This window comes from Simochromis diagramma, unplaced genomic scaffold (genome assembly GCF_900408965.1).
Source record: "Simochromis diagramma unplaced genomic scaffold, fSimDia1.1 OVJJ01000186.1, whole genome shotgun sequence".
Classification (NCBI taxonomy): Eukaryota; Metazoa; Chordata; class Actinopteri; order Cichliformes; family Cichlidae; genus Simochromis; species Simochromis diagramma.
In genome coordinates, this window is record NW_024387464.1 from 23085 (window position 1) to 84749 (window position 61665).

At 41.2% G+C, this 61665-nt stretch overlaps 3 protein-coding genes, 1 long non-coding RNA gene and 1 pseudogene across 7 annotated transcripts; all 5 read left to right on the forward strand.

The window, feature by feature from the left end:
• Positions 1–8142: 8142 nt before the first annotated feature.
• On the forward strand, positions 8143–12489 carry LOC120723199 (carbonic anhydrase 4-like). The gene is made up of 9 exons (XM_040014547.1): positions 8143–8468; positions 8828–8897; positions 8995–9021; positions 9111–9281; positions 9476–9624; positions 9765–9860; positions 10092–10170; positions 11540–11703; positions 11814–12489. Exons 2-9 carry the CDS (start codon positions 8828–8830, stop codon positions 11997–11999), a joined length of 942 nt encoding a protein of 313 aa, XP_039870481.1. The 5' UTR covers positions 8143–8468; the 3' UTR covers positions 12000–12489.
• A 1108-nt stretch (positions 12490–13597) lies between these two features.
• Positions 13598–19039, forward strand: LOC120723240 (annotated as a pseudogene).
• Positions 19040–22916: 3877 nt separating this feature from the next.
• LOC120723238 (cilia- and flagella-associated protein 251) lies at positions 22917–29264 on the forward strand. Of its 3 annotated transcripts, XM_040014580.1 has the most exons (7): positions 22918–23682; positions 23719–23971; positions 26353–26471; positions 26650–26721; positions 26837–26891; positions 26984–27020; positions 27116–29264. In XM_040014580.1, the coding sequence occupies exons 1-7, from the start codon at positions 23188–23190 to the stop codon at positions 27135–27137; spliced, it is 1053 nt and encodes a 350-aa protein (XP_039870514.1). In that variant the 5' UTR covers positions 22918–23187; the 3' UTR covers positions 27138–29264. The 3 variants fall into 3 exon arrangements, with proteins under 3 accessions (XP_039870513.1, XP_039870514.1, XP_039870512.1); XM_040014578.1 differs by having other exon boundaries at positions 22918–23971; positions 27116–29263; XM_040014579.1 differs by lacking the exon at positions 27116–29264 and having other exon boundaries at positions 22917–23971; positions 26984–27024.
• A 719-nt stretch (positions 29265–29983) lies between these two features.
• Positions 29984–37771, forward strand: LOC120723239 (putative carbonic anhydrase 5). Its single transcript, XM_040014581.1, is given in 10 exon segments — positions 29984–30198; positions 30290–30529; positions 33770–33875; positions 33963–33992; positions 34080–34585; positions 34674–34763; positions 35607–35681; positions 35960–36124; positions 37160–37229; positions 37232–37771. Coding segments are annotated over 6 exon segments (681 nt in total). The 5' UTR covers positions 29984–30198; positions 30290–30529; positions 33770–33875; positions 33963–33992; positions 34080–34387; the 3' UTR covers positions 37315–37771.
• A 5437-nt stretch (positions 37772–43208) lies between these two features.
• On the forward strand, positions 43209–46504 carry LOC120723241. Of its 2 annotated transcripts, XR_005693692.1 has the most exons (5): positions 43209–43515; positions 43993–44071; positions 44924–44960; positions 45587–45682; positions 46454–46504. It is a non-coding gene; the product is annotated as an uncharacterized LOC120723241 (long non-coding RNA). The 2 variants fall into 2 exon arrangements; XR_005693691.1 differs by lacking the exon at positions 46454–46504 and having other exon boundaries at positions 45587–46214.
• The last annotated feature ends 15161 nt before the right edge of the window (positions 46505–61665 follow it).

Sequence of the window (61665 nt, forward strand, 5' to 3'; positions counted from 1 at the left end):
ACCTGCCGACCTTTCGTGACGTCAGACGCTGACCTCCTACTCCACCCTGGGCTCCCTGCACCGCAACCTTCAACAATCATTGACCCCCTACCCACATAGTAAAAATGGTATGGCCCACACAGTGTGATTACACATGGCCCACATTCTGCAAAGAATGACGGCCCTTTGGCGGCCCACACATGAGTCAGCACAAGGCCAGTTGCAGACACACTGGTGGTCCTGTGCTGGCCCATGTGTGGATTACCTCTGGCAAACCAGATCTGGGCCACCAAAGGGCCGTAATTCTTTGTGTAAGCCACGGGCCAGTTGCAGACACACCGGTGGCCCTGTGCTGGCCCAGAACAGTTTCAGCTCTGGTCGCGGATGTCAGCCTTAGTCAATAACAAAATGTGCCAGAACATAATAGTGCAAAAGTAACATGACGAAACTCTGTTCAGACAGTGAATGGACTGATTCTTATATAGCGCTTTTCTACTCTTCCGGATTACTCAAAGTTCTCCATACAACATGTCACATTCACCCAATTACACACTTTCTCTAAACCGAGTGCTTCCTAACTACATTCATACACATTAAAACTCTTGACATTCAGACTGGAGGAGCCAGGGATTTAACCACTAACCTTTCAATCAGTAGGTAACTTTCTGTACCTCCTGATCTACAGACACACGGTGGTAAACATGAGTAAACCCTCACTAAGTTTTGGATAAAGTGTATACTCACAAAGCTGTCAAACTTGGATTTGAAACATTGGCTACCATAGCAGTATAGTATTGCAAAATGGCATTTGAGTCTTCTAACTAAAACAGGAAAATAGGAACATAAATAGTGCCATCACTGCCAAACGTGGCCAACATCTGGTTTACATACACCCTGCCATGACACCAGTCAGTCAGAAGTGCCAGCTTGATGCTGGATATGGGCCAGACCTGTTTTCTATGAGCCTGGGCCACATAAACCAAACCACAATCCGGCCAGATGTGGCATGACATCACATAAACAGTGCCAGCTGTGCCAGGTCTGGCCCATACCTGGATGACATACATCTTACCATGCTAGAAGTCAGCCAGCAGTGCCGTCTTGACACCAGATCTTGGCCAGACCTGTCTGCTATATGGGTATGAGCAAGAACTTTGGCTAGAGTGGGAAGAAAAAATTTCCTTTTCACAGGAAGAAACTTTGAACAGAACCAGACTCAGGGAGGGGCAGTCATCTGACGTGACCAGTCAGGCTGAGTGGATGAAGACAGGATAATGACCAATAACCATAATGTTTTGTTTCTCATTACTGTTGTTAACGCACTGAAAGTGCCCATTCCATCTGAAAACATTTCTGTTGTTTGTTTTATATTTGGAGATGTGATATACTTGTGTAATCAATGAATGATCAAAAGATAGGAGTGGAAAATGTTCAGATTTGGCTCTTGTCTGTTCCAAGCTTACCTGGCTAAACGGAAGGTTTCATAGTAAAGGGTGGGCCATTTATATGGATACACCATAATAACATGGGAATGGTTGGTGATATTAAAGTCCTGTTTGTGGCACAAACAGGACAAACATGTGAGGGGGCAAACTCTTCAAGATAGGTGGTGACCATGGTGGCCATTTAGAAGTCGGCCATCTTGGATACAACTTTTGTTTTTTCAATAGGAAGAGGTCCATGTGACACATCAAACTTATTGGTAATGTCACAAGAAAAACAATGGTGTGCTTGGTTTTAATGTAACTTTATTTTTTCATGAGTTACTTACAAGTTTCTCTTTGTTCACAGCCATTGACATGTCGAAGAGGTTAACATTATTTATTTTTTATTTTATTTGTATTCTTCCACTTATTGTTGCATGTGTGTTGTTGCTGCCTGTGTTTGAGTAATTTCTGTAACTGTGAGACATCTGCTGCCTATCTTGGCCAGGTCTCCCTTGAAAAAGAGGTTTTTAATCTCAATGGGATCTTCCTGGTTAAATAAAGGTTAATAAATAAAAAAATTAATAAAATAAAAATGTGAGGAGCGGATCGAAATCATGTTGATATCTAGTGAACGCATTAACCGGGTCATTGCAGCAGATTTCAATGCAAGACAACCTACGATACCACCCATCTCCCATGCTACAGTTAGCAAACTGTTTGCTAAGTTTCATGAAAACTGTCACTAATGAAGAAACATCAGTGACTGTCCTAGCTTCATTCAGCAAGAGCCCACAGCGGAGCATTTGCCGCATGTCACTGGAGAGTGGCATTAGTCGAACATCTCTCCTCTTAGCTACTCACAAATGGCAACCCTTACAAACTCTAGCTCCTGCAGCATCTCATTGAGGATGACCCAGATTGGCGCACATAATTTGCAGAATGGGCAAAACAAAAATTGGAACAGGACTCTCAGTTCACGAAGAAGATTTTGTTCAGTGATGAGGCAAACTTTTATGTGAATGGTGACGTTAACAAACAAAACCACCGCTATTGGTCTGACACTAACCCACATTGGATGGATCCCTCCAAGACTGTTGGCACAACAAAAGTGATGGTTTGGTGTGGTATATGGGGTACAACGATAGTGGGTCCATTCTTCATCAATCACTGGATATTTGAAATTACTACATGATGATGTGTTTCCCTCTTCATGCACTGAAGCTGGCACGTTCCCTGAGTTTTTCCAGCAAGATGGCGCACCACCACATTATGGGTGCCAGGTCCGAGCATTCCTAGATGAACAGTTTCCTGGAAAGTGGATTGGCTGTCGTGGTCCAGTTGAATGGCCCCCAAGGTCTCCCGATCTGAGCCCCTTAGACTTTTATCCTTGGGGTCATCTGAAGGCAATTGTCTATGGTGTGAAGACACGAGATGTAAAGCACCTGAAACTATGGATACTGGATGCCTGTGCCGGCATTTCTCCTGCGGTGTTGCTATCAGTGTGTGAAGAGTGGGAGAAGAGGGTTGCATTGACAATCCAACACAATGGGCAGCACATTGAACACATTTTATAAGTGGTCAAACATTGTATATAACTCATGAAAGAATAAAGTTATGTTGAAACCAAGCACACCACGTTTTTTCTTGTGACATTACCAATAAGTTTGATGTGTCACATGGCCCTCTTCCTATTGAAAAAACAAAAGTTGTATCCAAGATGGCCGACTTCTAAATGGCCACTATGGTCACCACCCATATTGAGGAGTTTGCCCCCTCACATATACTAATGTGCCACAAACAGGACTTTAATATCACCAACCATTCCCATTTTATTATGGTGTATCCATATAAATGGCCCACCCTGTATTTATATAAATTCTATTGACTAGACTAAACTTTATTTTATTATGGAAATAAATCTGGTAAAACTTATTTACTTATTTACTTTTTTCTTCATACTGTACTACTTGTCCCAGTAGTAATTTTCCACCCTGTTAGAATGTGCTTTATTGCTATAAAAAAAAAACTAAAATTCCATAAAAGCCATTTACAGGAAGTGATATCATTTGTTTTTGGGGGGAATTCAACTGTGGAAAACGAATTAAGCTTCAACTGTCACTCTCACTTTACTTTTTAAAATCTTAAACATGTTACATCTGCATGGGTCACTCTAAAGTTTCCACCCAGTTAAAGTCAATTATGGACAGTGTTATTTTATGCCATGTTATACCCCTAACTAAAGATTGTGAATTATTATGTAGTTTTAGTTTGCATTATTCTCCTGAATTAGAAGAAGCTGATAACTATTGCATTCGTTAAACTGATTTACATTACATTAGACTGCTGATTTATTGTGGATGAATGATATTGTTTTATGATGTTATAAGAAATACTGTTTTCAGAAAGTCATCGCCTTATTTGTCTGATTAGAAGAGAACAGAATATACTGGAGTTTTCTGCCCCAACTCAGCAGGAGCAGATAAACGGGGAGCCAAGGTCGTAGCTTAGGCGCCGTGTGAGAGAAAAGCATGTGAATGTTTAGGCTTTTATGATAAGGTGGGAGAACCAGAGGCTATAAGAGTTTGAGCAATGCTCCACCATTTTGAGATCTGAGGCTGTCTGCATACGGTGTCCATCTCCCACGCGTGTGTTCATTAAAATCATCGTTTGACTTAACCCGGCCGGACCAGTGTTGTTATTGTGGTTTTTTCTCTTGTCTCCATCCCCAATATTTTGAACCATAACATTAGTTACTTTAAATTAGTAACTTACTTACATTAATAGTTACTTCTATCAAAAGTAACTCAGTTACTTCAAGTTACTCATTACTTCCAAAGTAACTAGTTACTAGGGAAAGTAACTTTGGTTTTTCTCAGAATTCTCTTGTTAATGTGTTGCTTCCGTAGCTGGATACCCAGCAAGACTGCCAGTCTTCTAGCTTGCTTACTTGCCACAAGTGCACTGTGCCACCTACCAATAGAAAGAAAAAAATAATGTGCATATTTCCACGAGAGAAATCCCACGCCTGGACCGTTGTTGACCGCCACCATGATTCTAGCCTACGTCACAGCGTCAGGTGCGCTTTTTAGATCCAACACAAAAACTGCAGTCGTGGTGCTTTCGATTGTACTCAGAACTCGGAAATTCTGCCTTAGGAATAGGAAGGGAATAGGAAGATGTAGGCAACACCAGACTGCAGATGAGCTGCATACAGGGCTGGTTTGGGACAAAGAAAATCGGCCCGGGGATTTTGACTAGAGACCTGGCCGCCATTACAGGAAAAATCATAAAGCCTTTGAATGAAAACAAACACTGTTGTGACAGTGATGTACACTGTTTTGATGGTATATATGTATCAATCTATCAATCGTTTGTTGTAAGATTCAGATAATTATTTTTTAAAAGCTAGATATTTTAAATGAGAATAAGAAAGAAAAGTATTTCCTTGTGCCCCCCTCTCCCTGTTAATGCCCTACCTGGCCCCATGGCAAAACTTTGCTAGATCCGCCCCTGCACAGTTACCAGCTGTCAGCTACGTAAAAAAGGATCCTGGGGTTATTTGTCTCTCAGAAACAGTTCATAACTTCCCTTTAACTCATTCATGCGATCTAAAAGGTAAACCTGTTTTTCTATCACCTGTTCAGCTCTGATGATTCAGTAAGGACATCTCCTGGTTTTGTCTTCATGTTTCCCTCTCACCAGATAACCAAACCGACATGACCAGCAGCTTTTACAGCTGTGGCTCCAGCCAACATCAGCTGATACAAGAAATTAATATTAAATAAATTCTAACAACAGCTGATCAAGCTTAAACGTGCTGCTGTGGTTTAGCGCGACATCCGCTGGTTTCCTCTTTCTGGCGCAAAGTGGGCGATAAACAAACAAGAGAGAAAAGCCGATCAGCTGATCATTGATCAGTTTCATGATTGAAGTAGAAACAGGAGAGGGAGGGGGAGAGAATGAGAGAAGAAGAGGCAGCTGTGCAGCAAAGACAGAATAACTCCAGCTTTGTGTCTTTTTCCATTCTAGCTGAAGTACGGGACAAACTGCGTTCCCTTTCACCTTGATACGAAACGCGTAATATTTTCTCTGAATACGAGGCGATTCTGTTTTTTACGGGATGGTTGGCAACTCTGCTAACTAACCTTATGAACAAAATAAAGTTCAACATCAGTAACATAGCACCCACCCAGCTGTATAGAAACTCCGTCATGCTAGCTAGTACGCAGTACGGAAAAAGTCAGCATAATGAAAATAAACTCCACCTAAACTTGGTTTATATCTGACCCAGATAGACTGCAGGTCATAACTTCTTACCTGAAGTTCAGTTCACCTGACACTCGGACCAGCGGCCACCTCGGGTCTCTCCTCCTCCTGCCTCCCCTTTCCCTCATCCACCTGCTGGTCTCCACCACTTGCTAATGTTACTGAATCTGTGGAAGCTCCGCGATAGCCACCACACGAAGTAATGACCCTATCTAAATCCCAGTAACGACTAACGCGGTCCTGATTTTGGCCCAACTAGTTACCGTGCTCGTTACCACAATAATAATGTAGTTACTGTAACGCATTACTTAATAACGTGTTAGTCCCAACACTGATTATGGAAAATGTTAAGTAGAATATTTTTAAAAACATATTGGATTTACTTATTAAAGGTGTGTTAATCTGATGAAGGTTAGCTTGCTAAATGTTGATCAGCTAAAGTGGGGTTTGGTGTTGATATTGGAGTGCAAAATTACTGATGGAAGATGGACAAGAAAAGATCGAAGCCATCAGGCCTTCAGTTTAGAAAATAAGAGAAAGGTGTTTGTTTGGGGGAGGGACAGTTCACTCAGGGCACCAGACAGGCTAGGACCACCCCTGCACACAATCATACAAAAACACAAATAGACTGATTCTCCCCCGCACACGCGCGCGCGCGCACACACACACACACACACACACACACACACACACACACACACACACACACACACACACGGTGTAACAGTCAAACGGTTGTCATTCTTCAATCAAAATTTATTTATATAGCACATTTTTAAAGACCGAAGTACACCAAAGTGCTTTCCAGTAAAATCATGATACAGATAAAAATCACAATATAAAATATAAATTACAGATATAAATAAAATAATTACATAATCTAAATGCAAAGCCAGATGTAAATTACCCTAATTCGCCTTGAATGCCAGGTTAAACAAATACGTTTTTAGACTGAATGGAATCTGATGCGCGAATATGAAGAGGAAGAGTATTCCATAACATTGGTGCGGCAACGGCAAAGGCACGGTCTCCTCTGGTCTTCAGCCGAGACCTAGGTTGCACTAAGAGCAGTTGGCCCGATGATCTTAGTGCTCTCTGAGGGCTATACAGACAGAGGAGATTCTTGTTCATTGCACAGTTCTTCCTTGAGTATAACAATAAATGAAAGCACCACATTAAGAAAAAAATATCATTGTGATCATGTTGAGATTGAATTCAAGAAAGTATTTTGAGGAAAAAAGTTTGCTATATGTAACGGAGCGAAGGTGATTTTATTTCCACAGTGTTTTTTAAAGGAGGGAAACCTTCCTCCAAAGGGACAGAGCAGTGGAGCCGCCAAGGGAAAGCACACGAAATAAAAACTGTATAGTTAAAATATTATTTATTATATTTAAATTGTTAAAAATATAAAATGAATGAAAACAACCCTGGCCAGGGGACAACACAATAAAAATCAATAAAAAAAACAAACATTAAAAGTCCAGTGGCGTCCGCCACGGTATAAAAGTCACAAAGAATTAAAAATCCAGTGGAGCGGTGCAGAAGGGAAACCCGGCGGCGTCCTCGCCTTCCTCTCCGCGTTCTGCGCCCCAGTGCGCTAAAGAAAGAAAGGCAGCGGCAGTCATTACTGTTTTAGGCAGCTATCATTCATTAAAGGGGACAAGTCAAAAGACTTACCCCGGGTGGGCAGAGCTCTCAACTCTGCTTGCCGTTTCTTTGTAACCGCCAATCAGCACCGACCCATACGCCGCCTCCTATTTCCCGCAGACGTGTAATCTGGCCTCCTGTTGCTGCAGCAGTCGAACCGCTCGCTCCGCGTCCCTGCTTGCTGGCGCTGGCTCTGTATCATCCTCATCCTCCTCCTCCTCATCCTCATCATCACCATCATCATCATCCTCCTCCTCCTCCTCCTCCTCCTCCTCCTCCTCCTCATCCTCATCCTCATCATCATCATCCTCCTCCTCCTCCTCCTCCTCCTCCTCTGAACGCCAAGCTCCACACAGTCTTATGTGTCACTGAGCACTCTCTGTAAATTACCACTCCCTTTCCTCTCAGGTGTGTCAAATTAGTAAAACGGGAGAAAGGGCGGAGTCTCTCCAGGACAAATTGACAGATGCAACCAAAACATGCAGGATAAACAAAACACTCCACAAGATATAACCAAAACATGCAATATAAAAAATAAATAAGCACACTTCACATTAAAACACAGCAAAGTAAAACAACATCCGTCCTTCCCTGGATGACATATACCATTTACAAAATACCTTGTTGAGACTGATCAGCCGTCTTGTTATAAAACATGCATCCTCTTTATTGCATGAGGCTGTAACCATCATAACCATAAGTTGTGTGGGTTTTTTTTTTGTCTGACCAAGATGCAGCTTTCTTCATCTTTTCAACGTCCTTATAATGACAACCACAATTTGTTAATGTGCTAAAAGAAAAAAAAAGATTTCTTTCCTTGTTACGAAAACCTATTCTGAAATACGATTTCACTAACTCGCCAGTTTGTCTTGAAATAACGACATACATCTCCACTTTTTTTTCTCAAAACAGAATTACGACTTTAATCTCGAAATGTAGACTTTATTCTTAAAAAGGTCGATTTTTTTTTTTAAATTAAAGTCGCCATAATACGCCGTCGTACTTCCGCGAAATTATTGCGGAAAGATAAAGACCTACTCACGTGTCCCCTGGAGGTGGAGCCGGGCCAGCTGCAGGATGCACTGAGGAAATAAAAAGAGGTGAGCTGCATCTGAAAACAGGCTGAACGGACGCACAGGTGCATCAAAGGTAAGACACTGTGCTGCTCAGGTGAAGTGGACAAAAGAAAAAATTAGGCTACAGTCAGAAACCTGCATTTGTTGCATTCTTTTCTCTATTAACAGCAAACAGCAGCACTACAAATAAAATTGGTTAACTTTTAGAATTTAATCGTCAAAGTTTATATAAAGGTAAATTTGTCACTCCATATAGTAACCTGTTAATTAATGAATTCATTCATTCATGCAGAATCGGAATACTATATTAATTAACCAATTATTCTTTTCTGTGCTGTACATTTTTTTTCGATTATTTTGATTTAATTTAATTTATTATTTTTTTTTTAAATATATGCGATTCCAAACAATGTGGCTTTTTGGTCGTTTCAGATGAAGTGGTTTGAAGTTGTTACCCTTGCTGTGTGCGTCCTCGTACCCGCCGCTCACTCCCAATCAAAAGGTGTGTACTTCATTTAGGAATTTACTGTTACACTGAATTTCTAATTATGTGAATCTAAATGTTCTGTTTTTTCACCCCCTTCTTTTTTTTCATCCAGCCTGGTGTTATCACCTCCCATCCTGCAGTAAGTACCCAATATCTCCATTATCTATTATAATGTTGCCCACCGAGTGACCCCTCCTCGGTGACTTTACTTGTCCTTTCTGTTTATAGATGACACAACCTGGCCAACAATTTTCCCGGAGTATTGCAACGGCACCCGACAGTCACCCATTGACATCGTCTCAGCATCTGCCACACCGAACGACAAACTGACTGAATTCACTTTTGTGAAGTATGAGGACACCTCCGCAATGACGTCAATGACAAATACTGGCGACACAGGTGAGCACCGGGAGTTTGTGGCTACAAAAGTGTGTTGTCATGGGGTTTCTGTAAACTTTGTATCTTACTTGGATTTTAGCGCCCTCATCTTTTCTGCAATTAAACGCACTGGCCTTGCGCCTGAATGTTTCCTCTGACTCCTCGCAGGTTAGGTGTAACTTTATCGTGTTTTTGATTTTTTCACCTTCTTTCAGTCCAAGTGACCCTTAAGAGTGGAGTTAAGATTTCAGGAGGGGACCTGTCCGAGCAATACGACAGCCTCCAGTTTCACTTGCACTGGGGCAACGGCTCCTCTGTCCCCGGCTCAGAGCACACAGTGGATGGAAAACGCTATCCTATGGAGGTACACATTTTTTTTTCTTGTTATTTTGGTGTATTTTTTAATATATTAATTTTAAATCTGTAAAAAACAAAAAAAAAAACAAAAAAGAAAAACCCAACAGAAATAAACAAGCAAACGTCTGTATAACTTCATTTTCGCAGCTGCATATTGTGAACAGCAAGTCATCCTACAATGGAAATACAAATCTAGCCGTCAAAGACTCCACCGGACTTTCAGCGCTTGGTTTCTTTATCGAGGTGAGAGAAGCAGCGCACGAGATGACATAATGTTTACTGTGTTGTTCAGTATTGAGGCCTCACTCGATTATTTATTTATTTATTTATTTATTTATTTATTTATTCATTCATTCATTCATTTATTTATTTATTTATTTATTTATTTATTTATTTATTTATTTTTTTTGGGGGGGGGTCTCTTTCCTCGTCTGTTATGGGGAATGCGTCAATACCCCTTTCTTTTTCTTCCAGGTAATGTCAGGCAACTCAACTGGCCAGCCGGATAGCTGGCGCAATTTGGCTTCTTACTTGCCCAACATCACAGAAAAAGGTGACTTTTTTTTTGTGGAAAACCTCCTCTCCTCTTTCTGACTCTAAATTGTGTCACCCGTAGTTCCTTCATGTAGGGGAGACCGGGGATAGTTGTAACATTTTTGACATTTCTGTCTGTAAATTGGAGCTCGTTTAAGGTAGTGGATTCAAAATGTAATGCAAAGTATTTACACGTGTCGGCTATTAAATAGTGCAGCTATTTTCTCTGCAGCACAATTACCCATTGCATGGTATGGTCTCAAACACAAAGAGTGAAATGTTACAATTAACCCCATAGTCTGGGTTAGTTGTAACATATCCTGGGGTGAAATGTAACACAATGAAATAAGGGTACTGACAAAATATTAACATGTAATCTTTGTTTATTCAACACATGAATGCACTTAGAGCCATTTATGTAGCTATGTGTGTGTGTGACAGAATGCAGAAATCTAGCTTTTGAACATATTCCAACCCCCCAAAAAAGACAAATTATGGAATTTTCTGCAACTGAATATTTCATTAATTTTGGTTGGTCTTCCTTGAGTTTGGCCTCATTGGCTCAGTGGGCATTATAACCTACAACTCTTGCACCAATTTTAAACATAACAATGAAGCTGAAAAAATGTAGTTGTTCACCAGCATCGCAATTCCATTTTACTTTTTATCATGGCTTACCTTGGTGTGGTTTGCAAAGTGCTTCAGAAAGATGACGAAATCTGTTTCTTGCACCCATCCTGATTTATTTCCACTACCAATACTTCCTACTGGTCCATCTCTGACACAGTGGTCTGCATAATGTATGTGTGGGAACACAAACAGTGGAGGAATTGTGTTACCAATGGCATTAACCGCATATACAAAAGCGACCAGTGAACCTCTCTCTGCTGATGTCGTTGCCCCAACTTGTTTAATATAAGTTAAAGTAATAGTGTGGTAAGTTGTAACATCTGCATTATTGTTACAACTAACCCAGACTGTTGCTGTTACAACTGACCCAGACTCCTATAGCCATGAACTAGCTAACATTACAGCCAACGGCTAAAACACTAGCTCTAAAGACCTACACAGAATATATCCCCATAGACATACAAATAACATAATTTAAGTTTGATGAGTTTAACTGCAAAGCAGATAATGCTATTACAAATTGAAATAAAGTAGAAAAACTTACTTTTTGGCATACAAATTACTTTTTTTCGTGTTAAATTGTCTGTGTTTGACAAAATGTGCTGATTTTTCACATGTGATAGCAGAACTGAATTGGGCATGCACAGGATGAGTCACATCATTTGAAACTTAGCCCTGATTGGAGAAATTGGAAGTGTCACAACTGACCCACGTTACAACTATCCCCGGTCTCCCCTAAGTCTTGTTTCTGTCCTCAGGCCAGAACGTTTCAATTGCAGCCGGGTTTTCCCTGGACGACCTGCTTGTCGGTGTGGATCGCACTAAGTATTACCGCTACCTTGGATCCTTGACGATCCCCGCTTGTAATGAGGCGGTGGTCTGGACCGTTTTTAAGGAACCAATTAAAGTCAGTAAAGATCTAGTAGGTATTTCATTTCTTCCTTGTGTCTCCTAATTGTCATTGCTGTGAGCACAGATGCACCGTTAGTGGTTCATACAGCTAACTGGAAACAAAATATGTCTCATGACCAGATTGACCTCTTCAGCACCACACTGCACTTCAACGACAGTTCGTCACCAATCATGATAAACGTCTACAGAAGCCTGCAGCCTGCACAGAAAGTCTGGACTCAGAGCATCAAGGCCTCTGCCTCCACAACCTGCTTCTCCCTGAGCCTGCTACTTCTCAGTCTTGTACTGGGCTGGAGTTGGAGCTAAAATAGAAAGAGGATGTCATCAAGAACTTTGCCGATGAACCCGTTGCCTGACCTCAGCGCGTCTGTTCTTTTCCCATTTAACTAAAACTGACTGATTTCTAATGTAGCTCTTTGTGTTTGACATAATCACGAAAAGTATGAAGAACAACTTATTAAGTTCAAGGCTACTTCTGTTCCGATCTTATCTCTCAACACTATTTCTTGATTATGGCTACCTGTGACAAAGCTTTTGCCTTTTGTCAGATTTGAGTCTGTATGATGAATGCACCTTGTGTATGCAACGTTTACTTTAAGCAGTGACATCGACATGTTTTCATTTTGCAAAGCCATATGGTCTGAGCAACTGAGATGTGTTCCATGTCTGTGTTGAGCTGCCAGAGCTACATGTGGGTGACACATTGCTTATGCCCTTAATACTGTACTGTATTGCTTGAACATGAAGAAAACTGTGACTTTCTTGGTCTTGTTAAATGACATCTAAAATTATTTGTGACTGTTTCTGCAGTTTTATTGTCTTTTTTAAATTCTTGGAAGTTTCTGGAACTTTTGAAATGATACATAGATGGGTGGAGTCCTCATCTGCATTTGTTACACTTAACTAGGACAAACTGTCTGAGCTTTTGAGAGCTTTCTATTCTAGTTCACAAAAAGTGCCTAAACAATGAACTTTAACACAAAAGTCCCCAGTTTTATTCTCTGGTGGTTTAAAACCTGTGAAGCTGCCAATGTTTTGTTCACACTGTTATTAACCTTACATAACCCATGCCATTTGCTAACAAAGAAGAGTAAACAGACCTGTTTAAACTCAATCCGTCTAAAAGATTTGGCTGTTTTTTTTAATCAAATGTGTAATGGTTAACCATCAATGAAGTTGAAGAAAAGGCGAAGGCCATTGAAATACGTGTACACAATGGCTTCTGTCAGAATTGCAGTTAATTTGATTTTAACTAAGCGAAACATATTTCACTGAAAAAAAAAACTTTTAGAAAAAGTATCTGTACTTGGTCTCCTACATCTTGTCCCTGTCATCTTGCAGGTGTGTGTCCAACATTCCTGTTCCTTTTTCCCATCTTCTGTCACCAGGCTTTTAGAATTTAATAGAGGTTTGATTAGTCTAGCATGGAGAGCACGAGAGTCCAAATGACTTTGACACTGTCCTGCTTAAAACACTTGTGCAAGATATATATAAATAGACCATAATTTTACAGCATAACAGCAGCATAAACTTATTATCCTTATTTAAATTTTTGTCGTGTTTGTGTTTTTTCTAGTAAGTAAGCCGCGTGCATTAGTTAAGGCCAACCCTTATAGTGATAAACTGAAGTTAGCAGTCACAGTGAACAGGGTAGACATTGCCAAGAGTGAACTCTTTGATGGCGACATCCCGTGCAAGGTGAGGAGGCAAACAGATTTCTCATAGTTGTTACACTGGAAGAAACACTAATAAGTAAATTAATAATGTGCAGTTATATCAATTTTGACAGATAGATCAGTTTAAATGTGATTTGCAGAGGAATATTTGGCGTAAAAAATATTTACCTGTCTTAAAACATCATCTTACCTTCCTCCAATTAAACAGTACGGAGATTCTAAGACTCAATGACAGATGGCCTGATCAGTGACGAGCCCCAGTTTGTTCGGTTTTTCACTGAGAATGGTTTGAACATTGTGGACTACCTAACTGCAAGCTGGAAAGTCTGTATTGCTCTTTCAGCTACTACAGCACTGCCTATAGAAAAATATGGCATCTGCACAAGCATCATCAGAACAACAGAGTTCATCCTCAAAAGTAACGGCAGATAACAATCAGAGCAGACCAAGGAGGGAGTTAAGCCATGAAGGTATTCTTTTTTACAGTTGACCTGTGTTAGGGTTGAAAATTTTTGATTTTAGATTTAAATGATTAAATAAAGCTGTTTTAGTTATTTCATTTATACACAAGGCAATTCTGCTCATAGCGAGTTGGCGCTCCGTGTTTTGAGGGTCACGGAGCGCCAACTCGTTGGCGAAGACTGAGTGGGTGACTGGGATGAAATATTGAAGAGTGGACATAAAGCGCTTGAGGGTCCTTTTCTGCTGCATGCTTACATACACATGATAATGGTTTTCTATAAGTCTCTGGGTCAGAGAGTCCGAACAAGATATCCCGAAACAGACCTTAGAATCAGTGGAAGAACAGTAGATAATATGGTAAATGGCCTGTATTTGTATAGCGCTTTACTAGTCCCTAAGGACCCCAAAGTGCTTTACACATCCAGTCATCCACCCATTTACACACACTGGTGATGGCAAGCTACATTGTAGCCACAGCCACCCTGGGGCGCATTGACAGAGGCGAGGCTGCCGGACACTGGTGCCACCGGGCCCTCTGACCACCACCAGTAGGCAACGGGTGAAGTGTCTTGCCCAAGGACACAACGACCGAGACTCTGTTCTTAACCATGGTTTTAACTTTTTATGAGTTTTTTTTGCCGAGATGGAGATCTTCTACACCTTAGTTTTATTGTTGTTGGCGATATTCACCTGGAGTCATTCACCCTCACTGACAATTACTTATACACACGAGGAACTACTTGGATTACGGTGGTCCTGTTTGTCTATGTACGACTCTTGTAATGCTCGGACAGATATAATTCTTGGTGAGGATTTATTTGCCCGGTCAAACACTAATTTTGGAAAGCCCCGCCACTTGAGAAAACGCGGAAAGAAAGGCGGCGTGCGTCAGCGTGTAAGAAAACTTCGGAGGAAGAATCGTGTTCCTCTGCCTTCTATGATTCTGGCCAATGTCCAATCTCTTAGGAACAAAACGGATGAATTACAAGGGAATGTGCGTCATCTACAGGAATACAGGGAGGCTTGTCTGATGGCGCTTACCGAGACATGGCTGACCGATATGGACAGTGACACTTCACTGTATGATGCTGTTGTCACACTCCTGCATCTCTTGTATAAGCATCTTGAGGCACCCCACACCTATGCAAGATTATTCTCCAAAAAGTTGATTCTGTTCATCTGGACGTAGCGTTTTGTGGGAGAAACATTTTGTCACTCATCCAAGTGACTTCTTCAGTCTCAGCTGACTGCAGGTTTCCCCAATCTTATAAACAGTACATTTGCATAATGACTGAAACCAGCCCACTGAAGGAACAATGGGCTGGGAGGTCAGTTCCTTAATCTCAATTTTGCAAATTCTCATGACCATTGATCAACAACCACTGACCAAAACCCACTGATCAAAGACCACTGATCAATGGCCATGAGCACCATTCACAGAGAGTTGGGGAATGGCTGCAATCACAGCATTGTAAGATGGCGAATGATGTACCCTTAGGCCCCCTCCTTGATTCAGAGATGGTCTTTCCCTTTTCACGTAAATGGCCTCTTTGACTCTGCGCTCAAACCAGCGGCGTTCCTTCCTGTCCAAGGGGAGGAACGCCAGAAGTTTGAGAACCTGGCTGGTGGTGAGACAATAACTAAAGCTGTCAGCTATTATTGATGTTATAATTATTTTCTATTTAGTTTCATAACCATTTTCACAAAGAGCCCTTTGAATTTTCCTTTATGATGGCTAACAGGCTCATCACAATTTTCACATCTTTTCTTCATGTTGTTGTCATCATGTCAAATAGCAGATGAGTATTACAAAAGAAAGGTAGCATGATGCTTCCAAAATAACACAGGCCACCTTCATGTTGAGTAAAGCAGCTACTGGTGGTGGATAAGGTCTCAGTTGCTGTGCTCTTCCAGTCTCTGCTGTCCCAGATCTGGTGGGGTGATATGAAGAGGAAAACAGAGATTTGGAAGCTTCTGCTCGCGTTCTTCTGCCCGATCCTCTGCTACACCAACCTCATCTCCTTCAGGTAAGATGCTTGTGTTTTTTCAGAAAGGTTGTACTTTTATGCAGATATTTTTTAAAAAACGTGTTCTACATATTTTAAGTCATAGAAAACAAAGTGATCAGCTGGAGGAGGAGGAGGGAATTCCTATGAAGATGAGCTGGATCAGGACACTAACAGTCTCTATGGAACCACAGTCTTCTCTTTCTCTGACATCAAGCACCTGTAATATTTCTACTTGCACTCTTCAGTGTTAGTCTGTAGAGCATCAGTTTGTCAAGCAGTGATTATTCTGTTTTATAATGTTATCGCTTTACATTAGCTAAAGTCTACTAATTTACTCAAAATGTTTTTGTTACACGAGTGAAGTTGACTCAGAAGGTCACAGGAGTGGTGCCATGAAAGGTGAGTCCTGTTTAGAGAATAATCTTTGAATAAGTGTTGTCACTCACTACAAGAAGAAAGTCTGACTTCAGAAATTATTCTTTTCACCACATGCTGTCATTTTAGTTACCTGCTAATCTGTGTTTAATACAGGTGTGCCGTCCATTCATAGCTTCACGCTGGCGTCAGTTCTGGTTTGCACTGGTCACCTCATTTCTGGGCAATGTTCTGTTTCTCTTGCTTTTCGCTGTTGGTGGATTTCAAGCCTCCACCCCCCCTCAGGTCCAGCTGCTACTGAGTGTGTGTTGTACTTCTGGATATTCACCCTTGTTTGTGAGGAGATCCGACAGGAGAGTGTAGAGAGACATCTTACTTAGAACTTTGTTCACCAAAAAGTTTGGTAAGTGTATAAAATGTCAAGTGAACAACTGAATGCAATAATATGCACCTAATTCAAATATTTTATTGAATTGCACGTAGTTGAAAGACAATATATCTAAAATGCCATTTCAATACAGTGGTTAGCATACTGTCATGTCAAGATGGACATTAAAATAAATAAATATATAGAATGTTTTTCATTTATCACTGATTTCATATGAGTTAACAAACACACAGAAGATTAAATAATATATCATAAATTAAAATCTCATTCTTTGAATTTTTAGCTATTCTTTAAAATTATGACAGCACACAGAAAGTTTTTTTCTGTATTATCATTTGTTTTTCTATGATTATTGTGCACTTTGAAAAACTGAATTAAGGGGCTTCAAGGTGCATGTATAAATATGCGTATAAGCATTATTATCATAATAAAGTATGTTGATAGTTGTTTGTTATTGTAGTTTTTGTTTTCTAATGATCTGTTAAGTTTATTTTGTCTTCTTCAAGACAAATTGTTTTGGGGACAATGTTTTGACCTCAAAGGTTCAGACTCTAATTTCAGGATCTGTGGAATAAATGTGATCTCACTGCCATCAGCCTGTTCATTATCGGACTAATCTGCAGGTATGGATAAGAAATAAAGATGATATATAATCCTGGATTGTCCGTGAAAACCTTTCCACAACATTATAAACCATTTATAGTTTCTCTTTGCAAGATTGTAACATTTATTAAAGCACTATAGTTTGTGTTTTTTGAGGCACTTTTTGCTGTCTTAAGTGTGTCTTAAATAATTTTCCTAATACTTAGCTTTTATTCACTTATAATTGTGGTGGCAGATTTCTTTTCTCATGTATTAATCACATATTTAATCATATCACATTAGTGATAGTGATATCACTTTCTCATATAGTTGTATGCATGTGCGCTACAAATGGGCTTTATGCTCTATCACACACACTAACACAGTGGAGACATTGCAATTGGAGACGTTAAACAGATAGTGAGGCGCCTTCTGCTTATCAGGGATGTAAATCCTTAGGTGACGGTCAAGCAGAAAACAAGGTCATTATTCTCTCTGTGAGGGAGGGGGTCAAGGATGAGCTGAACTGAAGGTATAGAGATATATGATATGCTATGGAATGTTCTTTGTTTTGAGAGTGTTTGGGAAGGTGTAAAATAGTTCAGGGCGGTGTCCTTCCTCAGAAAACTGTTTGGTGTTTGATCTGAACGTTTTCTCCACATTGCAATGTGTTAATTAAATTATTTCAAAACGCTCACTGGGTGTGTTGCAGGTTATTGTTAAAGTTTCCACAACATAATCAAAAACATTTCCTCAATTAGCAACCAAATGTCACAGGTTAATTTACAGGTTTGCCATCAGGTGGTGGTGCTACCTCACTAATTGAGTGATACTATGCTTGCCTTTGGGGCGATCATGGCTCAAGAGAGTTGTCTTGTAATCGGAAGGTTGCCGGTTCAAGCCCCGGCTCCGACAGTTGTGTTCTTGGGCAAGACACTTCACCCGTTGCCTACTGGTGGTGGTCAGAGGGCCCGGTGGCGCCAGTGTCCGGCAGCCTCACCTCTGTCAGTAGCTACAATGTAGCCTGCCATCACCAGCGTGTGAATGGGTGGATGTCCTTTGTTTGGACTACATGGTCGTCACACTTCGCCTCATTCACATTTTTGCAGTTCACAAGCAGCTAGGCCCAAAACTCATTATTGTAGGAAAGATGGGGAGAAAGTTACTATCAGTTGGCATTATATGAGGGGCACATGTTTTATAATACAATGCCAGCAATAACACAACAATTTCCTCTTCTTCCTGGGCGTGTGGGTCATGGTGTACGGAGTTGCAAATCAGGCTCTGATTTACTCCTACGACCAAAACCCGAATCGCATTTTTCTAAAGCTTTTTCTACATGCCATACTTGCACATCTTTGGATACGGCTCTTCCATTGAGGAAGAGATGGATGGTACAAGTGTTTGTGCAATTTGAATGAAAATAAGAACATTACATTGAAATCAGTTTAACAATTTAGTACAGCTTTTTAAAATTCACCACAGCAATTAGAAATTGAGCCGTTGTTATAATTGTAGACACCCCCCCTTTTTTTCTTTTTTCTTTTTACCTTTCTCCTTGTATCTCTACTTTGTGAGAGTGGGCAAAGAACTAATCTGCACAGACAATGTGACTTTGATTGAGAGCGGTGAAGAGCCGTGTAGAAATCAGCATAGTAACTGGCTGGTAGTGATTCTGCTAGTCTTAAATCTCCTGGTCACCAACATCCTGCTCATCATCCTGCTCATTGCTAATAAGGTTATGACTTTATTACTTTAAAGTAATAAGTGTAAGGAGTAATGAGTGAGTAAGCCACAGTTGAATGAAAATGGATAACTCTAGTTGGTATTTACAAATGAGTCATTTTGTTTTTTTAAGTACTGGCTCCCTTGTTATTGCTCAAAATCACTCAAATCATTCAAAATTGAAGCGTCTAAATGAGAAAGGGTTCATTGTTCACTGACGTCAGCTTAGCTTTGATGAAAACATGAAGGCTAAATTGAAAGGTTAGCATTTTGTTTTTGTATCAGTGTTAGACTTAGAAACAAAGGCAGCTAACAGATTATCAACATGGGAAACAATTCCGAAGGAAGACTTCCCGACTGCTCGAAACAAGATCCTGAAAAGCAGCGACTCTGAAAGGCTCAAACGGATATCTACCAAGTGAGCACACCTTCATGCACCGCTGTAGCGGCAAAATTCCATTGTGGATCCATCGTGAAGTAAATGCATTTTTGTAGTTTTTTTGATATCGGGTAGATGGTATGCTTAAACATCTGACTGAAAGCAGAGAGTTTGAAGGCTCAGGTAAAACAGAAGCATTTTTCTGAAGCTCTCACTTTGTCATTCAGTACCCTTTTACTAATTCCTCATACATATGTAGATATATACATATGCTGTGAAAGAGCCCGTCTGCACAGTCAAAGTATTTTATATAGAGGTTACACCACTACATAGCAGGTTAGCTTTGATTAGCATAATAACAGAAAAGTGGAACATGGGAAGAAATAATGTGGGTTATGGTAAGTAATGCTAACTTTATTTAAAAACAGCCAGTGGGTTTGTTGTGTATCAGTTAAAATGTTTTAAGTGAAGTAGAAATAAAAGATCAGATTTAGCAGGGCTGGAAGGTGAATTTTGGTCACTAGATGGAGCCAGGCTAGCTGTTTTATCTGCTTTCAGTCTTTATACTAAGCTAAGCTGTGCTGGCCTCATGCATGCCTTTAATGATGCAGTTTCCTTTTTCAAGATCATTTTCTCCAGTAGGAGACAAAAATACCTTTACTTTATTCTATTCTAGACTTTTATGACATTATGCTCTTTCTTTTCAGATGGAGCATTACTCAACTGTCCTCAACTGGGTTGTGATAGCACAAGGAAGCACATTCAAACCTCCTCGTCGAATTTTTTACATTAAAGTCTGATTTCCTGTCATGGTGTCTGTCAGGGGTTATATTAAGAGCACATTAATACTTTTTGCATTCTGTTACATTGCATAATGTGCCATATTTGTATGTCTGCAATATAGTTCTTTTTAATAAAGTTTTCATGCACTATAATGAATTGAGTTTTACTATGAGTACAGAATAATTTGTTGTTGAGAGCTAGGTGAAAAGTTAGCCAAGCATAGCTCAGCCAAAGATTGGTAATAATAAGTACACTGACTGTGACACACCTCAGGAGTGGAGAAAGTACAGGAATCATATTCAGTACAAAAACCTGGACAAACAGACACATCATGAATTAAATAGTTTCTTATCAAAGCATGTACTGTAGGGCTGTGGCTTGTTGTACAAATGCAACATCTTAGAAAAACTACACTACACAACACAAAAAAAGTAGAGACAGGCATAGGTTCGCCAGTCAGCAAAAAACTGTTTGGGGGCTCTTAGATGGTGTTTTCCTTGTGGCTGCGTACAGCGGAGATGGGGGAGGGTCTGTGCTGGCGGACGTTGGTTACTGGCCTGGTAGCCTGGCTGCCCCTGGGTTGGTCCGGGACGGGCGTGGAGGCTTGGGGGTCTGGGGGTGCTCCGCCGTATATCGTTTAATATTTAGTATCTACTGTTATCTACTGCTAGCTAGTTTATTGTGAAGGTGCTCTTTTTATTATGTTGCTCGTTTTTTGTTTGCTTTCTCTTCTGTTTTTTTTTTATCCATCCAGGTGATCCAGGTGTTTTGGTTTGTTTTTCTTTCTTTCTTCCCCCCTTTCTCACTGTCTCTTCTCCCCTCTGGTTTTCTTTCTCTCCCTCTCTTTCTTTCATTCTTTCTCCCTGTCCTATCCCCCAGTCATGTCTGTCCCGTTTGTAGCAACCGAAAATAAAATAAATTCATAATTATAATAAAGGTCAATCAAATGGACCAATATGGCAAGGCCATGATGATCCACTTGGTAAAATAAATCCGCTTGGCATCTTTCTTGGCCTTAAGACAACAATTCTGATGGCTAAAGATCCAAACGGGACACACACACACAAAAAAAAAACTGTTTACAAATTGAGCGATTTCAGAATAATGTTCCTCAGTGTTACTCTACGTAACATTAAAAGATTTTAGGAAACTGGAGGAATCTCTGTGCACTGGTGACAGAAATTTAAAAACAAAATCCAAGACCTACATCACAGACTCTACATATCTAAGCGAGCATGTCAAATGTCAAAATTTGTGACAGAACAATTAGAAAAACGTATGGCTTGTTTGAAAGTGTTACCAGGTAAGCAAAAAACTCTTCTCTCTCTAAGGAGCATGGCACCATTGCTTAAGTTGCATCTGAACATACCACAAGACTTCTGGAACAGATGAGACCAAAGTGTAGATATTTGGATTGTTTAAATAATTGCAGAGATTTTTAAAGATTACATCATTTTATACATTTAATACATAAACTCTTAGAAGTGAAAGAACTGCGCCCTTTTTCACATGACTGCACTATATAAAAATTTTTCCTTCTCTTATCTAATTCTTGGCACAAAATCAAAATGCTGATTAAGTGAACAAATTCCACTGTGTCAGGCCTGTGTGGTTAATTAACCCTACAAGGAAAAAAACCCAAGGGTGAAATGTAGGTTTCTGTTGAGTTTGTTTTTTTTGCAAATACACAATTATCTATTGTTCAGCTTCTTTGTTAGTACAAATACTTGAAATTCTTCGGTCTGTCTTAGATGTTGTTCAGTCCCATCAAAGTCAACTTCATTCCACTGTGTCAGGCCTGTGTGGTTACTTAATCCTACAAGGAAAAGAACCCAAGGGTGAAATGTAGGTTTCTGTTGAGTTTGTTTTTTATGCAAATGTCTCTTTAGTCTCTTTATTTACTTGAATAAATAAAGGATAATAATAAAAATGTTTTTGAATGTTATAATTTAAGTGAACTTGTTGAAATAAACTTTCCCATTTGCCATCAATAAATACATTTAAATTATGTACACAACGTGGGAGTGTGATAGTTGGACAGAACTATCATGCTGGTACTGCGTTTCAGTCCACCATGGCTCCATTGAAGGTTACATATTGGAACAAGCTATTGAAGGAGCCTTCACTGTAAATAGTTAGCCGTGCCACCTGTCAGTTGCAGGAGGAGCAGTTCACACTTAGAGGCAGTGTCATCGCTTTCAGCCTGGCTGCTCTTTGCTGTATTGTAGCTGACTGTGGCACTGTCAGTGTAGACTTTTATAATGCTCCTAAATGTAAGTGTTCTCTTCCCGCTGGCTCCAAAGTAAAAAAAAAAAAATATATATATGAGTACAAACATTCAGTTGTTCAAATGACTATTTTGGAAAGCACCACATGTTCACAGTGCCATGCTTTCCATTTCCTTGTATTTACATGAGTGCCATAAATCATATTGACATGTTTTCAATTGCTTCAGGACTGGCAAGAAGAAATGAATTTTGCTGTGTAGAGTGTGTTGGAAAGGTTATTGTTTGCATTAAATTATATAGGAGACAGTGAGAAGAGTTCTCCAAAAATCTACCAACCATTAATCTAATGAAACACACACAGTATATCTATGAAGTTCTACTTCTTTCCTGAATAGGTTGGGAACTATGACAACAAAAGCTGTGTATAGAACCAAAACTTCATCTTCAAATTATTTTATTTTTGCAATTAAGCTTTCCATTTTTTTAAGTGACTTATTTTTCCCCACCCTCTTGCAGTTCAGTAGCCCCCTCCCCCACCCACCAAAGGCATACACCCACTTCTCTAATGCTCTGTGTTAAGGGCATCAGGAGCATTCTTCTTCGACATGTGCCTCTGTCACTCACTTACATACAGCGACATAACTACACCGCACACACAGTCGCGTTTTCACTGTGTCCTCTTGTGTTCTCAGCACAAGGCTGGCACACTGCTCTCTGTGAGCACAGTTATTTTCACCCCGTCTCTCGGAAGCCTGCGAAAAAGACCTGAACACTCTTCCTAAATCAGTTGCGGCTTTAGCAGCCATCGGCTGTTTTGGTTTTTGGTGGAAGAATAGAGTGAAAAGAGTAAGACAGTCCTCAAGTTCCAAAGCTGCATTTCTTCCGAGATGGAACCCGTGAAACTTTGGGTGGTAAGGCTCCTGCTTGTGCTGCTGTGCTCAACCCAGGTGCCATTCTCTGCTGTAGTAAGTGCCCAAGACTTGAATGAAATGGAGGAAAGCCTCCACGTTAGAAATGCTGAGGAGGTTCTGGCTGAAGAAGCTGAAACAGCTGAGGGTGGTGATGGCACTGAGGAAGATGATGAACATGTAGAAGAGGAGAAAGATGATGAAGACTCAGATGATGATGAGATAGAGACTGATGAACAAGTGGAAGAAGAAAAAGATGAAAAAGAACAGGAGGATGAGAAGGAGAGAGCAGAGAAGGATGCTGAGGAGGAAGATGACAAGAATGATAAGGAAGAGGAAGATGATGCTGAGGAGAAGGGAGATGTTGAGGAAGGGGAAGAAGAAGGTGAGGCTTCTGATGAGGAAGATGAGGATGATGCAGAAGAGGAAGAATCTGAAGAAGAATATGCAGCAGATGAAGATGAAGAGGAGGAGGTGGATGAAGATACAGATGAGAATGGTGAGGAGGAGGTGGATGAAGATACAGATGAGAATGGTGAGGAGGAGGTGGATGAAGATGCAGATGAGAATGGCGAGGAGGAGGTAGATGAAGATGCAGATCGCGAGGAGGAGGTTCATGAGGAAGTCCCAGCTGATAATGAGGAAGATGACGAGGAGGAACCAAGAGAAGAGGATGACGATAAAGCAACTCAAGGAGATAAGGAAGAGGAGGCTGACAGTGCTGAAGAGGATACACATGAGGATGACTCTGAAGAGGAAGATGGTGAAAACACTTTTTTTTTAAACCCACACACATTTTGAAACATATTAATAGTTTAGATACTGAATGATGCAGTATTTAAATATTAGTTACAAGAAATGATGAGTTTTCTTAGAACTCCATGAGTGAATCTGTACTCTACAGTAGCTCTCTGACATTGTTCAGCTTACTGGGGTTACTTTAGGAACACCGTCATACATATCAGTCCTAAAATAGACTGGATTATCTGTGCGGTAGGAACCCAACAGTATCTAAACCATCTATTCCATTTGTTGTGCCAATGTAGCTTTTGAGACTTCAAACACCAAACATTAAATACATGGAGATTTGTCTAAAAGAGGGTGCTATACAGTTTGGGGCATATTTTAAAAGCACAGTCATTTCTTTTAATGCTAGAAAAAGAATGACAAGAAATCATATTATGGAAAAATGGGACCTGTAGGAATTTTAGCTTTGTTTACACTATAGCTACTTAGACTATTTTGTAAAAACAAACATGTCACATGAGGTTATGACAGAAGTATAATACAAAAAAGAGACTGTCTGTGTCATACATACAAAAAAATATTGCACCAAACAGAATTACACAGTTAGTCATGTAACTTCTAAATAAATGGCAGTAATCAGACCTTGCTAGAAAAGCATTTCTTGGATTGCTTGTTAGTACAGAGACGGACTGACTAACACATAACCTGGGTTGCTAGTGAGCAGACTTGTCACAGGGGGGTTAATGTCAGTACAGACTCAGTAGTTAAAAAAGAAAACAATATGGCCTGAAGTTGCTTGTTATGTATGCGGTTAACTGCAAAAATGGCAAAAAAGCAACTAAAGTAACTTACAGATATGAGTGTTGTTGAATGAGGTTGCAAATTACTGCAAGATGTATTGAAATCAATTCAATTAAATAAGGTTTACTCCAGCACCAGCACAGCAATTAGGAAACCCATGTGAATACTGAGGTTTTGATACAGTGCGCCCGGAAAGTATTCATAGCATTTTACTTGTTCCACATGTCAGTCTGCCTCAGGGCAGCTGTGGCTACAACTGTAGCTTGCCTCCACAAGTGTGTGAATGTGAGAGTGAATGAATAGTGGCATTGTAAAGCGCTTTGGGTGCCTTGAAAAGCGCTATATAAATCCAATCCATTATTATTATTATTATTATTATTATTTTGTCATGTTACAGACTTATTCCAAAACGGATTATATTCATTCACAGTCTTTGACATGACACTGAAAATTGAGCTCTTTCAGGGAAGTGACCAAGAATCCAATAGTAACTCTGACAGAGCTCCACCAGTCTGGCCTTTAAGGTAGAGTGGCCTGACAGAAGCCACTCCTCAGTAAAAGCCAGGACCTTGCTCATCAGCTGGCAAATAGCATCACCACAGCGAAGCGTGATGGTGGCAGCATCATGCTGTGGGGATGTTTTTCGGCAGCAGGAACTATGAGATGCAATTGTTGCCAAAGGTGCTTCAAGAAAATATTGACTAAAGGCTGTGAATACTTCTTTAAATTGTATATTATTGTATTTTATTTTGAGTAAATTTGCAAGAATTTCATGCAATATACTTTCAATTTTTCATTATAGGTTATTGTATGTAGAATTTTGAGGATAAAAATTAATTGAATCCATTTTCGAATAAGGCTGTAAAATGACAAAATGTGTAAGAAGTGAAGCGCTGGAAGCTGTAGAGCTGCAGCCGTTCGTGTGTTTGCAACAGCAACCGTAATAAAGAAAGAGATACTAAAAAGCATTGCCGTGGGTCATTTACAATAATAAATACTTACCTATGCATTTTCTACCCCACATGTATGTCTCAGTGCTATATAGTAACAGAGCAGTCTGACATAAGATACATTCTGATACATTTTTAAGCTGCATTTTACTGCAACATTTGACAAATCCTGACTCTAATATCTAATGTTTGCATCTAAAAGATATTTTGCTATCCAGATCATTAAATTAATTTTGTGATTTCATGTTAAAGAGGAGGTTAAATAATGAAGAAAGACACGCGGAGTTATGATCATCTTTTTTTTTTCTTTTATAGACAATTTAATGTTCTACAAGATACACTTGACTCTCTTCCACAGCGTGTCTTGGCCTGTCTTCCTGCCCTCACCCCCAACCAGTTGTGGCAGTTTGCTGAATGAGCCTAGTTCTGCTTTCTTCCTGTTAAAAGGGAAATTTTCCTTCCCACTGTCACCAAAGCATTTGCTCATAGGGGGTCATTTGATTATTGGGGCTTTCCCTCGTCTTTAGCTTACAATATAAAGCGTCTTGGGGAAAGTGTTGTTGTGATTTGACCATTTATAAATAAAACTGAATTGAACTGAATAAAATACATTTCCGATAAAGATGATTTCCTGAACCATTTACAGATGAGTCTGAAGGTAAAGACACAAAGGACAACCAAAATGACTCAGATGAAGAGGAGGGAGCTGCTGACACTCCACAGTTCCACTCTGGATCGTTGTGTAGTGTTTGCTCCATTTGTGAGGTAAAAAAAAAACATATCATGGAAATAACAGATTTTAATTGCACATCTGCCCAGTAATCACACATTAGAGTTGGGTTTTACATAATTTCAGTAACCTGCTACAAATGATTATAAGTCCTGACTATATACCATATGCATGGTTAATCACTTTACCTTGTGGTTTCTTCCCATCTTGTAGCATTGCTCTAATGACTGTGCCAAGTGCCCGTGTGAGGAAGGAGATGAGTCAGATCACTGCGAGCACTGCCAAGCAAGCATCTTGACTTAAAAAGGATTATAACTGCTGTAATAATACACAGCACTTTGTTTAACCTAGTGCCTCTTTATGTTAATCCTGTTCTCTTTTTGTTTGTTTTGTTTTCCAGGGTTGTTCAACTTGCTACATTTGTCCCATTCTTTGTGACACAGTTTGCACACCGGGTAAGTGCTAGTTGTGATTCTGTGGGGGTACTGATGTGTGTTCACAGATTTAATTAACTTTGGTTTGACATAAATGTTGTATTTCTTTTCAGGTGGTCTTGTTGATGAGCTAACTGGATCCCTCTTTCAGTAAGACTATTCACATTTAAAAACACAGAGATATTTTTAGATGCATTATTGTTGCACTGTTGCCTTTACACATAGTTATGCTTTTGTTTTTGCAGGACTCTTGCCTCTCTGCTCTGAGCTCCCTGGGAATTATGTTAATTTCCTTATGTGGGAAACTACTCCCCTGACTTCATCACGTCAAACATGAGCTTGTCATGAAACAAAAGCAAAGAAATATTTATGTTTTAAATCATACTTAAAGCTCTCTTGTAAGAAGAACAGAAAAAATCAGTGTGCACAGGTTTTACAAATACGATTTCATCTTTCTGCCTTTTTCTCTTCTTTTGTCTTTTTATTATTATAAAAAGATATATAAAGGTTGACACACTTGACATGACATGAATCATGCAGACAAGAAAATATATATAAAATACATATAAATGGTAAAATCAGAAGTGTTTATAGGAATATGTATGACTGCAGTAGAGGCCAAAAGGAACATGAACATTATGAAAATTTGCAATTTCTCAGGTTGTGTCCTTTTTGAGTTCTTTTGTCTTGCATCCTGTTAGAGTATAATTTAATGCTAAAACATTGTATTACCTGTTTTTGCATTATCCAGTAAATATTGTTGTTCTTTTGATAAAAATGTGTTCAGCGTAGCTGATTTGTGCATCATGAGCATCCTTTAGCTTCTGTGATTCAATTGCTACACTCTGATTAGTTCACAATAAAGAATTGGGTTCAGAAAGGGAAGTTGTGGGTTAAAGATTTGGTAAACAAGGGGTAATTCAGGCACTTAGTCTTCCATATACACAGAAACTTGTAAAAACAATTAATTAACTAAAAGGGAAAAATGGTCCAAATCAAAGCTGAAACTTGATACCAACATTTTAAAAATCTTTTCTAATAAGTAAACATTCAAACCTGTCAATCAAACAGGGACCCCGCGATGCATGTCTTTTTTGTTAGCAGTTTGTTGTCTTTAAGCTCAAACCAAAACCACCATGCTTATTTTTATGACAGACTGCCACAGGCCAAGAGGTAAGGCATGGCTGCTTTAAAGCACTACTCATTGTGACAAATGAACCAAAGTAAATAGGAAAAATTTATCTAGTGTACTCAGAAGTAAACATCAGAAAATTACATGTGATAATATTTTTTAAATAAAACAATACATTTTTATCTAAATTGGTAAGATATAGTGTGATCTTTTTGAGATTCCTCGCTAGTTAGAAAACAAATTTTGTTCATTTGTCAGAGAGAAAAACCCCCCAACAACAAACAGCAACAAATTGTCAAAGTCACAAATGTTTTCATGTCAAGATCAAGTCTCTCACTGATCCACACAGTCACTTTCATTTGCCTATATATGTTCAGTCCGTAACACGCCATGGTCTTTAATGTTTTGGGAAAAGGAGGTGTTGTGTGTTTGCTGTATTTCTGTTCTGCATAAACACGAAGAGAACTGGGCCTAATGAAGCATAGTGATGAATGTGTGAGGACATGAAGGACAGAAAACCTGTTGAGTAGGTTCACTTACCAAAGTGATGTGTGTACAAACACAAGACTGAGTGACATTAAACATTACCAGGTAACAGACATGCTGCCCGTGTGATACAAAAAATCTGCAAATCTCTGTACCTTTACCTAACAATATTTTGTAATAAGTTGACATATGAATGATGGACATTGATTATTGGATTTTATAAATTTGTCTCTGTTGTTGACTGACTAGTGTAATTACTAATCATGTAATAATTATTAACTGTGATTTGTGAATGTTTTGTGTATAATTGTTTTATTTTATTTGATAATAGTTTGTGGATGGTCACACGATCACTGTAGTATTGACTGCAAATAGATACTTTTCCGTAGGTATGTGTATCATTATTCAGTGTTTTGCATAAGACCCTGCTTATATGTTCACTTTTATTTTGTATAGATTATTCAGAGGAGTAATAGATACTAAGGGTGATTTTTCTGGACTATAAAAAATAAAAATATGTGATACTCGACAAAAAGTTCTTCTATTTTCTGTGAAACATTTCATAAACTGAGTATCTGAACTGTGTAATATGTTGATGATTTTGCTTATTACAAAGCAATTGTTGGACACCATTTCTTCACTTCTTCCATCCTCTGGGAGCAAATATATGATTTCATATTGTTTTCTTGCTTGTTTTATTTGAGTAGTTTCAGTTGTAATTTGAAGTAAATAGGTTTGAAGTTGCAGCTGGCACACTAAACTTCTTGGAGAAATCAGAAATTAATCAAACATCACATTGAGCCACTTAAGCTGATTTTTCTTTTCAGGAGTGAATAAATAACTTAGATTTGGCATATTTAACAAAAATAATAATTATGTCCTTTACTTTTTTCTCCATTCTTTTGTAAAACAGTATATTTAAAAATGAATAATCATATTTTGTCTTTAAAAATGTCATTTTGATTCAAACGTTTGTGGATACTGGTGGATTAACCATTACAGAAACATTAAATATTCTGTTTATAATTACCAGTATTGTTCATTTAAGGCAGCTGTGCTTTGGACGGTGGTCTAATTAATCTATCTATTAAGCACTATAAGTGTTAAGGTTAAATCAGGCTCAATTATTTCACCTTTGCATTGAGCCTGTGCTCTATAGGTGCCTGAGTGATATATCAAAGAGTAGAATGAATGTAGCTATACATACTGATTTTACCAGTTATCTGGTGTGCTCTTATTGATGCCTCTATTTTGAATACCATGTTTCTGAAAAAAGTCCAGCAACCATGTTGTGTGTCTCCCCTATATATGTTCATTGTTTATACACAGTGGGCATCCTCCCATTGATTAGCATAGTATATATATACATTTTGTAGCGTACTGCAGCAGTTTGTTACCCCTTTCTCACTGATGGACTTATTGGACTTGGAAAAAAGTATTTTCGACCACTGTGTAATAGCAAATATCCTGTTTGTAGTATGTTGTAGAAATTAAGAAAGGCTTCATCTCTGTCATAATTAAATATGTTTATCAAAGTTTTCCATGTTACACCCATTTGTAGTGGAGTGCACATTGAAAGGAAATGAAGTTAATGTGAGTGGAGGTGGACTTAGTGGAACATATACAGGACTTCAGTTTCACTTTCACTGGGGTGATGGAAATCATCCGGGTTCAGAGCACACAGTCGATGAGCACAGATATCCAATGGAGGTACAATGTTTCTTCATCGCTTGACATCTAAACTTCTTTTCCTTGTTTTGCTTTGCCTTATATATGGTTAAATGGTTGGAATCTCTTCCAGATGCACATAGTCACTCAGAAGGATCATCTCACTGCCCCCCGGGAGCATCCAGATGGATATGCTGTACTTGGGTTTTTCATAAATGTCAGTATGTCCCAGACTTCACGCTGCTATTTTTAAATAAGCAACAAAACTGGTTTAAAGTTCTACCAATACATGGGTTCCCTGACAACGCCTGCTTGAAACGAAGCAGTCGTGTGGACAATCTATCATGAGCCAATCCACGCCAACACTGAACTGGTGAGTTCTCTTTAGCATAAGAGGAGCAAAGATTGTTTGGACTTTTAAAGCACTTTTAAGAAAGCTAATGTTCAATTTTAGAGAACGACTGGATGGTTCGAGTAACAGTATAATTTTAGCACTTACAGATCCAACAGTGAGTGGTTCCCGTTACTCATCCAGTCTGAGAAAGCACTGGTTAAAGTGTTTGTGTATTTATTGATTTATTTTAAGTAATTGTGTTTTATGTACATTATGGTTTTATATTTTTACAAATGCTTTAGATACTTATTTATATACATATATATATTTAATGGTTTATACCTTGTGTTGGGGGGGGGGGGGGTGTTGTGTGTGTGTGTGTGTTTTTTTGTCTTGTTTTTATGGACATGAAGTCTGCCAATAAAGATTGAATTGAATTGAATTGAATTGAAATTGAATTGAATTGTGTTTAGTGAATTTAAGGGGATCTGCAAATATGAATGTTCTCTTCCTCCTTTTAACACAACGCAACAAACAAAAAAAATATATATGATATGAGAAAATGCTGAAAAGAAAGCTTCTTATATTAATTAATGTGGATTAGAAATTATTTAATTATTTAATTACTGCTAATCCTACTGAATAGCTCGACCAGTAAATGACTCATGGCAAATGGAATCCTTCTGTTTGTGTTGGATGTACAAACAGTTGCAGAAGCAAACACTGAAATGTGCAGACATGCAGCTCTAGACTTACTGGTGACATACCGATGGAGCATACTGGTACATTCTGGTGTCTGCTTGATTATTGTGTTTGATAATCATGCCAATTATGTCTTTTTCTGTTGACTCTGTCAACAAGTGAAAATGTTGCGCAAACTGCACGTGACTGTGTGGGATAAACAGATAATTCCGAGTCATGCAAATGTAACAGAATGACACGTGAAGTCTTTCTTTTCAACTTATCTACCTGATTATTTACCAGCCAACTGCAGATAGTGAGGCGCACATATGTCTATGTAAGCCCTAGACTTGTCTGGTGGCTCAGCAGATGCATGACTCTTTGAATTTAACTTAAAGGATCAACCAGTATATAAATCTCTTAAAACACTCAGAGGACATGTGTGCGTACAGTTTTTTAATTTGATGGCAACAACGTCAGTCAATCAAACTGGGATGACGGCAACATCCCAATTTGAATCTTTCTTTGGCTCTCGGAGGAGGCGGACGCACTTTTTCTCCTCTCCCTTATCTTCCCTGCTAGTTCTTATGTCCTTGTCTAATCTCGTGTCTTTTTTGTATTACTTTCCCTGGAACACTCTCTTCACAGTCTGTGTCTAAAACCTAAAAGAGAATTATGGATTTGATCAACTGGTCTCTGAATGCTATTGACACCCTTTAACGAGAAGTCTGAGCTCGGGAGAACCCGAGTGCCCTGGAGGGACTTTCCCTGCCGGATACACGATGGACGGGTGGCAGAGGATCGTGTGCCTGGCGGGACTGTCGATCGAGGACGTTGAAGATATCTACCTATTCGGAACCATGATAACAGGGTTCTGGCTGATCGGAGCTGGCTTGGCCCTGGCTTATCGGAGAATTAAGAGAGCAGAACCGGCTGTTCAAACCCCCACAAGGCTGCCCGCTGGGATTGAAACGACAGGTGCGACTTCTCAGAAAGGGCTCACTGAAGGCAGCATGGTTAAGAGCTTGGAGGCGCTTACGACTGCAGTGAATGCTCAGAATAACACCTTTGAGCGTATGTATGTTGGATTACATGAGGAAAGAATCAACTCAGAACAACATCTCTGGGCGGAAGCTACATCTCGGATCAGTTGGCTGCAGTTGTGAAGGTCTCAGAATCTGCTATGTGAGCAAAAAGAGTAACAAGACCACAGAATCGACGGCTAATAACATCACGGAGAAACTCGCAGCTATTAACGGGAGATTGAGAGACCAGTGTCGGAGTGTTAAAAACAGCTTGAAATTCTCATGAGTTGTTTGCAAAAGAAAAATTACCATCATAATGCGGCTACCCCTTCGGCGCCAGCTGTGGGCTCAAGGCTGGAGCCGAACAAAAACTCCCTGATAACGACTGTGTTGAGTCTGTTCCTTCCCATTCCATGCAAGGCCACCTGGGTTGGCTGGAAGACTGTTTACTTAGCCTAGCAGGGCGAAGGACACTGTCTCAGCTGAACTATGGACATGCACTATACTGATCACTCACTAACGCATCACCCTCCCTATCCAACGCCACCTCCAACGCTTACCTCCCCTCTGATGTGGACATCGGGTCAGCTGGAGGCGCAGTCGAAAGATTGCAGCGGTCCCAGATCAGATGTACACACTGGAACACTTTCCCATGTTGCTTGTCTGTGTTTATTGTGTTATGGTGTGTTGATACCTGTGCATTCCTGTATTATCTTTCTGTGTTGCACATTTTGATGTTTTTTTTCCTCGCTACCTAGCCTGACCTGTCTCCCCAATGTGATGTTTGTATTGTATGTAAGGTCGGCAAGGTCTGTCATCTTGGTTGTGGGCAAAAGACCTGCAACTGACAAATAAAGGCTATCTCATCTCATCATCATCAAAAGGCAAAAAGTACATGGTACTACAAGAAAACAGCTGGAAAAGGATTTTGCTGCTAGGTTAAATAGAAACAGGTGATTAGAATATATATAAAAAGAATATCTTTGACAGACAGAGTTGCTCAGAAGCAAATATTGGCAGATGCTCACCAAAAAACAGTTTAATATCACATGTTCTTCTCCATAACACTGGGAGATATTTAAATATCTCGTCATCTACAGTGCATAATGTCATCAAAAGATCTGGATAATCTGGAGAAATCGCACATGTTTAAAAAAGTGACATATTTTCCCATCTGGACAACATCTTTTCCAGTGAAGGCCTTGCATATTTCCATATACTATATAGAACTATATACTGAATCTATTACAGCAGCTTGGAGTCTTAAAAAGAGTCTGGGTGCTGTGGTCTGCCTTGAGTCTAGATTTTGATTTGTTGCTGTCATCAAATTCAAAATGAACTTTTTTTTCCCTTAAAATTGTATATTTTCTATGTAAAACATTTGATACATTTTCTATGTGCTATTGTGATTTTTTTTAAATGGTATGTTTCCTTGTTCTTACAAAATAGTACAGGCTTTCTGAATGAGCAAGGCTTTTTCGGTCACAGTCACTGCTTTAGGGAGTGTATGTCTGTGCTGCCAGGGCGCTAGCTGATGTTAACCTTAACCTAGCCTTTGGTAATCTGTTCTTAGATTAAGAAGTTTCCCATGGAAACACACCTGAATAATATCTACCGACCTACACAACCTCTGCACGAACGTAATGTGTATGCCTCCCCTGGAACTCCTCTACCTCCCTGTAAGTTGGAAAAAACATAAATGATTGATACATTTTTATGACTTTGATTTGGCACATTACATATATGACTGTTTTTCCATTCTTCAGATGAATGGTGTTATCATCCACATCACTGTGGTATGTATCAGCACATTTATCAGGAGAGTTTTATACTGAAAATACTCTGAGATCAGGATTTTGACTGAAAATGTTTTCTGCAAATAGCTGACACTCCACCTTCTTGGCACCTTCTGCCTGGCTCCCACTGTGGCAGTACACACCAGTCACCCATCAACATTGACACAAACAATGCTGTGCCGGACAGCCATCTTGATGCCTTTGTATTTAAACATTTTGATGACAAGCACGCTATCAAGTACATCACCAACACAGGCCATTCAAGTTTGAAGGGTTCTTTTAATCATTCGCAATTGTTTTGGACATGGTTGATATAAAGGTTCTTATTTACATTATTTTATTACAGCATCTTACATTATTATTATGCCAATCTTTTTCATCTAAATCAAACGAGTATGTTTGTAGTATTCTTTTCTTGTGTTGTCAAACAACTGCCAGTGAAGTGTGTACTGGTGGAAAATTTGGTGGAGGAGTCAGGAGGAGGTTTGGGCCATGACTATACCACCCTACAGTTCTACTTCCACTGGGGTGACACATCAGATACGTCTGAAGGCTCAGAGCATACTGTGGACTCAAAAAGATACCCAATGGAGGTAGTGACAAAGATTAAGCATCTGAAGCATTTTCCCCAAACACTTAGCCTGTTTATATCCCATGCCATTAATTTGGTCTTTTGTCCAGATGCACATTGTAAGCAAGAGAAAGGATTTAACCCTGGATGAGGCACTACAGGCACCGGATGGCTTGGCAGTGTTGGGAGTCTTTATTGAGGTAAAACCTGGGGAAGTTAAGCTGTTAACAGTAGTATATATGCTATATTGGTTGTCAAACACTTGGCTTATGATACACATTCCATGTATTTCAAAGAAAGCTAAATCTGCGCTACACTCGAATTTCTGAAGGGATCTACAATGTGAACAGGGCAGAAGAAAATAAGTAAGACAAAATAGTTTCTATTTCTACCTGTCCTACGCACAAAGTTATGTGATCACTGTCTCAGACACTCAGTGTCATCGTCTTAGAGTTATCTGATTAACAGTGCAGTTCATGCTGGCGGCTGATGACAGTTGTAATATCACAGATGGGAATCCATTCCTAATAGTTAAAGGAGAAAAAACTATTTTGCACTCTATATTTGATCATTAGAATTCCACACAAATCTGAGAAAAGCGAAATAACATCTCTCAAATACACAAAATATACAAATCTCTGGCATTAGCAATATTAACATATGGCTCGCTTTAAAGTCATATTTTTAATAAACACTTCAACTGTCTTTTCATGGGGACATACTTGTGAAAATAAAGATGATTAATAATTTTCCTAAATACTTTGCATTATCAATGTCAGACAAAAACTCTGGTCATAATTATGCAGTGATTATCTGAGATGCTTTAAGCTACAGAAGTGATGAGCATCTTTGTGATTTTAAAAAGTCACGTAAAAAATAACATTTTTTTTTAAATCAATCACTTGATTGATTTTTAAACTCAATCAAGGCTTTCAAAAAGAGCCTGAAGCGATTGTTAGGTCTTTAAAGAAAGCTTGCTGTTATTTTCCAATATCATTTTGTGAGTTGTGGGTAAACAGTTTCTCTTAATGTCGATTTTCCAGTCTATCCCTACTACCAAGAGCACCTCTCATGGGAGCACTTTGAGCAGCTCTCATGGGAGTACTGGATCAGGAACAGTAAGTTTCTGTTTTTTTGTTAGTTTTTATTTTAGCTTTGTTAAACTACAGCCCATATATTTGAGTTTCTTTCTAATTATCCAATATAACTGTCTCGATAGACACATCCTACATCAGCACCAACATCTAACACAGACTTCTGGAAAAACCTGACCAGCTATCTCTCACAGATACACAATATCGGTGTGCACACATGTGCTTTGTTGAACAGGAAAGCAAACTTCTGAATCAGGGCCCAAGCAGATCACCACATGTTGTGCATCTTTGCTTCATTGTAGGCACAACATGTGATGGTCACATATGAGATCTCCATTGATGACTTGCTTGGCAATGTGAACCGGCATGAATACTACCGCTACAGTGGCTCCCTAACCACACCTTTATGCAACCAAGCAGTTGTCTGGACAGTCTTTAAAGAGCCAGTCAATGTGGACTTAAACCTGGTAAGTTTTACACATCATCCATTTTAAAAAGGTAATTTGCTAGCCTTGAGACCTTTGTATGGTATGCCATACAGATGAAGCAAAATGGGAATGATAATATACATGGCTGACATACCTATGTACAGTGGTTAAAATGACTGTATTCCCTTGGTATTGAAGGCTCAGAACATGAATTGTGACACAGACATTTTAAACATTTGAGCCAACAGCTTGAAATAATGAATAAACTTGAAATAATGAGTAATAATACTGATCACAGAGAGTCAGCAATGCGCATTTCATTTGATATTCTGGTCAGGCACTTAAGTCTGTTGTCATTAGTAATCCGGGTCCAAACTCTTCCTTGGTACCCAAACTCACTGAAGCAAACATCACTGTAGCATCACTGAGAGAGTGATGATAACTGTAATGCACAGTTATCAAGTAAATGCATATCAAGTCTCCACAAAAGACAAATTCAATGACCAAGATTAAGTATTATTGTGATAGTCTACCTTAACAACACACAGTTAAAAGCAAAGCACCTATCAATACCAGCATGAAAAATGTAAAAATAACACTTTTGTCATTGCACTATTGTGAAAAAAGATGCAATAATTTTTATTAATGCTAGAGTAATGGTAAAACTACATCACAGCACAATAATCTATGACAGAGTACACTCAAATGTAAGCAGTTCACCTGCTCAGTTTCCTCTGGTGTGAATGACACTTTCAGTTATCTGTGAAATCAGCTGCTCTCAGTATATCACTAATCAGTGTTGGGCAGGAAGAGGAAAAACATGTGACTGTCTTCAACAGTTCAACATAATCTTTGGCAATCTGTACATGTATCACGTGATTTCACCTCTTCATCAACTCTTATGAGACATCCATGACAGGCTTCAACAGCTAGCAGATTACAGGCTACACTTCTGCAACAATAAACCAGAGCGTGCATTCCAGTGCAGGAACATATACATCAAATAATGATATGACTTTTTTCAAGTGAATATTAAATGTGTCCTAAAGGATTTCTTTCATTCTTATCCACTAGATCAAGATGTTCCCCAAGCAAACAGGATATTTCAATGTGTATCGGCCCACACAGCCCCTGCCAGTGGCCACGGGACCAGTGAATCTGCATCCAGTGCTTCTCGACCTCTCTTATGTCTTCTGCTGCTGGCATGCCTCTGTGTCTATTTTATATAATTTGGACCTGTGATGAACTGCTGTGAAAAATATATATTGTACTGCACTTATTAATTTCTTTATATGTTAGCTTGGAAAGTGGTTTTTCATTGATGACATTTGAATACGTACTTTATATGTACTATATGTATATCATTATAATGGTTGACCAGAAATGCTGCTTATTAAACTTTGAGGGGATTAATGTCAAGCTGGCATGATATTAAACCTTGAAACTAGGTTGCCAAACAAAAATAATTCTGCGCTTGCTATAAAATAGCTGTTTGCTTTGCTTCAGCAAAACATATCTTATAAGAAAAATAAAAAAGTCAATCACTAATTAAAAACATGAGTATGTTTTGAGTATAGGTGGTCATCTTGTGTGTTTGCTATACAAAAAGCAAAGAAAAATATATTTTTAATTAAATGATCTTGTGCTTTAGCAGTGGAAAATGTTTTCTTGTAGCCAGTTTAAATTAAAAAAACACTTGTCTGAAATTGTAATGTGTGATTCTTGTATAAAGCTACAGGCCTTAGTTTTTCATGATACCATCATCCTGTAATCTCCTTGCAATATTACACCACCAACATCAGCCTGAACAATTAAAACAAGGCAGGATGGATCCATATTGCTATGTTAATGTGAATCTGATACATTTATCTATTTTTTTAATCATTACAATACACGGTTTTATGTCACTCTGGATAAAAACACATGCACAGTGTATCAAATGTAAGTTAAACAATTAAGCTATGACATTGAGGTACAGGTAACTTACTCCAATTAAGCTGCTTTGTTGTTTTCTTGCATTAGGTCATTACAGCAGTACATTGTTCACCAGCTATGGTAGAAGGCACAGTACTTCCTGGAGCATGCTAAGCATACTGTAAATCTGACTGACCTTAAGTTACTTTTTCAAGATAAGTCAACAGAGTAAGAAGTGCTTTGATGGAAGGTGCTCTAATAGAGGTACCTGTTAACAGTGATTATGACTAATGCTCATTCTGTTAATAGGAAGCATCTACTTGCATGACTAAAATGACCTCTGTAGATACTAGATAGTGACAGCAGGATTAGTATGTCAGCCAAAAGAGAGTAATGTGGGAGTGGTATCTTTTGTCAGTTTGATTTTACTGTCAGCAAAAATGACAGTTGATCAGGAACCAGTCTAGGTGGAGCATGTTACATAGACATAGATAATAGATAATCTGTCAAACCTCTATTCAATTGCATTACTTTTAACATAACCTTTTTTGTACAGTGACTGACTTCATAAGGGCGATGTTCATTGTCCCATCTTAGACGGCGCTCAGGGTGCTTGATTTAGTGTGAAACCCTCCATAAGGAGCTTCCTTGTCTTGATTTCAGTGGTTTCTATATTCTCCTTTGGCTAGGTTATTATCCCAGCAGGGGATATATGATCACCGGCAGGGCGTAGGTGATAACTGACCAGATCTTGTTCTTCCCATTCAGCTGACTCCTCTGGACTTGAGGTGTGTGTGTGTGTGTGTGTGTGTGTGTGTGTGTGTGTGTGTGTGTGTGTGTGTGTGTGTGTGTGTGTGTGTGTGTAAACTTCAGTCCTTTCTTTTTGAAAACAACAAAATGTGAGGTTGTATAAATAAATAAGTAAATACTGACAGTCAGGGATTAAATTAAATGGGAAGAACACAAATGAATTACCAACTGAAGCCTCATATACCTACATACTTACAACATAATTTAAATGGTTAACTAGATTTCACCAAACAAATATTTCACTGAACAACTGATATTGAACTAGGAGAAAAACAAAAGTTTCATATACAATGGAATTCATATTGCATCTCGTTTTTAGATTGCTTTACCACCTGATTTTGAAACATTTTTAAAAATTTACATGATGAACAATGCAATCTTAATTCCTCATCACAATCACTCTAGAAGTTTACCCCACTGATTTTTCATTTGAGCAATAATCACATATTTACATATGATATATTTTTCTCCTCTAATTTCAAACAATCTCTGGATATAGTTTGGAAGGAGATCATTTTGTCCTTTGTACAATATCAGTGTAGTGCTGAGTTAAACAAAATCGTAAAACTTTAAGGCATGCAATTTCATGAATATTCAGCTGCTTTGTTCATGATGATCTCATCCATTTATTATAGCTTTCTTTTAAATATAAATTGGATTAGTATTAGTTTTATGTTTCCCCAAGCCCTCTCACAGTAGGTCATACATTTGAGTATTGGGGGAGCAATATAGCAATGATGATTAATGATTTTTGATTTAATATTTAATATTTTTACATTGCTTGTATGGGCCGTTCCAACGTTACCATTTCCAGAAATATAGTTTTACACACTTCTTCTATTTAAACATCATTCATCACAATCTCTGTATGTGCTAAAAATGCATCGATTGCTTCCATATGTAATGACTGGTATGTATTATGAGCTGATATCTTTGTGTTGGTGTTGTGTTTTATGTCATCATAACTGCTGAACCAGGATAAACATTGCAACTGACAAATGACAAAGTCTGAGCATTCAGTTAGCATTACCCAAGAAGACAGCGAATGCTTTTAAATACAATCAATAGCAAACCAGCACGAGCAACTTGAACTTGGGTAACAGCAAACCTAACTCTTTGTTCAGGGGTTTTATGCAAGAAAAATGATTTTTTTTCTTTCCCCCGTGATTGGTCAGTTGAAATGATAATCCTGGACCAGCATTATTATGGTGATGCAGGAACAACAGCAACATATCACATCAGATACATACATACAAGCACAAAACACAACTCTAGAAGAACAAATCCTCTTTTTCCCCAAAATAAACATTTTCTCGACTTCTGTTTTAACTTCATAATTACACAGGATTTGTTTCCAAAAACCAGGATGAGTATTCTTCTCAAAAATCTTCTTAGAAAGTAGTCTGAGTTAGCATCTTCAACTATATTCACAAACCTAGTAAAAGGATGTTCTGGGCATGAGAAAAAATGGGAAGAAATGAGAAAACATTAGCAGGGACTTCCAGGGGAAAATTACAAGAGCAACTCTAAGCAAGCAATGGACTGAAATGGCCTGCATTTGTATAGCGCTTTACTTAGTCCATAAGGACCCCAAAGCGCTTTACACTACATTCAGTCATTCACACACACATTCACACACTGGTGATGGCAAGTTACATTGTAGCCACAGCTGCCCTGGGGCGCACTGACAGAGGGGAAATGTGAAAGTAGTAACCTATGGTACAATACATTCTTCCAAGAGGTTTGACTGGTTGATGAAACAAAACAAAAACAAAAAATAACCAAAAAATAGAAAAGCTGCCTGTGCCAACATGAAAACAAACAGAGTCACACACTGTGCATGTGCACAATGTGTGCATATGTAATTACTTCTTATAAGGCGATAAATCAAAGTACTCGTTCCTTCCCTGGGAAGGGAAAAAAACTCATCTTTAAATGGAAAAATAAACCAGTAGAGCCAGACACAGGGAGGGGCAGCAATATACCATGACTACTTGGGCTGAATGGAAAGAGAGACTAGAAAGTCAAAGACAAGAACACAAACTATGGGAGAGCGAAGACAACATTTAATGTCATGCAGTAGTGGCATGTACTGTTGTAGTAAAAAGTTTACTTACACTCATCCTGGGCAGACAAAGTTGAAAGTATACATACAGGGTGATATATATACATAACAGCCCCACTAATATTAGGTAAAATGAGACTTTTCGTTGGCACCAAAAAGCTTCTGGCATAATTCTGGCTGGATATTTGACCACTGTTCTGGGTAGAGTTAGTGGAGTTCATTTAAATTGGTTAGTTTTCACAGATACACATTTTTTTGTATTTGAAAAAGGAAAGAAAGTGGCTGTGGAAAGTTCCCAGAGCTCTCAGAAGTCTGAGCTGAAATAATAACATATGACACATTCTTTTAAGAGGCGTGATTGGTTGGTCAAATTACAACTTGTTTAAGTGACACATTTTGGGTTCCCACAAGGAGGACATTTCAGTCTGAGACTTCAAATGGAGCCAGAAGAAAAAACTAGATAATAAAAGAGATAAAAGTAAAGAAAAATAATTTTAAAAAGAGAAGATTGTGCTGAAATGAAAAATCCCCTGAAAGTATTAAATGTGTGGAAGGGACAGAAGAAGAAAAACTAGGAAAAATGCTCAAGAGAAAAAGGAAAAAAGGAGAAGGACAAGACAGATTAATCTTCTCAGAGAAATTGTTGTTTGTTTGTATCCTTCCTTAGAGCGTCAGTGTGTCAGAGCAGATCACTTTAGCATACCAGAATTTGCCCTGCATGCGCAAATATTACATTTTGAAATACTGTTCGGGAATTTTGTACTATCCCAAATCTCAATTCTTGGACAGGTGAAGGACGCGACAGAACATCGCCTTAATCTGACAACCAACAAGACTAACTGGAAGAAGTAAAGCACTCTGCTCCACCAAAGCATCAGGTTAGGCATAAGACTCTCACCTTAACTTTGGTAATTCAGTGGTGAGGGAGGAATGATGATTGAGCTCTACTTGCTCTAGCCGTTGGTCAATTCAGGGAAATAAAACAGTAAAATGCTAACTATCTAAGTTTCCCTTTTGCACCATAGAAGAAATAAGTGCTAGGACCTGCTCTGATATGTCTTATCTGTCCAGAGCAAGTGCAAAAGTGGCAAATGCATAACTCCACCAGGACTGAAAAACAAATTAGAGAACAGAATTCTTATCTAGCACTTCCATTATGAACTGTACAGGGTGGGCCATTTATATGGATACACCATAATAAAATGGGAATGGTTGGTGATATTAAAGTCCTGTTTGTGGCACATTATTATATGTGTGGGGGCAAACTCCACAAGATGGGTGGTGACCATGGTGGCCATTTAGAAGTCGGACATCTTGGATACAACTTTTGTTTTTCCAATAGGAAGAGGGCCATGTGACACATCAAACTTGGTAATGTTATTCTTTCATGAGTTATTTACAAGTTTCTCTTTGTTCACTGCCATTGACATGTCAAAGAGGTTAGCACGTGAGGAGCAGATCGAAATTGTGTTGATATCTGGTGAACGCAGTAACCGGGTCATTGCAGCAGATTTCAATGCAAGACACCCTACGAGACCACCCATCTCCCATGCTACAGTTAGCAAACTGCTTGCTAAGTTTCGTGAAACTGGTTCAGTGTTGGATTTGCCAAAATGTGGACGCAAGAAAACTGTCACTAATGAAGAAACATCAGTGGCTGTCCTAGCTTCATTCAGCAAGAGCCCACAGCATAGCACTCACCGCATGTCACTGGAGAGTGGCATTAGTTGAACATCCCTTCGGCGGATATTTGCTACTCACAAATGGCAACCTTACAAACTCCAGCTACTGCAGCATCTCAACGAGGATGACCCAGATCGGCGCACAGAATTTGCAGAATGGGCAAAACAAAAATTGGAACAGGACTCTCAGTTCACGCAAAAGAGTTTTTTCAGTGATGAGGCAAACTTTTATGTGAATGGTGAAGTTAACAAACAAAACCACCGCTATTGGTCTGACACTAACCCACATTGGATGGATCCCTCCAAGACTGTTGGAACAACAAAAGTGATGGTTTGGTGTGGTATATGGGGTACAATGATAGTGGGTCCATTCTTCATCAATGGAAACCTCAAGGCCACTGGATATTTGAAATTGCTACATGATGATGTGTTTCCCTTTTTATGCACTGAAGCTGGCACGTTCCCTGAGTTTTTCCCAGCAAGATGGTGCACCACCACATTATGTGTGCCATGTCCGAGCATTCCTAGATGAACAGTTTCCTGGAAAGTGGATTGGTCGTCGTGGGCCAGTTGAATGGGCCCCCAAGGTCTCCCGATCTGACCCCCTTAGACTTTTATCTTTGGGGTCATCTGAAGGCAATTGCCTATGCACTGTAAACCCCAACAGTCTACCTGACTTATAAAGTTTGTGGATATAACAATTAAAATTCCTCACAAAGTTGAAACAACTTAAAACTTTTCTGTTCGGTTAACGATTCAAACAGTTATAATTGTACATGGCTTAGAAGTTAAGAGTAAATACTGCTTTCTTAATTATGATTTTTGAGTAAATGTTTTTTTCCGAGCTCCGCATGTGGACGTCATGACGTCTTCTCTCTAACCTGAACGACGTTGACAGAAAATTCTGTTCAATATGGCTGCCCTTCTCGAGCGACTGGAGAACACATTTGGAGAAACTTGTAAGTAAAACGGAACCTTCGTTATGTTTATTTTTTCCGTAAAAAAGCAAGTATATTAATATGTTGCAGCCAATAACTTGTTTTCGAATGCGCTGTTGTGTTAAAAAGCACAGACCCAGGTGGTGAATAGTTGTTCGCTGTTGTTCGCTGTTGTTCGCGCTCTTTTTCAAACATAGATTATGTCGTTAGTTTTACAGTTTTAACCGATTAAAACACAGTTTTACTAAGAATCACACATAAAGAAAGGGTCTTAGTGATATTTTAACGACCCCTTGCCAACGCAAGAAAGTTGGCGTTTTTACAACAGCACCCTCATTGTTCGGCAGGGTTTTTTTTTTTTTTTTTTTCTCATTAGCATCATTCAAAAGTGACTTAGCTAGCAGTGGCAACTTCTATCTAAAACAATTGAAATATAGCAAGGTGTTGTATATTTAATGTGCTGATAATGTTTTCAATGTTTTTATTTTTTCTTCCAAGGCTGAAGACCAAAGACAAAAAGACAGAAGAAAAAAAAATTCAGACTGCAATTAATTTCAGGTGGAGACAGTAAACACAGGTGAGTTGAAAGATCTATTGAAGAGACCTTTCTTCATGGCCATTAAAACATTTTTAGGTTAAAAGACCTGTGTCATGAATCGCTGTGCGGCAGGCAGGAGTTGGACCCAAAATGCAGGACTCAGACTCAGGGGATGAACTCAAAATCACAGCTTTAATTGCTGCTCACAGAAAACGAGCATACAAAACTAAACCGGGAAAGTATAAACTCACAGCTTGCAGAGAGGCACACAAGGAAACACACAGCTTGAGGGACAACGCAGCACTGACTCAGAGAAACACAGGGTTTAAATACAATGGGAAGTAACGAGGGGAATGAGACACAGAAGGAGAGCACAGCTGGGAGAAATCAGAACTGACGAGACAAGGGAGCAAAGTAGGATACACTCACATGAGACACAGACCTTCAAAGTAAAACAGGAATTAGCACAGATGCAAACTAGACTAGGGGAGACAGAGCAACTAAGAAACACAGAGGGCAGCTACCAAATACTCAGAACTAAACAGAATACAAGAACACCAAACTAAGACACTACACTAAAGAATAAGCTGGGACAACAAAGAGAACTAAGAACATAATACAAAAAACTCAGAGGCACAAGAAACTCAAAACACTGGGTCACTGACCCAGGACCGTGACAACCTGTTTTTTTTTTTTTAAATCATGCCCTGGCTTTGTCACACTGAATCATGTTGAAAAGATCTATTTTCATGGCTCCCCCCATTACCATTTCCTTGTACTTCTTTCTACCAGTCTATTTTATTTTGTGACATTAACATCTTAAATGTACCCCTAATTATTAATAGCTGTGTTAGTATTTATAATGCATTTTTTTTTTTTTATCATGTGCAGATCTACCAAGGGTCAGTGGCACAGTTCACCTTTTGTGGTAAGTTATAACACTTCATATGTGGTCACATAAGTAAGTTGTTTCATCAGTTGTTCAGTTCTTATAAAATGTTGTATAATTGTACCAAATCATTGAGGATACATCCAATGTGTAAATCACAATCAACAATTTTACTGTGATATTCGCTCGTGTTTAGAGAATCTCCATTATCTTTGTTACAGAGTTTTCATTTTTGTAGGGCCAAATTTGTATTAAAAATTAATATTTTCATATGATGTGAAATGACTCAATCATTTCTAATTTTTAGAAGAAACCATTCATTAAGTCCCTTAAGGTGAAGATTTCATATATTGATAATGATAAAATTAACACAAATTAAAAGTTTCACTGATAAACACACAATTTTTCCTTGCTTTGAACCCCATGTTCTATATAGATTACAGCTCTGATCTGGAGAACACTATTTTAAAATACTGTGTAGGGTTTTTGTCAAATGATTAAGAAACAGACTCTCTGTCACAAGAGACAGAAAGGTTGTATCTTAAAAGAAAAGTCTCCAAAATTTAGTAGAGTCTGATGTCATGCAGTTTCATAAACATGTATTCTCCCCAAAGAATGACACCTGAAAACTTTGCGTTAAATGAACTTTTCTTTTCCCTTTTTAGGAGGCGCCTGATATCAACGTGAAACGCACTGCAGTACTTCGTGCCCTTCCTGTATACCTGTGGGAGGAGGACCCAGAATTCTTTTAGACATGTAATGTAAGTGTATTTTTGCATTACTTAAATTCTGCCAGTAAGATAAAATGCTATGGATTTTTTAAAATACAATTTAATACCCTAGCAGCTACCAAATTGTACAAACAAAATACCCTCTCTTTAGAAAACCCTCACACACAAACACACACAGGTCAGGAGCAGGGCACAGGCGTATCACAGCACTTCGGCTACGCTGCAGGTGGCCCAGAAACCAGGCTGAAGTCAAGATTTCGTTTCTTTTTGAGATAAAGTCATGAAATAAAAAATTACTTTTTTTTTTTAGAAAAATAACAAAAATACAAATTATGTAATGCAAGAAGCTAACACGTTAATGTACATTTTTCAAAAAAAGTAGAGTACCCTAACTCGTTACAAAGTAACCCACTACACTGCTGAATGTTTTGCTAGATTACAGGTCATGCTTGTCACATTCTCTCAAACCAACCTTACTTATTTAATTGGGGCGATCGTGGCTCAAGAGTTGGGAGTTTGCCTTGTAATCAGAAGGTTGCCGGTTCGAGCCCTGGCTCCGACAGTCTCGCTTGTTGTGTCCTTGGGCAAGACACTTCACCTGTTGCCTATTGGTGGTGGTCAGAGGGCCTGCTGGTGCCAGTGTCCGGCAGCCTCGCCTCTGTCAGTGTGCCCCAGGGTGGCTGTGGCTACAATGTAGCTGCCATCACCAGTGTGTGAATGGGTGTGAATGTCTGGATGACTGAATGTGTAAAGCGCTATACAAATACAGGCCATTTACCATTGATACTGTGTCTATTCCAGGCGGACGCATTGGATGAGTCTACCCTCATTGACACTTCAGTTGCCCTTCTCACAGTGGTTAATCGACGGCGCTTCCCAGTCCAGTCCATTTTACTTCCTCAAGCATGGCTGTTGTGGTGAAAGGCGACTAGGTGATGCGTGATATTCCCAGATTTGCAAATGCATTTGCTTTATTGTTTGGCTTGATCTATGCTCTGCATTTAGACTACCCCAGGAAGCTGGTTCACACATTTGCCTTTGTCCAAAATATCTTCATGGGGCTTGATGACGGCAAACCCCTGAAACCCCTGCCTACATGCTCTTAAGGAATATAAGGCAATGTTTGTTAGGACACGCACTCTGTTACTGAGCACTTTGTTTGAAGCACTTTAAGCACTTTAAGTTTACTACAGGCTTTGGGTGGATTTAACTCCATCAGTTTACCTAATTTTCCTATACTTGACTGCCTTATCTGGTTATTTGGAAGCTGATCGTCTTTGTACCCATTTTAAAAAATTGTTTTTCATTTCTATTTAAAAAAAAGTGATTAGTATTTGACTTTTTGTTTTGCATTTTTGTGTGTTTTGAGAAAGATGCAATTAGGACTGATGTCGTCCTTTGTGATTTTATAAAAAGATAAATGTTCTACACAGAATTTATAATGCTCACTTTATGGTGCCGATGTCCATGTTAGTTGTTTTATAGAAACATTTGTGATGTTTTTAAATTTTCATGAAAAAATGTTAAATAAACAAAATGTAAAGTAACTGAATTTCCGTACTTTTTTTTTTTTAGTAGTCTACACTCAAACATTGAAACATAAATATCTTTTAATTAGTAATCAGATAATTTGAGTTTAGGTTGTAATATAATTGCATTGTGTTGCATCAAAATAATAAACTACAAGAAACACAAAAATATTGAAATTAAAGTATACAGTCTTTGAGTAAAGCTCAATTAATAAAATATAAAATATAATTTAAAAATTTTAGGTTAACAATAAATACAAATTTTGAGTACCCCATACTTAGAAGATATGAGTTTTTGTACTTAAATCTTTTGAGGTAATCAGTTTCCACAAAAGTTTTAAGTTCAGTCAACTTGTTCGGGTTTACAGTGTGGTGTGAAGATACGAGATGTGCAGCACCTGAAACTACGGATACTGGATGCCTGTGCTGGCATTTCTCCTGCGGTGTTGCTATCAGTGTGTGAAGAGTGGGAGAAGAGGGTTGCATTGACAATCCAACACAATGGGCAGCACATTGAACACATTTTATAAGTGGTCAGAAACTTGTAAATAACTCATGAAAGAATAAAATTACTTTGAAACCAAGCACACCATTGTTTTTCTTGTGACATTACCAATAAGTTTGATGTGTCACATGGCCCTCTTCCTATTGAAAAAATAAAAGTTGTATCCAAGATGGCCGACTTCTAAATGGCCACCATGGTCACCACCCATCTTGTGGAGTTTGCCCCCTCACATACTAATGTACCACAAACAGGACTTTACTATCACCAACCATTCCCATTTTATTATGGTGTATCCATATAAATGGCCCACCCTGTATATGTCACCAGTCTCATTATGTCCAGTGTTTATTATGTTTTTTTCTGTTGTGTAGTACTCTCTCTTAGACAGATATTGGTATGGTTGGATCAGTGTACACCTAAATCTGAGTGACAGTTCATGTCAATTAAATTTTATTTACATAGTGCCAAATCACAACAACAGTTTGCATCAAGGTGCTTTATATTGTAAGGTAAAGACCCTACAATAATACAGATAAAACAGAGAAACCCCAAAAATCAAATGACCCCTATAAGCAAGTGCTTTTTTTCGACAGTGGGAAGGAAAAAAGTCCCTTTTAATAGGAAGAAACATCCAGCAGAATCAGGCTCAGGGAGGGGCAGCCATCTGACGCAACTGATTGGGATGAGTGGATGAAGATAGGATAATAACCATTATGCAGAGAGGTGTATAAACACATAATGGGTGGAAAAGGTATCTGACTTGTACTTCTCACCTGACTGGATTCCAATTTATTATCTAGAGGATGACGAAGAATCAGACGCTTCAGTTTAAAATGTATGTTGTGTGTCTGTTTTGTTTCTCATAACAGTTGCTATACACTGTCAGTGTCTATTCCATCTTGTTGTTTGTGCAATATTTGTAGATGTGATGTACTTGCGTAATCAATGAATAATCGAAAGGCAAGACTGGAAAATGTTCAGATTTGGCTCTTGTCTGTGCCAAGCTTACTTGGCCGAATGGAAGGTGTCACAGTGTCATCAGAATCAGAATACTTTATTGATCCCTGGGGGAAATTATTTTTTGTTACAGTGCTCCATTATATATATATATATATATATATATATATATATACATAAAGTCACTTATTAATAAATAGCTGAAAAAGAAACATGTGTAGCTATAGCAGTAAACAGTGTGTTAAGTGGATGCGTTGTACAGGGAGATGGCCACAGGCAGGAAAGATTTCCTGTGTCGTTCAGTGGTGCTTTTCGGTACTCTCAGTCTCTCACTGAACGTGCTCCTGTGACTGACCAGCATGTCATGGAGTGGGTGGGAGGTGTTATCCAACATTGTCTTTATCTTGCACAACATCCGCCTCTCCGACACCACCTTGAGGGAGTCCAGCTCCATCCCCACAACATTACTGGCCTTACGGATCAGTTTATCGAGTCTGTTGGCATCTGCTACCCTCAGCCTGCTCCCCCAGCATGCAACAGCATAGAGGATCGTACTGGCCACAACAGACTCGTAGAAAATCCTGAGCATTTTCTGGCAGATGTTGAAGGACCTCAGTCGCCTCAAAAAATAGAGATGACTCTGGCCCTTTCTGTAAAGTGCTGTGGTGTTTTTAGCCCAGTCCAGTTTATTGTCAATGTTTACTCCAAGGTATTTATAGTCCTCCACAATGTCAACACTGACCCCCTGGATTGGAACAGGCCTTGACAATGCGGGGACTCACTCCGGCTGGTCCAGCAGACTTGCCTCAGTGAAGTCTCCTCATTTGCATCTCAACCTGGTATTGAGTGAAGGTGATGGGTGGGGGAGGGGTGTCAGGAATCTCACAGGAGGCAACAGCGCCATGTGAAGAGAGAGGCTGGCAGAGTGGTGTGGCTCTGGATTCCAGGCTGACTACAGGTGAGGTTGTGGGGGTGTGAGCAGACCCTGTGGTGTCGAATCTATTGAAAAACAGATTCAACTCGTTAGCTCTATTCTCACCTCCCTCAGCTCCCCTGCTCCTGAATCCAGTGATGGTCTTCATGCCCCTCCACACCTCTCTCATGCTGTTCTGCTGGAGTTTCCACTCCAGCTTCCTCCTGTAATTGTCCTTAGCCTCTCTGATCTTGTCCTTTAGTAACACCTGGACCTTCCTCACCTCCTCTTTATTGCCCCCTCTGAAAGCCCTCTTCTTGTTGTTGAGGAGGGCTTTGATGTCCTTAGTCACCCACGGCTTGTTATTTGGATAACAATGAACAGTCTGAGCTGGAACAATGGAGTCGGTGCAGAAAGTTATGTAGTCTGTGATACACTCAGTAAGCCCATTGATGTCCTCGGCGTGAGGCTCACAGAGTGTTTCCCAGTTGGTCACCTCGAAACAGCCCTGTAGTTCCGCTAAGGCCTCCTCTGACCACCTCCTGACGCTCCTCGTGGTCACAGGTTCCCTCCTCACAATTGGCACATAGCGGGGGGTGAAGTGAATCAGGTTATGATCTGACCTACCAATTAGGGGGAGGGAGAAGGAACTGTATGCATCCTTGACATTAGCATACAGTAGGTCTAGAATTTTTTCTCCCCTGGTCGGACAGTCCACATATTGTCTGAATGTTGGTAGTGTATTGTCCAGTGATACATGGTTGAAGTCACCCGAGATTACAATAAAGGCACTCGGGTGCTGAGTCTGTAACCAGGCTATGGTAGAGTGGATAGTGTCACATGCAGCTCTGGGGTTAGCAGATGGAGGAACATAAACAGCCACCAAGATGACGTGAGAGAATGTCTCCTTATAATCTTTTAATACAGAATATACTCAACAGTACAAGGAAGGAATGTTCTGACTGTATCTCTTTTGCATTGTTTCTTTATTTGGGGGAATAATAACGATAGTCTTTTTTAATTCTTTTTTTAAAAAGCCCATAGGTTTTGTTTTGTTTTTTGTTGTTGTTTTTTAAACACAGGACTTCCTTTACGGTAAATCTTAGGATCAAATTATAGCAGTATTGAATTTTCATAAGATTTTTGTATCTCATCAAAATGTAAACCTGATCATCTTAGAATTGCAACTTTTACTTGCAAACTTTCTTTCACCAAAGAGTCTAAATTTCTAGCATTCCCCTGTCGCTTGCTTCCTCCTAATTTCTTGTTAGGAAGCTAAATGAAAAAGTTTACCACTTAAAGACACATCAACATCCTGTGGATTTTTTTAGTCCAACAGATCAAAAACAAAACAACATGTAAAAATAACCTCTCTTCAGATCTGAATGGCATATGGACACCACAACACTTCCATATATGAGTGATACACACACAAAAAACACACGGGAAGTGACTGAGGTAGCTGAGTGTTGCAGCTTTAAAAGGATGCATTCAAACATTCACTAGTAAGCGACACACATTTAATCTCAAAACTCTCTGGAAACAAAATACGGAAGTTTACATCAGATATTTTGATGTATCAAAACTACAAACTTACATTGTTTCCTTCAATGAATTGTCACGGTTCTGGGTCACCGACTGTGGTGAGTGAAACGGACACTCTTTCTGTTCCTTCTGACTCAGGTGCTAGGTCTATTTTTTCAGGAGCTATTTTTTGTGTCTCCTCGGAAAATAACAAGGATTTCTCTGTCTCACCCATGGTCATTGCTCCTAAGACTGCCTTTGTTGAGCCGACATGTTGTGTTAATGACTGTGATCACGCTGTTGTTTCCATGCCCGGAGTAGCTGAGCCTTGCACTATGAACATAGGGAATTTAAGTGTTAGGGAAGCTTTTTGTCTCCGTCAGCTCCTTCAGGGAAAGCAATAAACCTTTCTGAAACAGGGTTTTCTGACCATATTGTCCCGTCCTCACTTTCACCCCAGTCAAACATCAAGTCTGTAAAGTTGCCCGCAGTTCAGTCAGCCACTCCACCACCTATCACGCCTCCACTACAACAGTCTCCGCTGCCTATAGCTCAGCTGCCCCGAGCTCAGCAGCCTACCCACTCATTCATTCAGTCACCATCCTCACCGTCTCATTACAAGCAGGGGACACACTTCATCATTACATCTGCTGGTTCATTTAAGCTGGCCATCTCAGAGACAGTTGCTTCCTCTAGGGCCTCCCCAGAGGCTGGGTGTCAGTCACCAGCCAACTCTGGACCTCTAGAGGTCAAGACGCCAACACAAGCAGCTTCACTGGGGAACTTTACTGAGCAGTCTCAGCTGTCATCCCCTGCTGAGAGCTCCAGTGAGTTCGCCCTTCTGCCTCCGTCCTCTGCTGGAAGGTCAGAAGGACCCGTTCAGCCGTCTATTTCAGCTGGAGGGCCGGAGGAGCCCGTCCAGCCTCAAGCCACGTCAGCTGGGGGTTCGGGAGAACCCAGCCAGCCTCAAGTTTTGTCAGCTGGAGGGCCCAAGCCACCCGTCCAGCCTCAGGCCAAGTTAGCTGGAGGGCCCGAGGAGCCCGTCCAGCCTCAAGCCACGTCAGCTGGGGGTTCGGGAGAACCCAGCCCCTGGTCTCGTCAGCTGGGGGTTCAGGTGAACCCAGCCAGCATCATGCCTCGTCTGCTGGAGGGCCCGAGTTGCCTGTCCAGCCTCAAGCCATGTCAGCTGGGGGTTCGGGAGAACCCAGTCAGCCCCAGGTCTCGTCAGCTGGGGGTTCAGGTGAACCCAGCCAGCATCATGCCTCGTCTGCTGGAGGGCCCGAGTCGCCCGTCCAGCCTCAAGTCAAGTCTGCTGGAGGGCCCGAGTCGCCCGTCCAGCTTCAAGCCAAGTTAGCTGGTGGGTCCGAGGAGCCCACCCAGCACCACGCCTCGTCTTGTGGGGGTCCTGGACGACCCAGCCAGCACATCCTCATGTCAGCTGATGGTCCGGGGAAGTCTGTTCAGACGTCACCTGCTGAACCATCCCCTGCGACTTCTACACCGTCACCTGCAGCATTCACATCACTGCCTGCAGCCTCACCGCCTGCTGCATCCACAGCATCACCGCCTGCTGCATCATCGCCTGCAGCATCGTCACTGTCAGGTTCCGCAGCCGCCACGCTGCCGTCAGGTTCCGCAGCCACCACGCTGCCGTCCGGTTCCACAGTGTCTTCATCCACGCCTGCAGCATCAGCCTCATCCACGCCTGCAGCGTCAGCCTCATCCACGCCTGGTCCTGCCTCTGTGTCTTCATCCACGCCTGGTTCAGCCTCCATGTCTTCATCCACGCCTGGTCCAGCCTCCGTGTCTTCATCCATGCCTGATCCAGCCTCCGTGACTTCATCTTCGCCTGGTACCGGTTCAGCCTCGCCTTTGCCTGGTCCAGCTTCAGCCTCGCCTTCACCTGGCCCAGCTTCAGCCTCGCCTTCACCTGGCCCAGCTTCAGCCTCGCCTTTGCCTGGTCCAGCTTCAGCGTCTGCTTCAGCTTTGTCTGGTCCTGCCTCGTCTGCTTCAGCCTCGTCTGGTCCCGCCTCGTCTGGTCCCGCGGTTGCCACACCGTCATTGGACCCGGCTCGTCCTGTTCCGCCTCGGCCGGCCGCTTTCCAGGCCTCTAGTTGGGCGTTATGGCCATCAAGGCCGGCCTCCGGAGAGAGTTTGTCGCCACCGCTGGCTTCGCGGCCGGCCTCCGGACCTGCTCAGTGGCCGCCACTGCCTTCCAAGTGGCCGGCCTCCTGATTGGTTTTGTCTGCACCGCCGCCGTTGCCTGGTGCATGGTCGGCCCCCAGAACTGTTTGCCCGTTGCCACAGTTGCTGTCCGCACGGCCGGTCTCCAGAACTGTCTTGGCCCTTGTGTTGTTGACCCCCGGGTCGACCCCCTGAACTTTTCACGGACTCTTGTTGAGCTCTGATTTGGTTTTTGGTTTTGATTCTGTTTTCCTGTGTTCTTGGACTCATGAATGGTCTTGTTTTGTGTTGGACTGTTTTCTTACGTTTTTGGACTGATTTGGACTCTTGTGCTCCTTGTTTTTTGTTTCACCCGTGTGTTCTCCCTGCTGTCCATCATCATTCTCCTCTGCTCGTTCTCATTCTTGTTCAGGTTTGTGTTCTGTAGTTAGTTTGTTCCCAGTATAGTTTAGTCCTTCCTCCGTTTGCAATTTGTCCATTTTTAGTTTTGTGCTTAATAAACCACCTTCTCACCCTTACACGTGCCTGCAATTGGATCCTCCTTTATTTTATCACACGGCTCATCTCACTCGCTGTGACATGAATAGAACAAACCAGAATTTCCAGCACAGGTTGAAGCATGTTTAATCCAACAAAAGCTAAAAGAAGCCACATCATCATACTGTATGTCATTAAAATGGGCAGTGAGCATTCAAAATGTCATAATCTCACAACTCGCCCAGAAACTGGATACACCCCCACCCCCTGAAAAAAAAACCCAGTAAGCTTCAGGATTTATTAGAATACCTATCATAGTTAATATCAGAGTTGCTAACCCATTTACATTACTTCATATGTGCAGTAACAATTTGGACTCAATATATGCTGACTTCATACCACCATGAAAAGCTGGTTGGATACACAAAAATATGTAAGACCACCAAAAGAACCTACATTGCTGATGGGAGTGCCTGCACTGGAGAACTGAACAATGGAAGAAGGTGGCTTGATCTGATGAATCAGGTTTTCCTTTGTATCATGCCTAAGGCCGGGTAGGTCAATACACTCCTAGGAACATATGTCAGCAAGATGCACAAGAGGAAGAAGACAAACTGCTGAAGGCAATGTGATGTTTTGTTTGATGCTTTGACATCCTTGGCCCACTCGAGGTCAGGGATGAGTTCCTGCCCCAAGTGGAGGGGTTTAAGTATCTCGGGGTCTTGTTCATGAGTGACGGGAGAAGGGAGCGGGAGATTGATAGACGGATTGGTGTGGCAGCCGCAGTGATGCGGACTTTGTACCGGTCTGTTGTGGTGAAGAGAGAGCTGAGTGTAAAAGCAAAGCTCTCAAATTACCGGTCGATCTACGTCCCTACCCTCACCTATGATCAAGAGCTGTGGGTAGTGCCTGAAAGAACGAGATCGCGGACACAAGCAGCGGAAATGGGCTTCCTCCGAAGGGTGGCTTGCCTTTCCCTTAGAGATAGGGTGAGAAGTTCGGCCATTCGGGAGGGGCTCAGAGTAGAGCTGCTGCTCCTCCACGTCGAAAGGAGCCAGTTGAGGCGGCATCTGACAAGGATGCCTCCTGGGCAGTAGCGGTTTTTGATACGGGCGACACGGGCGGTTGCCCGGGGCGGCATCGTGGTGAGGGGCGGCATCACAGGCATCGGCAAAAAAAAAAAAAAAAATTGCTCGTACTCATGCTGCCCCGACATCAACCAGCACATATTGGGAATGGTACAGGCACCGATCAGTTTTCTATCATACATTTGCTGGGGCGCCCTCCATTTGCAAGGTGCACCTGCTGCTTGCGGCACAGGGAGGAGAGCGCGGGGCGGCGGGGGATTCTCTGGCTGGCTGGAGCAGCATCTAATAACCAACTCGCAAAATAAAACAAAATAAAAACAAAACAACAAACACGAAAACACCAGACATTATGATACAGACTTATAATTTGCACGGATGTTTTTTTGAAATTCTATACGCGAAAGTGAGTGCGAGAGCCCTCGGTGCGCCTGCTTGCTGCTGAAGTCAAAGTAAACTTTATTGTCATCTCCGCTACATACAGTCCAGTATATAAAGAGACGAGGCTCCAGTTACAGCAGTGCAAGTAAACAAACAATGAATATAAGAAGAATAAGAAAATAAATATATGCTTTAGGACTCGGGGTAAAGGGATCAATAACAATTTAAAATTTATAATTTACAGTTTCATGATTTAAAGTCTCACACACAACCCGTCGAAAGGGGAGGGGGGGTCGGCTGCTTCCAAATAGAGCACATTTCATTCATAATGTTGTAAATTATGTATTCATGATTTGAATCCTGGGTTGTGTGAAATCCCAGAAATAAACCCTAGACAAAGTGAATCTGTGAACTAAGGTGTAGGTCTATTAGGTTATGTTGTGGTGATCCTCGAGTTGGGGGATGGGTGTTCATACTGGAGTGCAAAATTAAAACCAATGGAAGATGGACAAGAAAAGTTCAAAGTCATCAGGTCCTCAGTTTAGAAAAAAGAGAAAAGAAGAGGAGGAGAAACGAGCAAAAGATACAGGTAAGCAGATGTGTCATTGGATAATGGCAGGTCATGTATCCTGAAACAATCAGAATCAGAATACTTTATTAATCCCTAAGGAAATTATGTGGGTTACAGTTGCTCCAAAAAGAAATGGTAAAAATAGTAACAGTAACAGACTAAACTCCAAACGATACATTATGTTACAGATTGTAATATTAATTAGTCATTGTCAATTGTTGATTTGTCCTGTTCTCATTGTACGACAAATTATGATGGCTGTTTGGTAGCTGTTTGCATACGGTGCATACTCTCTCTCTCTCTTCATGTGTGTGTGTGTGTGTTTCTCTGGTGAATTTCGACAGCAGTTTTATGTTAATGTACAATCGTTAATATGTTTTATGTGTGTGTGTGTGTGTGTGTGTGTTGGGGGGGGGTGGGGGGGGGGGGGGCGCCAGAGGGAGTGTTAGCCCAAGGTGCCAAACAGGCTAGGACCGCCACTGCTCCTGGGTGAGTTGTTCAGGGCATGTCCCACCGTTAAATATACTACGTCAGATGCTTCATAGACCTTTCATTTTTAATTTCACCTAAATTAACAGAGGAGATCCTGTTCTCTTCAGTATCATTAGCTGTGTCCAAATAAAACACAAAAAACCTCTTAAACTCATCCAGTTTAAGAAGAAGAGTATTTTTTACGGAGAAGTTCTGAACAATTATGAAATTATGAACGTAAGGCATAACTGTGAACTGAATGGCTTTAATAATTAGGCTTGACTGTCATGGTCCTGGGTCGTGCGACCCAGTGTTTTGTGTTTAGTCTATTTTGATGTTTATTGTTTGTTTAGGTTCATTAAGTTATTCCAGCTCATTTGTAATTATATTACCCTTGTATTAAGCCTCCCTTGCCCTTCATGTGTTTATGTCTGTGTGTCTTGTGTTGTCAAGTTCATGCTGTCGCTTCTGTCATCTTCCACTGTACTCAGTCTCCCTGGTTCGTGCGTTTACCTGTCATGAGTCATGTCTGCATGGTTATGTTTAGTTCATGTCATGTCTAATCTCCATGTTTCCTGTTTTACTTTGAAAGTCTGTATTCAATGTCAGTGTATTTAGTTTCACCTCTCCTGTCCTGTCGTTAGGTTCATGCGTGTCAGCTGTGCTCCCATGTGTGGCCACTTCCCCTGATCATCCCTCATGTGTATTTAGTCTCTGTGTTTCATACAGTCTGGGTCGCGTCGTCTGTGTTCTCACCTCCATGTTTTCCCGGTCAGTCTTTGCAGCGAACATCATAGTCTCTGAGTTTCCTTAGTTTGTCACAGTATTAGTTTTCCCAGTTTAGTTATAGCCTAGCCACGCTATCCTTGCTTTGTTTGTACACCTTGTCTCCAGCCATAATAAAGGCTCGCTTTCTGTTAAGTTCACTCCCGTCTACTCACTTGTGTACGCACCTGGGTCCATTACACACACCACCGCACGGCCTGTCTCTGCAGACCGTGACAGTACGACGCGACCATGCCGGACCCAGCGACACAAGAGCAGGAGATCATTCGGACAGTGGAGTCGCTATGCCGCAAGTGGCTGCAGTGTTCCGGGGAGGAGGAACGGGATGAGCTAGCCCGCCAAGTAGGGGTATGCGTGTCCGTATTCCCCTGGTTATGGGAGGCGCTGCACCCCCTCATCATAGACTTTCTCGCCTCCACTCTCCAACTCCGCCCGCGACAGCAGCTGTCCTGTATGCGTGAGCCGTCGCCAGAGCCATGCTGTAGCTCTGTTTCCCCGCTGCCTCGTGAGCCAGAAGCGGTCAGAATCGGTACGGTGAGGCTCACCGCCGACACACCCTCGGCTCACGCTCCATCGGCTTCCGCATCCTCGCCACCGCCTGACTGCACTCCACGGCTCAAGGAGATGCCAGCTGCTATTGACTTTGGTGAGGAGGAGCGGCAGCAGGTATTACGGGCGTATCGCGAGGACGAGCTCCGTTGGAAGCCCTGGCTCATCCCCGAGGAGGAGTTCTCGCCAACCGCCCCGCCTCGCACCTGCCGCCCACCCTTGCCGCCTCGATCGGACTACTCGTCTCCTGCTGCCTTTCTAGCACGGATGTGGTTGGAGGACGAGGAGCCGGTCGCCATGGACAGTCAGGTTTTGTCCACAGCCGCTTCAAGGAGAAAGCGTCCTGTCTCGCCCTCCACGGAGCATCACGAGGACGCTGTGGGGGTCCTGGATGTCGATCTCGAGGAGCAGCAGCACGCCGCAGGCGCACAGCTAGAGGAAGAGTTCGGGAGGGAGCCGTGGCTCGCTCCTGATCATGACCAGCGCTCTTTCCGGGGAACTTGACTGGCTCTTGGGGGTCCCCGGAGCTGCCAGGGACTTCCACCGCTCACCCCGCCCGCTTCCACGGATAGAAAGAAGCGGCACTCTTGCCACCGGCGCTCTGAGCCTCAGCCTAAGGAGGTCCCTCAGTTATTGCCATCTGAGGCTTTAACTTCCATCAGCCATCCAGTCGTGAGTACCACTGACTCAGTTTCTGACGTTGTATCTAGCCCCATAGCCAAAGACCTCAAGTCAAAGGAGAGTGTTTCAGGGGCTGCTGTGAATAAAGACTTCTTGTCTGACGGTGACCTGGCTGATTCGGCAGGTTACAGCATCCATGAACCAGTTAACAATCCTAACAGCAATAAAGATGACTGTGTCCTCAGCATCATGACTTCTGAACCTGAATGTCGTACTGATGCAAACAATAACTGTATTGTTCTAGAGTTGTTTAACCCTGGTACAGCAAGCTCTGGGCAGACAATTCCTGAACCTGGTACTACGATCAACAGTTCTAATGTTGCCGTTGGTGAAAATGTGTCTGTATCCGCCGGCACTAACCTAGCACCCAGCTCTACAAGGGTTTTTAGCGCAGTACAGGACAGATCGTCTGTAAAGTGCAACGCTGTAATAACCAACCCACCATTATTTGCAGCCACCAACCATTGTACTTCTGTGTTGTGTCTTCCTACCACGTCAAAGGGGTTTACTGAGTTAACTAGTGATGAGGACGTTAAGTCTCACACAGTGAACCTGCAGTCGGTGGATTTCTCTGAAATAATGTCAGATGCTGGGAGTAAAGGTTCAGACTCAAAGTATTCTGTATCATGTGACTTTCGATTTAATGTGTTGAAATCATCAGCGAGCAGTCCTAGTTGTGTGGGTGATCAAGAAGTAACTCCTGTTACCTCTGACAATTTAACAATTACCAAGCCACCCCATGCCAGGTTTGAAACTTTGCGTGAACAATTGACCAAGTCTGAAGAGAGACTGCCTAGCTTTCCTCAGGGAGCAACTAAAGACTGTTTGTACTGCGCTGAAATCTCTGAAGAGGTGGGGGCAGCAGCTGTCCAGTCAGCACCCGTCCTAGTTCTGTCCCAGACTCCTCTTATAACGGAGGTGAGTGACTGTGCTTTTTCATCTCATGAGCCTGTCATAGTGGAGTGTACTGGGTTGCCCTTTTGTGGGCCCAGCTACGAAGAAACTGGTGCCAAAGACTGCTCTACCATTAATCATGATTTCATAGACATCCATGCTGTGGCCGACCTAACTTTGGTTAAGACTGAGGGCCAGTCAGAGTCGTGTTGTGATAATGAAAGGACTGTGTGTAACAGTTTTGATGAAGCGCACAATGAAACCACAGACCATGTTCTTGACTCTGTAGAATCCAGGACTTTTTCTAATGTTGCTCCCATAGCCGCACCACATGAAGCCAAGGTTCCTGAGACAGCGAAAGGGGTTCACACGTCGGCTGTACAGTCTGCTTCTGAGCCTGCTAGGAATGGTTGTGAAACATCAAAGATGGCCAAGGGCTGCGTGAGCTTTCTCTCCGCCTCAGACTGTTTTCTACCGCAGCCAGCTCGTACAGCCGAGGCAGAGTGTTACCCCCGCGTGCAGATTGTAGTGGAGTCTAGTACTGTATTCCCTGATGGTGGGATTGCAGACAGTGCTCAAGACCAAATGCACAGGAACGTGAGCTCTGATGCTACTGCTTCTCAGTTGCAGACTGTTAGGCCAGCCATGAGCATGCCTGCCTCTTTATGTGACTCTGAATTCAGCTACGGACTTATGTGTAATCCTACCATGAACTATTGTGTTGTCAATACCGACAGGGAGTTGGCATCTACCACTCGAGTTACCGAAAGTGTTCATGACCTGAGAAATTATGGTTTCAAGGATTGTCATGCTAACAGTGTTCTATGTGCTGCCTCACCAGTCGCTTCTGAGCTTAAGACTCTCTCCAGGGCCTCCTCAGATGCCACGTCAGCTGGAGGGCCCGAGGAGCCCGTCCAGCCTCATGCCACGTCAGCTGGACGGGCCCGAGGAGCCCGTCCAGCCTCATGCCACGTCAGCTGGAGGGCCCGAGGAGCCCGTCCAGCCTCATGCCACGTCAGCTGGGGGGCCCGAGGAGCCCGTCCAGCCTCCTTCTTCGTCAGCTGGGAGGCCCGAGGAGCCCGTCCAGCAGCCTTCTTCGTCAGCTGGTGGTTCAGGTGAACCACACCAGCCTCATGCCACGTCAGCTGGAGGGCCAGAGGAGCCTGTCCAGCCACCATCTACTTCTGCCTCTGCTACGCCCTCGCCGTCGCCCGGTCCGGCTTCTGCCGCTGCACCTCGGGATCGCCGGCCACTTTCTGGGCCGTCGGCTGGACATTGCCGTCGGGGGCGGCCTCCTGACCTGCACCGCCACTGCCTCCCGCATGGACGGCCTCCTGATAGGCAATGGCGTGGCCTGTTGAGTTGCTGACCTCCAGGTCGGCCGCCTGAACTGATAAACTGTGACCTGTGGTGCCCTCGACCTCCGGGTCGGCCCCCTGAACTCATGTACTGTGGGCTGTTGTGTTGCCGCCCTCCTGGCCGGCCCCCTGACCTATGTTTGGACTATGGTCAGGTGCTCCAGTGTTTTCTGTCGGCTGTTTTTTGTTTCCTGTTCTGGGCCCTCCGTCCTGGTCCCCCGCCGCCTGCCCGGGCTCGGTGGTCTGTTTTTTGGTTTGGGGCTGTCTGGAGCCAGCCCTTGGAGGGGGGGTGGTGTCATGGTCCTGGGTCGTGCGACCCAGTGTTTTGTGTTTAGTCTATTTTGATGTTTATTGTTTGTTTAGGTTCATTAAGTTATTCCAGCTCATTTGTAATTATATTACCCTTGTATTAAGCCTCCCTTGCCCTTCATGTGTTTATGTCTGTGTGTCTTGTGTTGTCAAGTTCATGCTGTCGCTTCTGTCATCTTCCACTGTACTCAGTCTCCCTGGTTCGTGCGTTTACCTGTCATGAGTCATGTCTGCATGGTTATGTTTAGTTCATGTCATGTCTAATCTCCATGTTTCCTGTTTTACTTTGAAAGTCTGTATTCAATGTCAGTGTATTTAGTTTCACCTCTCCTGTCCTGTCGTTAGGTTCATGCGTGTCAGCTGTGCTCCCATGTGTGGCCACTTCCCCTGATCATCCCTCATGTGTATTTAGTCTCTGTGTTTCATACAGTCTGGGTCGCGTCGTCTGTGTTCTCACCTCCATGTTTTCCCGGTCAGTCTTTGCAGCGAACATCATAGTCTCTGAGTTTCCTTAGTTTGTCACAGTATTAGTTTTCCCAGTTTAGTTATAGCCTAGCCACGCTATCCTTGCTTTGTTTGTACACCTTGTCTCCAGCCATAATAAAGGCTCGCTTTCTGTTAAGTTCACTCCCGTCTACTCACTTGTGTACGCACCTGGGTCCATTACACACACCACCGCACGGCCTGTCTCTGCAGACCGTGACATTGACAGAAGAATGAAGCTATTACCTGCAGGCTACTGTGGTTCCTAGAACGGCATCATATGGATTCTTGGGAAATTTGAAAAGATGAAAAAACATTCCATTTGAATGACGGCTTCCATCAGATGTCTTCCCCGT

Bases quoted from the DNA above. Each gene is read 5' to 3' on its own strand.
- LOC120723199 (XM_040014547.1), top strand. From the start codon at position 8,828: ATGAAGTGGTTTGAAGTTGTTACCCTTGCTGTGTGCGTCCTCGTACCC. The intron at 9,022-9,110 runs GTAAGTACCCAA...TTCTGTTTATAG, and splicing joins TTATCACCTCCCATCCTGCA to ATGACACAACCTGGCCAACA. The intron at 9,282-9,475 runs GTGAGCACCGGG...ACCTTCTTTCAG, and splicing joins GACAAATACTGGCGACACAG to TCCAAGTGACCCTTAAGAGT.
- LOC120723238 (XM_040014578.1), top strand. From the start codon at position 23,188: ATGGAACCCGTGAAACTTTGGGTGGTAAGGCTCCTGCTTGTGCTGCTG. The intron at 23,972-26,352 runs GTGAAAACACTT...AACCATTTACAG, and splicing joins TGACTCTGAAGAGGAAGATG to ATGAGTCTGAAGGTAAAGAC. The intron at 26,892-26,983 runs GTAAGTGCTAGT...ATTTCTTTTCAG, and splicing joins TGACACAGTTTGCACACCGG to GTGGTCTTGTTGATGAGCTA.